Source organism: Leptosomus discolor, chromosome Z (assembly GCF_034619465.1).
Source record: "Leptosomus discolor isolate bLepDis1 chromosome Z, bLepDis1.hap2, whole genome shotgun sequence".
NCBI lineage: Eukaryota > Metazoa > Chordata > Aves > Leptosomiformes > Leptosomidae > Leptosomus > Leptosomus discolor.
The window spans coordinates 29,552,536-29,624,624 of record NC_141419.1 but is presented as its reverse complement, the minus strand read 5'-3'; the positions used below and the strand labels follow the sequence as shown (position 1 = coordinate 29,624,624).

General features: G+C 41.2%; 2 protein-coding genes across 2 annotated transcripts; both read right to left on the bottom strand.

The window, feature by feature from the left end:
* Nucleotides 1-13,069: 13,069 nt before the first annotated feature.
* PGGT1B (protein geranylgeranyltransferase type I subunit beta) lies at nt 13,070-52,967 on the bottom strand. Its single transcript, XM_086480057.1, is given in 10 exon segments — nt 13,070-13,603; nt 13,606-13,737; nt 18,285-18,393; nt 18,678-18,862; nt 20,460-20,505; nt 26,164-26,296; nt 29,030-29,181; nt 37,511-37,578; nt 47,216-47,334; nt 52,837-52,967. Coding segments are annotated over 10 exon segments (1,122 nt in total). The 3' UTR covers nt 13,070-13,556.
* A 341-nt stretch (nt 52,968-53,308) lies between these two features.
* CCDC112 (coiled-coil domain containing 112) lies at nt 53,309-66,032 on the bottom strand. Its single transcript, XM_086480056.1, has 10 exons — nt 65,445-66,032; nt 64,608-64,723; nt 62,743-62,864; nt 60,927-61,016; nt 58,554-58,629; nt 57,581-57,971; nt 56,099-56,506; nt 55,278-55,373; nt 53,424-53,542; nt 53,309-53,339 (listed from the first exon to the last, which is right to left on the bottom strand). The coding sequence occupies exons 1-10, from the start codon at nt 66,030-66,032 to the stop codon at nt 53,309-53,311; spliced, it is 2,037 nt and encodes a 678-aa protein (XP_086336182.1).
* Nucleotides 66,033-72,089: the final 6,057 nt, after the last annotated feature.

The following is a 72,089-nucleotide window of genomic DNA, read 5'->3' as shown; positions in this document are numbered from 1 at the left end:
TCTCCTGGTGAGCGGTCAGGAAACCGTCTGCTTGTGAGTCTCTTCCATGTTCAGCTGTGGTCTTGCCAAGGCCACGCCAAGCAGACAAACTCCTGCACCTTCTCCGTGACAGCCATGTTAATAAATCCCACTCAGGATTCAGATTTAGCCTGTGATTCCCTGGGATCCCCAAATCTCTCTTTGAGATGCAGCTGCCAATTCACATCTTCACTTTCTGTTGGAGAATTTGATTTTTGCCTCCTTGATGTCTCTAGCCTTCCTTAGTGATCAAATTTTTACTCCCCATCACCACAGACTGAAACAGGGTTGGTTTATATATATATATATATATATACTTTGTTCTGATAGATGCTGGTAAAAACCAAAAACGTCACTAAAACTGTAACACTAAATGTCGCCAACGAACAGCAACAATTAACATGAGATACTGAAACAGTTCTGCAGCTGCTCTATGGCTAAGTCAACATCTTCCATTGCTAATTGCCAGAAGGAAGAGTCTCACCTTTAGCCTGTACCTCTCATTTCCCTTACTACTGGCTGTAGGCCCTCTGGCAAAAGCAAATGTAATAAAATTAAAAGGTGAATTTCAAATCCACAATATATCGGAGCTAGACTTTTTGTTTTACTGTGCTCAGACCTTTTTGACACCAGAGATATCTACTTCTAGGCTTTTTATCTTGCTCCATTTAAAAACCTCCATCCAAACACTGTAAACATATTCATTCAGTATTTGTGAGGCACAAGCACACAAAATGAAGTACAGAGTGAAAACTGCATCTGTACTATGTGAAAAATTATCTTTATGTATGATTTCCTCCTAGCCTGTCCCAAATGACACTAGCACAATATCACATGCTCCTGGGAACAAGCTCATTTAAGAAATATGGGTTAAGTATGTAGACTACTATTAATATTTGATGTATTGAGTATGTTATTAGATATTTATAAGGAATCAGCTAAAGTACGTAATGATGCATACCATGAATATATAATATAACTGCCATTTTTTGCTACAACTACAGTTAATAAAGTTTGACAATATAAAGAGAATTTGGAGTATCTAGAGTTTTAACAAATATTAATTGAGCAAAACGCAGCAGGCTTGAGTCTATTCATTTACTGTTTCTATTCATTTACTTAAAAGAATGTGTCTAATGAAGAAATCAGAGACATGCAAATCAGGGAGCGATAAGGGAAAGATGAGTGCTGCTGAGATCTGCATGCGACTGTGGTGACATGTGTTTTAGTGATTTTGTGTCTTTTGCAGAAGGGGCAGGTCTGTAACAGTGAAGGCTCTGAAGAAGGTGGTGTACACACGAAAGCTTTTCAGACTCAGCTGGCCTTCAGAAAGTATTACACCCCTATACAAAGCTTGTCCAATTTATGCCTTCAAGGTTTAAATGTGTCAGCTGGGCTCCTGCACTTTTCTTCCAGCTTAACTGTATCAGGATTAAGTTTGAGTTAACTTTCCTTTTTCAAAATGGCATGCCCTGTGCTCCTGCAACAAAATTCTTCCTGTGCGTTTAGCCAGGGGTTATTACAGTCTTTAATCCCCACTGAAAGTGGATTAAGCTCCCTGCAGACTGAATTTGCACAGAGCAAGGCCAGTGCAAAACCCGCTGTGCTCTGTGTGAACTGGACAAGTGCTGACCGTCCCGGCATCGCACTGTGCCAGAATGAGCCTGCGCCTTTACCTCTGTGTCCCCTGGGTGTCCGAGGCTCTCCAGCCCCTTAACACCAATAAACTGCTTTTATCACCAGTATCCAGCTGAGATCAGCATAGGTAGATATTGCAGGCCTGGAATACCTGCATGCAGCTGGAAGCACTGTCACAGCCAGCCCGGGCAGGCAGCACTGCAGCGACGGGTGTTTCTGCCTCTCCATCCCCTCCTGAAGGCTGACAAAGGTGCTAGTGATCCCTTGAAGAACCACTGACTTAAACAAAGTTGGCTTACGTACAGAAACAGATGTGTGGTGCAGAGCAAAAGGCCAAAAATGTCGCTTAGGGGAGTTTATCTGAAGTCACAACAAAGCAAATTGTCCTTGCAGCATTAACAAAAAGCTAAGGGTGGAGCACAGTGACACTTCTGCTCCATGGTCCCATTACGTTGAGCATGAAGGGGGTTTAGGGCAGCAGTTTGTCCTGGATGTGGACAGGTACCAAGGCTGGCCAGCACTGTTTGGGGCCAGTATCATGGTTGCGGGTTCCCCACGTGTGTTGCAGTACAGGACAAGCCAAGCACCACGAGGTGCGGAGCCAGCCACAGGGTGTAGTGCAAGAAAGCCACAGCCCCAAGTGCTTGGCTGTTACTCTGCTCCTGTCCCGTACACACTGCAGTGCAGAGTGAGCTAGTACAAACCTTGCTGCATGACCTTGGTCGCTTTTATTGCACGGGTGACATGCAGAAGCACGGTCCCTGATGATGGGAGTCTGGGCCCTGCTGTGGGCAGACCAGCCCTTATGCACTGTTCTGGAGTTTCTAGAAAAAGAAATCTCCCTGGTTTTCCATGCAAATTTCTTTTTCATTCCTTTGACTTCTACAGGCCTACCGACAACTTCAGCAGTTCTCCTTGGCATACTTAAAAAGGCCTCCCTGATGCAGCAGCCTAACTGAGTGGAACAGATTTCCCTCTGATTCAGCTATAACGCACTGACTTCACAGAGGCATGCTCGCTTTGCCCTGCTGTAAAAGGGAGGAAAGTCACATGTTGGTCTGCCAAGGGTGGCTCCTCCCGACGTCCTCCCCTTTCCAGGCAAGGATTTCAAACTGGTTAAAGACAATACAAACCCTTCTCCTACTAGCTAGGAATATTGCATTATTTATTACCTTTTTACTGCTTTCATGTAGAGCTGGGATGTATGAAATAAACTATGTCAGCAAAAGGATATTTTTAGCCTGGTTTGATTTTATCCTTTTTTTTTTTTTTTTTTTTGCCATTAGTTTAAAGCAATCAAGAATAATCTATTCCTGACACCAGTAGATAAGCAGAAGTGTGTAGGCTGCAGAAGTCTCAGCCCGCAAGACAAAGCACCTCTGAAGTGTCTAAATCTTCCTTTGCCAGTATTTGCAGTGTACAGACCTTCACTGGAGCGACTGACAATTGTTTATTTTTGAAAGACAAAAAAAAAAAAAAAGAAAATACTTCCGTCAGGTTTCTGTTCACTCCAAATCTGAAAAGATTGGAGCATTGAAAGGAACCAGAAGGCTCAGCTTGTTCTGATGGCAAGAGTCGTCCATAGGTAGCCTGAGTAGGCTGGGCAGCCAGCAAGGGGATGGGAGGGGGATCCAGTCCAGACTGGGTATCAGATCAACAGCTGCTACAGACTTTAATTTCCTTTTATAGAAGGGAGATCGTGAGAACTGTTGCTCTTCATATCCTGCGGAGTCTTTGGCTTAAAAAACTGCCCTCCTTGGGGACCAGATGCTACGTAACATCTCAAATACCGCTCTGCACGTTTGCTCAGGTTTCTGCTGCAGCCAAAACCAACTTGCTTGCCTTTGCTTTGTGCAAGGACCTGTGAAGCCTCCCTGTTCTATGGCTCCTGGACCTTGACTTGGAGTCACGGGAGGCAAGAAAGCCTGCGACAGTCCAGAGGGGTTACAGGGGGTGGTAAGGGAGATGCAGAGTTAGGGCCAGCCAGGAGCAGGAGGAGAAATGTGCGAGTAGCCTACCTGCTGCTATGCTTTGGGCCCCGCAGGGCAGCGTGCAGGCTCTGGTGCCTGCCTGGGTCCTGTGCTGAGGGCTGCTGAGCACCGGAACATGCCAGCAGCTGTTACAGGGCTGGGGAACAGCTTTCCCACTGATAGCTGACATTCCCAACTTGTCCTCAGAGCCAGGAACACCCCTCAGCAGGGAGGGGTCTCCATCTTGGGCAGAGTGGAGAACATGTGCCTCTGCTGTTCCCTGGTATCTGCATTTAGTAATAACTAGGATAAGGCTGGGGTGGCAGAGGGGAAGGGGACAGGACTTGGCATATGGCCAGGGAAGATCACCTTGTTAATTCAGTTTACCACCTTTTCTTTAGATGCCCGCCATCACAGTCCTCATTCTTACCAGCAGCTCCTTATTCTGCAGAAGGAAGTTGGTGGAGGCTGGAGTTTATTTACATTGAAAACAAATGTCAAGGCACAGAGCCATCGGAAAAGTTCGGTGGTGATAGCAGTTTGCATGGTCTGCCCAGCAAGCTATCTATAGCAACTGGGAAGCCACAGAGGGCACATGTTATCACCACTCCGCAGGGCGCACTCTCTCTGTCCATATACAGGGAGTTATATATACAGCCATATATGAAAATACAGAAGAGCCCTGTGGCTGTGTTGGAAAGCCTCATCCAGAATTACCTCTAGCACAATCCTGTCCTTGGCCCCACCAAAGAGCTGCCTATTTCAGAGGCTATTTCAGAAGGATGCTGGGCAGCCAGTGCTGCCCAAGGACAGCTGATCTGTAAACTATGAGTGTACGCACGAGAGTGCAAAAATGCCCAATCCTTCTAAGATTCCTGATTTCCTCTAAAGTACCTTTGCGCTGTTTATGGAAACATCTCCCCCCATTGCCATCTAGGTACCTTGCAGGTCAGCACTACGTTGAACAGTCCCACCAGCAAAATTCTCCTTAATTTAAGAATTTATAGGCTGGTGTGTGTGTTAAAAAAAATACAGTGTTAAAGTAGAACTAAAGAACTGTAAAAAATAGTCCAGGAAGATCCTTAAGACCTTGAGTCCACCAAACGGCCCCAAGGCAGGATCAGCTGCCCCTAGTCATTCCTGACAGTTAGTCTAACCTGCTGTGAAAGAGCACCCCTGATGAAAAGCTCCCTGGGCAGTAGGTTTACACAGATGCCTTTTGGCATGATGCTGCTCCACAATGAGTCTCGAGTTAAAGGAGGCTTTAACGGCATAATAAACAGTATGAAGGTCAGGTCCAAGATTAAAATGTAATTTTGTAAAGTGAGACTATTTTAGTAAGACATAGTCATAATTTAAAGAAAGTTACTAAATGAAGACTCCTGGACAGCACAACAGCAAATAAATATAGCTGTGTGCTTAGGGAAACCTTTAAATTACCCAAAGGCGGCATGTGATTTCAACAGCACTCCTGTGTATTTAGCTTTCTAGGCAGTATAAGCACTACTCCTTTCCCACAAGCACGCAGGGTGACGAACAACAGAAGGCTGTGCCTTGACTTCTATTCTGTCATTTTCGTGTCAAATTGTCCTTTTGCAGATTTCCCATAAAAGGATAAGGTGGGATCCTCCCTCCAAGGGTGAGCTGTAGCAAAGGGGACATGAGGAGAGATCTGGATGGAAACCCCAGTGGGTTTGCGTGGCAAGGTTTTGGTAGCAGGAGGGTTACAGGGGTGGCTTTCTGTGAGAAGCCGCTAGAAGTTTCCCCTATGTTCGATACAGCCAATGCCAGCCAGCTCAAGGACGGACTCGTTGCTGGTCAAGGCTGAGCCCATCAATGATGGTGGTAGCGCCTTTGGGATAATGAGTTTAAGAAGCGGAAAACTTACTGCACAGAAGCAATTGCAGTGAGAGAGAGGCATGAGAATGTGTGAGAGAAACATTCTGCAGACACCAAGGTCAGTGAAGGAGGGACAGGAGGTGCTCCAGGCACTGGAGCAGCGATTCCCCTGCAGCCTGTGGTGAAGACTATGGTGAGATAGGCTGTCTTCCTGCAGGCCACGGGCTGAGGAGCAGATACCACTCTGTGGAGGATTCCACACTGGAGTAGGTGGGTGCCCGAAGGAGGATGTGGACCCATGGAGAGAGAGGAGCCCAGGCTGGAGCAGGTTTGCTACTAGTGACCCAATGGGGGGACCCACGCTGGAGCAGTTCATGAAGAACTGTAGCCCATGGGAAGGACTCACGCTGGAGAAGTCACGGAGGACTGTCTCCTGTGAGAGGGACCCCACAGTGGAGCAGGGGAAGCGTGTGAGGAGTCCTCCCTCCCCCTGAGGAGGAAGGAGAGGCAGGAACAACAGTGTGATGAACTGACCCCAACCCCCATTCCCTGCCCCCCTGCGCTGCTCAGGGGGGAGGAGGGAGAGAAATCGGGAACAAAGTTAAGCCCAGGAAAGAAGGGAGGGGTGGGGTGAAGGTGTTTTAAGATTTGGGTTTATATCTTATGTCTCTGATTTGGCTAGTAATAAATTACATTTCTTCCCCAAGTGGAGTCTGTTTTGCCCGTGATGGTAAATGCTGAGTGATCTCCCGGTCCTTATTTCGACCCACGAGCCTGTTGTATTTTTCTCTCCCATGTCCAGCTGAGGAGGGAGAGTGATAGAGTGGCTTTGGTGGGCACCTGGCATCCAGCCAGGGTCAACCCACCACACAGAAATAGCTTCACGAAAGCCTCCGTGCTCTCTCAGACTGTGAGTGTGCAAGGTGGTTGGTTTAACCTGTGCACAGGGTAGCTCCGCGTCCTTCTACCAAAGCCTAGTTATTATCACTGTTATGAGTTAACACACACATACATGACTGAAACTGTCAAAACGCAGGCTTCCACATGCATATCTCACTCCTTTCATTCATGAGTTTAACGTAACCTAATCTGGCAAGTTGAAAGCTCTTGCCTTACCACAAACATTTCCTCTCCCATGCACATTTGAAATTCTCAAAGTGAGAGGTTGCAGATTCTCTCCTTGATGAACTTCCCCTTTTTAGTGAGAGGCTGTTTCCTTCCTTGTGTTCCTGCTTGTTCTCCAGCAATAATGGCCACTTCTGTCCAGTCTCATTCCCAAGTACAGAGCCTGTACCTACAGATGGACATTTTAAAGGATGTCCTCGCAATGCAGTTGTCAAACAAGGCACTTTGCCAGTGCCTCAGAAACAAAGCAGTAGTGTGGGGGTTTGCTGCCTTTGGTAGGTTCAGCTTAAAACCTTTGGATGTTGTAATTTTCTGTGCCCTTGAGAAGATGCCGTGTAGGCAGTTCTCCACCCAGAAACACAAGAAGACTGTCTTGCAAAAAACCCCACCCACAACAGCTATAGCTCACAAGAAATAATAGAATTTTCCCTGCTTCCTAAAGCAACAGTTCATTGATTTTTATTAAATTCAGAAACTAATCAGGCAAATAGAGACTAGGAAGAAAAAAGCTTTAAAATGGTGGGCTGAAAGTGTAAATCTATGACATACTGTAACCACTCACTGGAGTAATTTAGTAATCATTTAATATAAGATGATGAAACTTTCTTCACTTTCACCCAGTGCTTGTCTAAAGTGAGGAAAACTTGTTAAGTGGCCTCTATGTGCAATAGCAAAACAAGAGCTTTTCAGAACAACCACAGTATCTAACACCAACCTAAACAGATCAATATTCTCATTCAAATGATTAATTTTGGAGATGTTTCACATATTAGTTACAGCAACAGGATCTGCTTACCTGAAGGTCTCTCTCCTCATGTCCTGACAACATGTCTTCTACCTCTGCAGAGGAACCAACAGCAGGGTTCTTCCAAAATGCAAGAAGACGGGCTGTCCAAAAAGGCTCTGACCTTGGAAATCATTGTTCCTTCCCCTCTACACAAGGTAACCCCAAACTGCATGAGGACTCGCTACAAAGGTGAAATGTATTTTTCTGGGAACACTATTGTTTCTATGGGGTATTTAATTTTTGATACCAGCTTCCATGGAGAACAGTATATTTGATGTCACTTCTTCAGCTCCTCTCAGGTTGTCTTTTACTTTGTTACAGGGCATTAGAGCACGGAGCAAGGTAGACTTAGTATGTGCTTCAACACACGTATTTCAGATATTTCTCCAACACCCAATTTACTTGTCACTGCTGATGATTGTTCCGTTTGGAAAAAAATTCTCAAGATTAAAAGTTCATAAATACAAACATACTTAGCAACAGTCTTCCAAAATGGTGTTAACATTATCTGCCAGCAGCTATGTACAAATCAAGATGTTGTGAAAGCCCTAACGACAATGCTTAAAACCTCGGTCCTCAGATCCTATCGAAAGGATATATTTAACTTCCTTTGTTCCGCAGGCCTGTTCAAAGCTGTTTTTCTGGAAGAGGAGGTAGAACCACAGACAGTTTGTGAGCCTTTCAGGTAAGGTAGGGGCACCCAGCTGGCGTACATTAGTCGGCCTCAGCCGACATCAGCAAGCTTCGAGTGCTGCTGAGGATTACATAAGGTATCAATTCTATAAATACGTTCTTGATAAACAAGAGGAATTAGGCAGTGGGTCTGTTGTATGACACCATACATGGTGATGGAACATCAAAAGGTTGTGGCAGTGTAGTCATTCTAAAAGTGCAAGGAGGGTTTACCACTCCTGGAAGAAGGGGCAGGTAACTCAGGAAGAGTATAGGGAGCTTGTTAGGTCCTGCAGAGGGAAAATTAGAGAGGCAAAAGCCCAAGTAGGACTCAAGGTGGCCACTGCCACGAAAGACAACAAAAAATGTTTCTACAAATACATTAACAACAGCAAGAGAGCCAAGGAGAATCTCTATCCTCTACTGGATGCAGGGTGGAACATTGTCACCAAAGATGAGGAAAAGGCTGAGGTACTTAATGCCTTCTTTGCCTCAGTCTTTAATAGTCAGACAAGCAATCCGCAAGGTAATCAGCCTCCCGAGCTGGAAGATGGGGACCAAGAACAGAATAAACCCCCATAATTCAGGAGGAAGCAGTTAAAGACCTGCTTTGCCACCTGGACATTCACAAGTCTGTGGGGCTGGATGGAATCCACCGGAGCGTACTGAGGGAGCTGGCAGAGGAGCTGGCCAAAACACTCTCCACCGTTTATCTGAACTCCTGGTCAACAAGGGAGGTCCCAGATGACAGGAGACTTGCCAGTGTGACATCCATCTACAATAAGGGCTGGAACAATGATCCAGGGAACTACAGGCCTGTCAGCCTGACCTCGGTGCCAGGGAAGGTTATGGAGTGGTTCATCCTGAGGGTACTCACATGGCAGGTGTAGGACAAGCAGGGGATTGGGCCCAGCCAGCATGGCTTCATGAAGGGCAGGTCCAGCTTAACCGACCTGATCTTCTTCTATGATCAGGTGATCCCCGTAGTTGATGAGGGGAAGGCTGTGGATGTCATCTACCTGGACTTTAGTAAAGACTTTGACACCATCACCCACGGCATTCTCCTAGGAAAGGTGGTGGCTCATGGCCTAGAGAGGTGCACTCTAAGCTGGGTTAAAAACTGGCTGGAAGGCCGAGCACAGAGAGTGGCGGTGAATGGAGTTAAATCCAGCTGGTGGCCGGTCACAAGCGGTGTCCCCCAGGACTCACTATTGGGACTGGTTTTGTTTAACATCTTTGTTGATGATCTGGATGAGAGAGTTGAGTGCTCCCTCAGAAGGTTTGAAGATGACACTAAATTGGTTTGGGAGTGTTGATCTGCTCGAGGGCAGGAAGGCTCTGCAGAGGGACCTGGACAGGCTGGATCAGTGGGCCAAGGCCAATGCTATGAGGTTCAAGAAGTCCAAGTGCCAGGTCCTGCACTTGGGTCACAACAACCCCACGCAGCGCTACAGGCTTGGGGGTGAGTGGCTGGAAAGTTGCCCAGCGGAAAAGGACCTGGGGGTGCTGGTCGACAGCTGGCTGAACATGAGCCAGCAGTGTGCCCAGGTGGCCAAGAAGGCCAACAGCATCCCGGCCTGTATCAGAAAGAGTGTGGCCAGCAGGAGTAGGGAGGTGATCGTGTCCCTGTACTCAGCACTGGTGAGGCTGCCACTCGAACCCTGTGTGCAGTTTTGGGCCCCCCACTACAAGAAAGACATTGAGGTGCTGGAGTGTGTCCAGAGAAGGGCAATGAAGCTGGTGAGGGGTCTGGAGAACAGGTCTTATGAGGAGCGGCTGAGGGAACTGGGGTTGTTTAGTCTGGAGAAGTGGAGGCTGAGGGGAGACCTTATCGCTCTCTACAACTCTCTGAAAGTAGGTTGTAGTGAGGTGGGGGTCAGTCTCCCAAGTAACAAGTGATAGGACAAGAGGAAATGGCCTCAAGTTGCACCAGGGGAGGTTTAGGTTGGCCATTAGGAAAAAATCTCTTTACCAGAAGAGTTGTCAAACATTGGAACAGGTTGCCCAGGGAAATGGTGGACTCATCGTCCCTGGAGGTGTTCAAAAAACATGTAGATGTGGCACTTCAGGACATGGTTTAGTGGGCATGGTGGTATTAGGTCAACGGTTGGACTTGATGACCTCAGAGGTCTATTCCAACCTAATGATCCTATAATTCTAAGCCCTGATAGCTGAGACATTTTACATCCTCAAACCCATGGTAAAGCCATTTAATTTATTAATTTCTTATTTAGGTTCAGCCTCAGCCATGTAAAGCTATGGTTAAGACAAAACTATTACAGGTGGATAGTAATCACATGGATTGCTTTTTCCAGCTACATTTAAGCTCACAGTTCACATTTAGCTGCATTTGGATGTCTCCATTTCAAAAGAGATTTAGGTTATGGACTCCTTATCTGTGAAATCTGTGAATCCATTTATCATTTAACATTTTTCTAGTTAGAAGACAAGGTAACCACAAAAATGGGAGAGGCAATGCAACCTAGCATTAACTACACAGAATCAAAATGTCTGCTACGCAGGAAAATTCAACATTGACCATTTGTTTGCCTGACATCAAATGGGGCATTAAGAATTAATAATCACAGATTTTTGTCAACTTAAAAAAGATTAAAGATTTCAAACCAATTAAAGTCATTAGATTATCAGTGTGAAGGCATACATATTTTTCTGGCTTCAGAACAAACTCTGGGAGTTAACAGGAAACAAATATGCCTCCTGCAGCCTTTAGAAAAGGGTAACACTGCTGCCAGCTTCCATCCTGAAAAAGTGATGTTATTTAGCTTGGGAAAAAAAAAAAAAAAAAAAGCTGTAGAACAACTGGGGCCAAGATGTGAAATGTAAAATCTGTATAAACAAACCAAGGTAGCTTACAGATACATAAAGCAAGAATATTATCCACTTTTCAAAGCAGAACACTGTTAAATTACTTGCCAAGACAAATTAACTCATTATTTACAGAATGCAATTTTTCACTGTTGTCACCTTACTTCTGCTTCTCTATCCTGGTGTCCCTCACAGGTGAGAATCTGGTCAAGGATAGCGAAACTCAGGAACCATAGTTTAGGATTTTGCAAGTATGGATTTGCCCCATGATAATAAAATATATCATTCCTCATGAAGCCAAGTCAGAAAGTATCAATATTTGGGCTGTTTCCCAGCAAAGACTTTGAGCACCTTACTTGATTCTTCCAAAATTCAAAGCTACTTCCTCTAACAGGGGATGTAGACTAAATGCTGAAAAACTCATAGACGGTTCTCCAGCAATGTAGAGGCACAGGTATGGATGGGTAGCTATGATTATATCTCCTCATTGTAACTTCATCGTGTTCCAAAAACCCACCCCACCCTACCATGGGTCAACTTGTGTCCACTAGCTGTTGTCAAGCAAAAACTATGCTATTTTGAATGACTTTCACCCCAAGGGTGGTGTTTTTTTTTTTTTTTCTTACTTGTTTTTTAATGGATTCTCAGCTAGGTAGACCCCCATGACCTGAGAGTCTTCTGTTCAGGGAAGCTACTTCAGCCTTTGCTGACCAGCATCCCATTAAGCCTGTCCAGGAAAACGGACTCCCACAGGAACTTCTGTAGCACACCCCCAGCTCGGTAGATCCTCTCTTCTAGGTATCTGTACTGTTTTTTATTTACAGTTGAACTTCAGGTCATCTCAGGATGTGGGGAATAAAACCAATTCCCAAGTTCTATCTTCCTCACTTCACTCCCTCATGTTCATGTTGCTTGAGTCAGTACCTCCCTGTTTTTCTTGCTCCCTGATCTATGCAGTTCCCCAATGCAGCTCAAATCCTTTCTACCATTTTGGTGCTACTCTTACTCCACATTCCCTTCCCTATTTTTCTCTTGCCTCCACCCTCCGTATCTCCCAGTCTTAATATTCTCTTACTCTGCACCAGTCCTACTCATACAACTCATCCTCCACACCCAAATAATAGCCCTACGCTCTTGCTTCCACTGCTCCAGACTTCTTAGTTCTTCCAGCTATGTTGCCTTTCCTCCTGCAAGGAACAGTGCCTACTGGGACATGCTTAAATCACATGTCCTTCTTCCAAGCCCCGCCCCATGCTCCTTCTCTGCTTTTCCAAGCAGACCACCACCACTGGTGATGTTCCCAATGCTGCCACAGAAATTAATCTGCTTATAGAAATAAAAACAATTTCTTTAATTAGGAATGCTGCTACAGGTTTGGACACTGGGATTGTTCTGGTAGCCTGAAGATGCCCATTGGAGCTCTCTGACATGTGTGACAAGGGTATAACTACTTTACCTTTCTCACTTGCCCTGCATTGCAAAACCAGAACCATGGTTATTCCCAAAGCTCTTTTTGCTGACTGAAAGGGTCTATATCCTGTCTTTTTGGGCTCAATGGTGGCAAATAGCGTGCTTAATCTGGCTTGAGAGGTCTTCAGTTATCTGTTTTTGGAAGTCCTCTAGAAAAAAGAATGTGTCTTAATGACTGGCAAGCTGAAAGACATCCTGGTGTCTCCTGCATGCCTGAAATGCACAAACTGACCTGCCACAAACACAAGAGGTGCGAAGTTATTTGCTTTGATTTTGAGCAGCATTTCAAGCATACGAAGGAAGGCACCACTACTAAATAAGCTGAGAATGTTCATCATCTCTCTAACAGAAAACCACTGCCACTCAAAATTATTTCACACTAAAAGGGAAATTCGTATTAAAAAAATAATGGGAGTGCAGTTGTACAATTTTAATGTACTGCAAAGGCTTGACTTTAGAAACAGGTTCTAATGCTACTCTCGCACACAGCTACTCTTCCAGAAGACTGTGTTGAGCATCTCTTATTGACATACATCAATATGCCACGCTCACTGAATTTTACTTTAAGATAATATTTCAGATGAAAACTCTTTGTCTGGCTAATGATCCAGTGCATCTGTGCAGAAGCTACTCAGAAGAATTACAAAATCCATTTAGTAAGGTCACACAACTTTAGAAGTCCAGTTTATTGAATAAAATAATTTTATTTTTAATTTTTTTTTTTTAAACAAAGTTTATGGAATCTGAAAGTAGACGATAAAAGGTAACTTTTAACTGAGACTTAATATGGGTGATTCTGTACCCAAAAATATGTCAAACATTAAGATCATAAAGAACTCCAAGGTTCTGTGCTATACTGTATGATATGTAAACAGATTTTGAAAATATTCTATTATATATTTTGACACAGTATGCACAAATTTAAAAAAATAAAATAAAAATGAAGTTTAAATGCCTCAAGGGATTTCCTAGAAGTAAAGCCATTTGAAGAGCCATTTACAGTCTGCAGTGACAAACTTCTATATAATTAAAATACTTCCTTTTTTCCACAATGCAGAATAAGCTGCTGAAGGCAACTCCCTATCAAAGCGACGCCAGCAACACAGATCTGATTGTATGACTCCAGCACTTAAAAGAGCACATTGGTTATACATGGCTTTTAACCTTGGGCTACAATTATGCTACCAGAACTAAATTCAAGTCTAAATCAGTCATGTAGAGAGGTGTGTGCTGTCTGAACATTGTTTAGAGTCCTTGTTTTCCAGATCTGATGAAGGTGGTGAAGGCGCTCTGAGGTTCTTGTGCTTACATTCAGGGCGGGATGAACTTTGCAAATACCAGATTCTCCAATTAACGACAAACCACAGATCCCAAAGTAGGCATGTAAAGCATCTGAAAGAAGGACAAGAAAGGAAAAAGAAAGTTATGACAGGCCATCAGGCTGTAATAGCCAATTGTTCCCAGATTCCAACACCCCTGAATAATTACCAGCCAAGGAAAACAAACAAACAGGTACTACATTTTAAACTCGAGTTTTGACAGAAGAAATCAATTTCTGCCCAAAGCCACCAGGGTGAACTGACAAGTCTGCAATCTCTAAAACTACAGTCTAGTTTTGTTTTGTAACAATTCTTGCCCACTACTTTATTTCTTCTGCATGCTCAGACCAAACAGCAAAAGAATCTGAGCATCTGGAAATATTTTTTTTCCCCAAACACAAGAGTTTTCTGGCTGATTACTTGATGAACAGCTGACTATTGAAACACAAAAATTAGTGCCATTAGCTGCCAAACAGCAAGACTTGGAAGTATGAATGAAGTCATTACTTTACCTGGCTTCCCTGCCTTGCTGAGAGAATATGCCAAGGAATTTACGAGGTGGCTTGATCAGCCACAACAGATAACTGCCACCAAAAAGGGATGATCTTATTTTCCCCTGCCCCATGCTGCTCCTGCTGTCTACCTTATAGCAGCACTACAGCTTGCTGAACACCCTCCATGACCTAAAGCAATTGAAAAAACATGGAAGAAAACTAACCCAAGCAGGAGAAAATGGGTTTCTCTGACATTTTAGGGAATTAAAGTGGTTTGCAGAAGGTTTTGATATACACCAAAGCTAGTGCAGAAAGGAGAAAGGACATGCAGCTGTACTTGGGAAGCTGGGAGGAAGAGAAGTGAGTCTGCCTGCTCTGGGCAGCAGCAAGCCATTAGATGGGATTATCTGCCCATGAAATCACAGGCTAAAGATGGAAAGACGATGTGAACTTAATGTGGCCCTCACAAATTCTCAACACTTAGTAATCTTTTGGAGGTGTTGGTAAATTCATATCTGACTAAAATAATATTGCAAGAAGGTATCTGGATAGAGAGATTCTGAAAGAAGGCTTCTGCTTATCAGCATTAACACACAGACAAAAGCATGCTGAGCAGATACAGCCCCTACCAACTTTGCAGACAGTATGTCAGGCAAGGAGACCTCAACTTCAGGAAATACAGCGTATCAACCCCAGTGAACACCTGCACTGATATGGACTGAAACCATATACAAACCTAATGACCTGTATATAGCTATTTGCCAAGTTTAACCACAAAGGTCAACAGCTGTGCAAACCCATGCTAATTTAATACTCAAGTTAGTTCTAGCCAAAACACATATATGCAGCCTATATACCCCTCTGTTTCAAGCTATGAAATCCACCAAGTTTTTCAAGGTCAAAAAAAGACAGGCCCAAGCCTTTTGTTTCATACGTAACTCACAAATACAAAATGCAGCATGCAACCTTGGACCTCATCAGCTGCCATCTTAAAAACATAACAAAGTAAGGTGTACTTACACTTCTATAACAGCAAGTCTCACTTCAGTGTTTTATATGTAGTAACTGTGCACAATCTCATTTTCATCCTCTCACTATTTTATGCTAAATTGTTTGATCTTTCTCTTGCATAACCTGTAATTCACATGCGCTTCCAATTCTTTGATACTGCATACTGTTTAAAGATAGCAAGTGAGATACCTCAGAGTTGTGGCACGGCCTCCTAGGGCATGCAGCAGGACATCTAGTAATTTCAAAGAAAACTTTATTTAAATCTATTAATGACTAATGCATAAGCCTGAAAAAACCCCACACAGCTCAGGTATGTGTTCTAATGAAATATTGTGGATTGATCCTGGTAGGCAGCTAATCACTGCTCAGCTGCTTGCTCACTTCCTCCCCCTCCACGCCCAGTGTGAGAAGAAGAAAGGAAGAGTAGAAGTCAGAAAACTCATTGGTCAAGATAAAGACAGTTTATAGGGAAAGCAAAAGCCATGGGTACAAGCAAAACAAAATAAGGAATTCGTCCCTCACTACGTCCCATCGGCAGGTAGGTGTTCAGCCACTTCCCGGAAAGCAGGGCTCCATCGAGCATAATGGTTAGTTGTGAAGACAAACACGGTAACTCCAAACGCCCGCCCCCGCCCCCCCCCCCCCCCTTCTTCTCCCAGCTGTTACTGCTGAGCACAATGCCGTGTGGTATGGGGTACCCCCTGTGGTCAGTGGGGTTCAGCTGTCCCAGCTGTGCCCTGTCCCAACTTCTGGTGCACCCCCAGTCTGCTCGCTAGCAGGTCAGCCTGAGAAACAGAAAAGGCCTTGACACTGTGTGAGCACTGCTCCACAACAGCTATAACATCAGTACAATGATATTCAGAAGATTTTTTCAGGTAAAACCCTTTCCTATATTTGAAAATCTATAGATCATTATAAACAAAACAGCAGTCATGCCCTGATTGATTCACTTGTTACGATCATCTTTGCAGAGGATTACTAGCATTTAAAAGTCGTTTGACTTTTTAGGTTTATTTTCAAAGGCAAGGAAGTTTTCTAAGCTTACTGCTCAATAATCATGCTGGTCTAAACACTATTTTAAATAAAGAAAAAGTGTTAAATAATGCTACTGGCCTCCAGAATCAGCAATGCATTGATGTCTGTAGCACGGGAACATCAGGACTACAAAATAGTATTTCCCTGAACCATCAGTTGTGAAAAGTTACTTGCAACTTTGAAAGTCCGTGAAATACACAGATTATCACAAGCAGTTGATTGTTTTTTGCAATTTCTTCTAGTCTTTTTCCTAAAAACTTCATTGCACAGCAAAGACAGGCTGACTATCCAAATCTAAACAGAGGTTTTACAAAGTAGAAGCTACAGAAGTTCAAATTCTGAATTTATCTTAGAAAGCACCTTTGGAAAAAATCGCATATTCTTACTTTGCAAATTTGCCCTGGAATATTCCGTCACGTTTGAGTTTTCCAACAAAACGAAACTGAGGCCACTGTTAGCAGCTTTACAAATGCTAAATGCCCCAAGGAGAATGGATAATTTCTATCCATTTTCAGCCTTAACAGAATTGTTAACTCATTTGCAAGATGACCCATACCACTCTCGGTACTTTCACTTTTTGCATTTACGCTTAAGTCAAGAGGACTGTGTACACTTAACCAACAGTAGGCTTCTGAGAACAATCGAGCTGCACAGATGCTTCATGTTAGTAAAGTGTAAATCTTTATTGTGGACACACAGCAATAAAAAGACAGCTTGCCTTTCAGATACTAGGCTGAGCTTATAGGATGCTCAGCTGTATATGTATGACAATGAAGTCACAGTTCCACAGAAGCAATCCTTACAATGCTGTATTTATAGTCATTCTTCACATTAGCACTGCATCAATTTTACTCTTTCCTTCAAAACATGAACATATACTTATGTCACCATCTGCCTGAGGAAAGCATGCTGCAATAAGCCCACCTATCACAACAAAACGAAAGAGACAGCAACAGCTTGCTTTACAAGAAACAGCAGTTTTCAGGCTGGAACACCACACAAATCAAGGAAGACAGCTTTATTATTATTCTTGCCTTTTCAAATCTCATCTCAAACAATCACAGCTATGCTAAGAGGCAGGTTAGGGAACTTTGCACATGATCAAGGTTTTAAACAGATTTTTTTTAATTCCCACCTCACTAAGGAAATGGTCCGTCAAGATAAACAGATGTATTTCCTCCAAGTGATACTGACTGATCTATGTAATGCAGAGTAAGAACAGCTAAAGTCCTCAGAAATCCCAGACTGGTTTTCAAGGGAGTGAGGGGAGCACATCTATCACAAGCACTGTGTTTTCCTTGAAAAATTCTCAACTGTTGTTCAAAATGAAATGATGAAAGGATGAAACATCAGGGCACAGATTCCAAAGAGAGCCATCCTTTATTATGAATAATTTTTTATCTGGTCAGTTTACAGACTGTTTATGTTCCCTGTACAAAATGACACTAGGCAACTCTATTGGCAAAAGGTTTGTTTTTACACATTTGCAACACCTTTGTTGAATCCTGCCATCTTTTAAAATTATTTCAAATTAAAAGATGGTAGCATCTTTTCAAGTTTTTCTCTCCTCAAAAGGATAATAATTAACTTTCAGATATACTACATAAAATTGCTATGTGTAACTACAATCTGTAAATCTAGTACATAACTATGTAAACTTTGACTGGTTTTGCATATATCAATGGCTTCTGAATAACCTTAAAGGATTCCTTTATTAAGGAAACAAGTGTTTTGTGATACTTTACTCAGACAATTTACAAAGATACCCACTGCACAATATTCTCTTTAACTACAACAGTTAAACACATACAGAAAGGCTTGTCCAGCTCTAAACAGACAGTAATACTCTTAGCAATAGTCTAAACAACAACAGCTCACTTGATCTGTAACTGAACAAGGAAAAACTACACCTCCCTCTTTCCATTTAAATCACGAAAATTTCATTATATTTTAGTGTTTTTTTTTTTCCATTTTTTGAAGGAGTCTGAGAAGGAAACTTCCTTTGCACCTCTCAGATGTCTGACTGCTGGAACGTATTTCTCACTTAGAACAAACACATCATTTTGAAAAGTAAATTTACCTGGATGGCTATCTGGCCACTTGGCAAATCCACCAACAAGGCGATCTTGAGTTGACAGGATGTAATTTCGGTTTTTCTCAAAATTTGTATATTGGAATATGTTCAAGAGCTGAAAAGAAGTTAGACCATTACAGTAACATACTAAATCTTAGTGTATTTTTAATACTAAAATGTAGTGCCTATTTATGAGATAAACAGTGATAGCAGAGATAGCACTAGCCCAGTAAACCTCCATATCCTGCATTTTTGTGGGGTGAAAGGCCTTTATAGTGAATTGTGCATATTTATGCACTTGGGCCAAACATGTAACTCTTTCAAGCAAAAAAAAAAGATATGATGCTTAAGGAAATCAAAGCAAGTCAATAATTATCCTGCAGCTGTTCTGTACACTACCTTCAGTGTTGCTCCCACCCAAAAGGAATAGCAAGTGTCTACAGGTTTGTTGGGTCGTCCATGGTAGCCATTCTGTTGTCTCATTATACACCACCTTCTTATTCTGTTCAGTTCTTTTTCTGAAAAAACTTCCTCCAGTTTACCCATCAAACACAGTGATGCAATACCACAAAATGTAGAGCCACCTGTGAAGAGAGAGTTGTTTTTGCAAAGTTTTGATACTCAAGACTTTTACTGAAGTCTGTATGACCTCAGTCAGAACTTTAACTAGGGTAATAGTGATTAAATCATTGGATTTTTAGAAGTATAAAAGTGTTATTTTTAAGTCTAAAATCCAAATAAATAAAACCAATTTAGTTCAGCATGTATACCAAAGGGCAAAAAAACCCTCACACCAACTCTTGCACAAATAAACCTGAACTCATTTTCTTAAAGCTCGATTGCTTCTTAATGCCGTGCACTTGACATTACACAGCAGTCCAGAAATAAGTACATTGCAATGCAACAGAAAACATTTCTTCATACATAACTTAAAAAAGAAAGCTTTGGGATGCCAGTAATCAGACTGAAGCGGAGATGCCAAAGGCAGCCTCAGATACAAACCTCCAGGGCATATAAACTGACAGAAGTGTCTGATGAGCAGAAAGCCAAAAAAAATTTAAGAAAAAAAACCCCAAACACATGGTTAATACTATGAAAAGACTGCTGGACTCTCAAGGTTGTAATAAACACAAATTACGCTTCTAAGGAATTTTTTGTGGTCAAGGAAACTGCATGGTAAAATTTGGAATTGGAAAAGAAACTCATGTTCTTTGTCTGAGTATCACGCCATCTCTTTTTAAAGCTCACCAAAACTCTTTCTGAGTCTACTACCTGATATGGTAAAACTACAGCCTGGGAAAGACCGAAAGCAAGCTGTTGATAGAAGACTTGGGGCCCAAAGTTCATTACACTACCCTGGTGCTAGAAGACCCCAGGAACTGTAAAGTTATTTTCATGCTGATGCTGAAATGCAGCAGGAGAAGGATGCTGAAGTAATGCTATCTGTTATCACTGGCATTCTACAGTAACTTATTTAAGTAATTTTTTAAATATGTCAGGGTATAATTTAAGTTTTTCAACTTTATCCATCCTGCAGGAAGAAAACAGATGGAATCCTATCAAAGTTCAACACTAAGGACAAAACTAGCAAATATTTGATAGATTTACTATCAGTGACATAGAAGTCAGTAATTTCTCTGTCACAAGCAGACCACTACATGGCATAAAAACATTTTGCTCAAAAATAGCAGTCTCTTAGGAATTCCTATCTTCACAGCTACCAACTGCTTACAGTAATTAACTGCTGCTTCAACATGAGCTCCCAATGGATGCTGTAATCTATCAGAGGAAAAGTCTCTAGGTTTACTAATAGCTGCTGAAACTGGAGATTATCAGGTGCACTGCACAAAAGATCTTGCAGATAAATTCAAAGCAGCAGTGGTACACATGGAAAAAGTTTGCTCTGTCAGCAAGAGATAAGACCTACTGCCAACACCTTTCAACAAAACATTCATGAGGTCAGATTAATCGAGCTAATATATTAAGAGCCCATCTGGTCTGATATTAAGCTGGAACTAAGGTAAGAAGACACAATATTCTGAGGCGCGTTTTCAATTTGCTTCTCTTCATCCCACTTCCTTAAAATCAGAAAAGAAGGAAAGGTATGACATAACCCATACCTCTTAGAGCATTTTCAATCCCAGCATTAAAAATAGGCATAGAACATTTTAACATTCTTACCATGAGATTCCAGTCCAGCTCCCTGTGCCAGGCCATTATCATAAGACTGAAGAAAAAAAAAAACCCCACAAACCAGTTACTTTAGAACCACATCACTTTCACAGACATTGCAATTTCTCAGTTTACTAGCAAAATTATTATCAGACCACAATGACCATTCAACCTGATGAAATTCTGAACCTACACCTCAAAAAGCTGTTGGCACAAAACAGTTAACAGATCAGCCTTGTTTCAATGCAGGCAGTTTTTATGACTTTCATGGAATTCATTTCAGTTGTGACTTATGTTAAAAGTCTGAAAACGAATAAAAATTTCTTTGCCAAAAAGGGAAAGCAAATGATGCAGATAAGCATTAAAGAAAAAGAAAATAAACCTCATCTTTTTTCTTTATAAAAAAGGAAAAATGGGTATGCAATCTCAAATAAAAGTAAATGGATAAATTAAATCTGTCTCTAACCCAAAAGCTGGTTAACATACAAAAAGACAAAATGCCAGGTACTACTGTGTGTACAAGGAATGCCTCAGCAAGGAGCAAGAACACCAGGCTTTAAAAAAATGAAGATGGCAGGGGGAGGAAACCAGAAGCAACAACATAATAAACAATACCATTGGACTAAACTTGACCTGCCTTACAAAATATCACTATTAAAAATACCTCAGCAATGCTGAAAAATCACTTTGTTAAGTGAAACAAAAAGGAGAAACTTGAGTCTGATGGATAAAGCACCAAGAATATTACACTACAGGTCTGTTACAAGCAATCTAGAAGATGATATTGTATATATAGGAATAACAATCTTTCTTCCCTAAAAATTCAGTAAACCATTTTATAAGAAACAAGAGATCACAGTAAGTTATTCATAAAATGGAAAATGTTTATTTTACAAGAGTTCATAGAATATGTAATAAATTATCACTGGACAAATATCAAATGTTTATTAGGAACAAAAATGAAGTTTAACTTTTTAAGTTAAATTACACAGGTCCTACACCTTCTATATTAACTGCTCAATTCAGGATTGATCTGATCAGACAGTTAGAAAGCAATTTTAACTTCCACCCCCGCCAAGTGCTGACTATCAATCTCTCACATTTTCTCCAAAACATCTAACAGTGGCTAGTAGATACAGGACACCTCGACAGACCACTAATCACTCCCATAGTGCTAACTAAAGAATGGCTACAGGGCTAGCATGTCTTCAGGAATGACCTAAGGATTATTTTGTAGACCTGTTTTTAAAGCTGACAGTGAGAAGAAGGGAAACAGAAGCAGACACAGAAGCTACATTAAATCTATATTCCTCCGTTTTTCAGTCGTTGCCACAAGTTGAAGCAACTAAAAAGATTAACATCTGACACATGTATTTCAAGCTGCAGCTCGACCTTCTGAAGTTTGAACCAGTCCATTTTAAGTAATCCCTATGAACATCTGAACGTTAAAACACACAGTGTAAACTCTTCCCACTGCCTTTTGAGGATGCAATGCAAATGTGCTGCCTCCACAGACCCGCTAATTGCTAAGCAAAGGCAAGCTGATTAGCAAAGCTATGCTGGCAAAGCTAATTAACTCTACCAACTGTAATTGTAAGAGGAGGTGGTTTGCTTCATGTATGACAAAGTAATTAGCTCGGGAGAAAAGCTGTTAAGAGTGCATCCCAGACAGTGTACTACGTTGGTCTGTTCAATTAGCTTGAAATTTTAATAGACGATAGTTGACCTTTGGCTGACTGCTGCCTATTTATATTTACAGACAGCAGCTGCTCTGCGGGGACTTGCCTGCATTAAAGAACTAGGGAAATATTTTTGTTTCTTTGTCCTTTTGAAAAGACCTAGGAAATCACATGCAAAAGAGGCTCTACATTACTGCAACATGAAAACTACATAATTAAATACTATCCTCAGGAAATGCGTAAATCCAGTAGGGTAGAATCTTTGCTTCACAGTCTAAAAGTTTCACGACCAGCTTAGTTTTATCAACAGATGCATATACCTGCATTTCAAGAGGACTCTACTAGACTAGAAGCATCAGATGATACATTTAAAGCTTCTTGCAATATCTCTACTCAAAAAACAAATTTGTGGTAAACAAAGCAAAGTTGCGAAAAGAAGGAATTTAGAGTCTGTGGAAGTAATTCAAAATTTCAGCATCGTAGTGTCCGTTGTTTTCTGACTAGTGACATATCTCACTTTTTAATTTGAAAGCTAAAAATCAACCTATGCTGATAAAAAGTATGTGATAGGAACCTGACTATTTTACTGACAATAAAACTGATCCAGTTATTTCTGTGACCAGTGTTGTGTAAACACTTTTTACACAAGTGATAATGAGAGGGCTATCCATTCTGTATGAAGATCAATTCTCTCTATCAGTTACTTTTCTGAATAAAGCAACACCATTGTTTCATGTTCCAATCTTATGCTGTTCTTGACATGCCTAACTACATAAACCCCCTCTCTCCCTCAGCTATATTGAATTATATCTGTCACAGTTCTTATACTGCGTCACTAGAGAGCAAATTCCAAAGAATAAGCTAAGAAAATACAGAAGCTTATTACAAAGATAATTGTGTTACTCTCCACCCAGATTAGTTCCCCTTCACATGTATGCCAATTTGAATAAACAAAAAAAAGTTTGTTAGATATCACTTGCTTCATCTGCGTGCAAACGATGACATATGATAGTAAAGCAAAATCACACCTTTCTGTCACAGCAGTTTACTCCTGACCAAGGCAATCTCTCTTGTTTTATAATTAATGGCAGCACCAGAATGAGGTAACATTGTAGCAAAACAGGATCAAGCATTTGCAAGAAAGTCTGTAGCAATAGTCGCTGTATAGTTACATAAGGATTAACGCATGAAACAATCTTAAACAGAATTTACTTTGAATTGTAATATATGTTATTTTTATCACTATTTACAAAATCTTAACAGATTATTTAAGTGATCAAGCCAACATTCTTGGACACCACATTTCGCATTCATTGTATTTATTTAAGAAATACACTTTAAGAAAGACTTGGTTCATGTGATATGTAATTGAACCAGAATACATCTCAAGGAGAGTTGTGGAAGGAGATGAAAGAGAGGAAAGAACAAGGACCACCCAAAATTATTTTCGCAAAGAGCTGCTCCCTGAACATTTGACACTTCTTCAGTCCCATCTTCAACTCTCCAATGTGACCAAGGAGGATGCAAAGATTTTGTGTATTTGCCTAGAAGTGCCAGACACTTTGCAACCAAGTTAGTGCACTGAAATACTAGTCTGACCAAGCAGTGAAGACCCAGAAAACCCAGACAAATCTAGTGTACATGTGCATACCAACTCTGCAGTGAATTAACAGTATACCAATGCTTTTAAAAAAGAAGTCATACTGAACACAGTGTATAGTCAATCTACCAATTCACAGTAAACCAGACAAAAGAATACAGCTTCTCTTCTTACACATTAGCGCATGCTAAGATGACTGCTGCCTACAGAACACTGCTTACAGGATCTCTTTAAATTACTCTCTGAGCTTGGCAGGAAAAGACATAGGTCTTTGTGATAAGCCACAGTGTCTTCTGGACTTTGACCACGCCCAGACTCCAATTTTACTTCAGTAGCCAACTGAAGTATTACTACAAGCCTTTCCAAGTGGTCTTGTTCTGTTCAGGCTTCACTTTTTTTTTTTTTTTTTTTTTTTTTTAAAGTGGTGTCAGTTTTTCCAGTAGAAGCATAGTAATTGGAATTTGCAGGTACAAGGATTAATGCTAAGTCTGTAGAAGTAAACTATTAAGTTTGGTTCAAGATCACTGTAGACAGTAAATCTCCAGTGCCACTTCAAAGCTCCAAACTCTAAAAAAAATCTTCACTTGCCTGCTCTACAGATGGCCACATATAGTGTTCTCTAGTTCTTGTCTCAGAAAGAATTGCTCCCTGCTCACTTCATCTTTTCAGTGCTAACTACTACTCTACATATCTCTGTCACACTCCACTTAATCATCTCATTTCCAGAATGAAAAGTCCTAGTATATTAAATGCTCCTTTTACACAAGCTAGTTCATACCTCTGACAATTAAACTCAATATACCCTTCCTAGTTCCACCGCACCGTTTGGGACCAAACCTGCACTCAAGTGTACAAAATGCTAACTAACAGCTAATGTGACATATAGAACACCACAACGAGGATTTTGCTTCTTGGTTTTGTTTTCTATTCTTCTTAATGTTTGACTCTCCTGTTGTATGTCCGCTAAGGTATCTGATTAAAGGCTAATCTCAGTAAACACAAAGGTCCAGCAAGGATCAGAGGAGGAAGAACCCTCCTGACCTAATCAGTGAAAAGCACGCACTCTGACTCAGCTGCTCCCTCAGACTGTGAAAGAAGAATGGATAAATCATTGTCCCCAGGTGAGACCCACCCAGAGGATTCAGCAGGGATATTCTCACCTTGGAAATCCATGCCAACTAAAGTGGGCTACTAACTACTGGGGTACAGGGGCTCTTGTGGGAGGGGTTCTTGTGGGATGCAGGGGAAGAAAATTCTGAGATTGTATAAAACTTGTTATGGGGTGTTTTCCAGGCAATCTAGGGGTGTGCACAACCTATTAGGGGACGGCTAGGGAAAGGACCAATGGTGAGAAAGTCAAGATCAAAGCAGATTGGGGAGGACCAAGCAAGGGAAAAGGGGGACAAAAGGTGCTAGTGGAGTGTGAACAGACTGCTGGTCTGTATGCTTGTAGGACTGAGCCCTGCCCTTTATCACCTTAGTCCGTCCAAGACTACGGAAGTGTGCCAGGAAGCTTCTCGTGATGTACAGTAAGAAATGCTTATGCATCTAACTACCTCCTTAAAAAATAACAACCAATTTTGTCTGAAGCAGGAGATTAAGTCTTTTTTAGACATGTTTCTAATTTAAATTTTACAGTCTTACTGCTGGCAGCAACTACTAAAACATACTGGTTTACAACAGAAGTTGTATGTTATCGTAAGTGTGGCTCTTTTTTCTGGAACAGAAGAGTTTACTACGTATGCTTACTCACATTCAGGGAATTGTAGTTTTCAAGCTTACTCGGCTTCTTTGAAAAACATTTATTTTAATCTTGGAAAATTAAACTCAATTAAACTGATGAAACATCATGAAAAAAACCTGAAAACTCTTTTGCTCCAATCAAATATGAAGACAGCTTCCACAGACACAGAAAAAACTGTGTATATACTAATATTTTCCTTCGTTCCAAAAATCTAATAAATAAATAATGAAGGGCATGACTTGAAACACTTATTAAGCTCAAACTGATGTCAATAATAAGATTTTCCTTTATTTCTGCGTATCATTTAAAAATCAGGACTACAGCTTATTGAAATGATGCATTTTATTGATGCATTGCTTTATTTATGCACTTTTTCTAAATTAAAAGAACATCTGGCCCCAGTTTTCCAAAACTTGCTTTCAATTTTAAATTGAGTTTTAAAGAAAAAAGATCAGATTTAATTTGCAATGAACAACACATTGAATGAAATTATCTTGCAAGTACACACATTACAATGAAAATACACATGCAAAAAAAAGTACTTTTTCATTTTCAACTCTGTAAAGTAGGAACAGAAAAGAAAAAAATTACCATAATACTTCAACTTGGACAGAGATTTTTAGTCGCAGTTAAGAAATAAAGCTAATAACTGTAAAATGTAGTAAGAAGTAACACTTTGCGAATACTCACCATACTTCTTCTAATGTAGTCTATTGCTTTTTTCATATCCATGCCTGACCAGTTATCGAGCATGTAGCAGATGCAGGAAGCACAGTACACAAATCTCATATCGTTCTCACTTCCTTCCAGCACTGCACAGAAACTAAAAGAAATGTTTCTGTCATTACACACTGTACAGCCTGTTATATCAGCAAATACAGAAAGCAATTTAAGGAATTCTGTAATTTTTCCTTTAAAAATTAGTTACTTTATTTACAGTATCCCATAAACACAACCCAAAGCTATGCTAGATTTTCTTTTTAGATGATGTGATTCTAACTAAACAAAGCAAAATTAATAGAACTATTAACATTTAGGGGCCTGGGTGACTTTATCTCCAGAAATGTAATGACACTGGTCTTTACTTATTCAAAGATGTTAATGCTTACAGTCTTTCACCTACGACAGTGTACACCGATGTATTAGTTACAGTTTCAATGCTTACTGGTTTGGGCAGGATTCTTTGCCTGCCTATAAATCTTAATAGCTCAAAAGGCTTTCTTTCCTGACTGCAACTTCAGGATCAGTTTCCCATGTACGTATAAATGTAATTCTTATTACCACCATTTCTAATACAAATGGTGAAAATTACCTTCAATCCAGTTTTTGATTTCTTACAGCTACAATCTTTCCAAACTCTATGTACATTTAAAAGTTGTTGTATCTGGGTTATCTAGGTACAATTCTGTGCTCACTCAGAGACCCCTAAAATGAAGATGCTGTGATTTGGATGCTTGTATCAGAAGCAGTGTGGCCAACAGGAACAGGGAAGTGATCGTGCCCCTGTACTCAGCACGGGTGAGGCCGCACCTTGAATCCTGTCTGCAGTTTTGGGCCACTCACTGCAAGAAAGACATTGAGGTGCTAGAGCGTGTCCAGAGAAGGGCAATGAAGCCACTGAAGGGTCTGGAGAACAGGTCTTATGAGGAGCGGCTGGGGGAACTGGGGTTGTTTAGTCTGGAGAAGTGGAGGCTGAGGGGAGATCTTATCGCTCTCTACAACTATCTGAAAGGAGGCTGTAGTGAGGTGGGGGTCAGTCTCTTCTGCCAAGTAACAAGCGACAGGACAAGAGGAAATGGCCTCAAGTTGTGCCAGAGGAGGTTTAGATTGGACATTAGGAAAAACTTCTTCAAGAAAAAGGTTATTAAGCACTGGAACAGGCTGCCCAGGGAAGTGGTGGAGTCACTGTCCCTGGAGGTATTTAAAAGACTCTGCAGACATGGTGCTTATGGCATGGTTTAGTGGTGGACTTGGCAGTGCTAGGTTAACAGTTGGACCTGATGATCTTAAAGGTCCTTTCCAACCTAAATGAGACTACGATAAACAGAAATAGGTAATAAGTTTAATTACCTGTGACAACAAAAAAACCTTAACTATTTGTTCTATGGTTTGCTGCCTGACAAGCCTCCATTTGGTTCAAAGAGCTAGTTAGTACATTTTGATGTCTTAACCATTTGCAAGAAGCCAGCACAATAGAGTACTTTGATGAGAGCTCCTGACAAATCTCTTGTAAAAAAAAAAAAAGAGGAAAAAAAAGGTACTTCGGGCTTTAAAGACAAACTTTTAAGCACGCTATCATCACTACGACACTCCTTTGATCCTGGAATTCAAATATTTAGTCCATTATCTTATTGCATAGAAAAGCCCCCAACATTTACTGGGAGATACCTTCATCTCCCTGAACCCCAATGGTGCCAGGCCTCGCTCTCTGGAGCTCAGACAGGGATGAACTCCATTGCTCTCTGGATATGGCAGAGGATGTTCTAGGAAACCAGAACACTTCTTAACATGTGCCAGTACTACGGTTTACAATCTCACCCCATCCTCAGGTGACAACTGCACTGTATGTTATCCAGATACTTCAAATCGCACTCAGCTAAGGTAGAAATTAAAATACACACATTTATTCCTAACGTAAAAAGAGACACTATAATTTCTAAAACCACACGCCAACATTGCATTTTTATACTTGTCTTACCAAAAAAAAAAAAGTTTTATTTATAGATGTCTAGGCAATAGGCAGACATTTCACCAAAATAAAAGCTTTCTTAACTCATACAGGGTGACAGCAATTTCATTGTGAAGTGAAAGACAATTCCTTCAGGAACAACATTTCTGTAATTCTGCATTTCTCAAAATACTCTGTCAAAAATAATATTCAGCAAAATTTAACAACGTAGATCATGTGCACCAGCAGAACTTTTCATTAGCTACCAGCTTCAGCCTGCATTAAAAACAAACTAAAACCAACCCCCACCAACATAAGTAGATCAAGGGGTATATACCACGTATTTAAAAATGCATGCAAAAAGGACAGATCTCACAATGAAGTTTAGTAACACTATACTCCTATTACAAGGAGTATATAGGCTAATTCATCCTGTATTATTGATCTCTTCCATCTCTCAAAACTAAATAAACCCCATTCTTCCACAAAGCAGAGCAAACATTATCATAGAAGTGTTCCAGGGCCCTATAAAAAACAAAAGAATACAAACACAGAATACCTCACTTACCTGAAGGACAGAGCAGAAAACCTACTATCCTGAAGACATAAACCAATCCATTACTTTCCAGTAATAAGTATCTGCAGTTGTAAGCAAATAACATTGTGCTCCAAAATACGAAGGCAAATCCATACACAAAGTGCTGTTTGGTCCTGTAAACAGTCATGTGTTCTATGACTGATACTGGTTACACACCAAAGTATTTTCTAACAGAAATAAAAGATTATACAGCTAATTTAATAAAAACCCCCATGTTTCTTACATTTCATTCCACATCTGGGTTTTCTATTAACCTTGCAGAGAGTTGTAGAATATAAAATATCTTTTACCTTCCATCTTCCAATTGGAGAGCTCTCAGTCCTGCCAGTATGGCATCTTTATTTACTCGACTTAAATCATCTCCAAGAATAACCAGACATGACAGACCTGTGTAAGTCATTGCTATGTGCCCACTATCATAGGGATGAGATATACCCGGACCCTAGAAAAATGGGAGAAAAAATAAAAATATTGAAACATTGTAAGACCTTATGTTACAATCAAGCATTTATTTAAAAAAAAAGAAAAAAAAAAAGAAAAAAAGAGGTTCTTTTCCATTAACTCACGATGGTTAAATTGAAGACATCCCACTCAGCTTTTCTAATCAAACTAAGATACTGTACAGCTTTGCTAAGACTGATATTTATGCAAGAGTTAAGGAAAAAGATGGGATGTGCTCAACTGTACGTAAGTTTGTCTTGACACACCACTGGGCACTAGCTTCCTGGCAGCTGGGTAAGCACCGTTAAACAGCCAAACCTCTGGAGGTCTCTTCAAAGATTTTACAGTGTAACGATCTACAAGTACAAAGCAGCGTGAAGGATTATTAATAATCTCTCTGCCAATTGAAACAATACCGAATTAGCCTCTCATCTACTTTCATCTGTATTCTAAAACAATAATCAGAGCTTAAAGAAAGTATTTACACAGCAAATAATGTCAACTGAGAAGCTAAAATGAGAGCTAAATGCTGACTGGTCACATGATACAAATCACAGTAATGGGCAGAGGATTGATGCAGGTGTGCTAAAATTATTATTTTTCCTTGTGATATTTTATAGGCACATCCTGGACTATCACTTCATGAAAACAGAAACCACTTGTAACAAAATGACTTTGGATACTTGGGATGGTTCAGTTTGGAGCAACTTGAAGAGAACTATTTTAAATGGGATAAAAGCTATTTCAACACTCAGTAGTAGAGAAAAGCAAGTTTTAAATCACATTTTACTAGCACTATTGCCTATTCAATTGCCATTTTTGTTGTGCAATTCATCCTAAAAAACACATGCAAAAAGCAGTATAAAACCAAATGTAATATTATATTATGTGTAACTGGTATTTTTCAGGCAAATCACGCTTATTTCCAAAGCCAAAAAACTTTGCTTCTAATAAGAAACCGGGAGAAAAATACTTATTACCCACTAGACAACACGGAACTGTTCTCAAACTAGGGAATCAAACACAGCTGGGAAAGGGAGGCAGAAAACAAGGTGAAACTGGCTGCAGCAGCACTGAAAAAGCTCTAGCTGTGCAACAGTGAAGAGGAACAAGGGAGCAAGCACTGTGAGTTACATCTCCTCTCCCTCATTTCTAGCCCTGGACTCTCTCCTGCCCTGCACATCTGCCAGTGACATACACAATCAAAGAATGGTTGAGGTTGACAGGGACCTCTGGAGGTCACTTGATCCAACCCCCTTCTCAAGCAGGGTCATGTAGAGCCGTGTGCCCAGGACCATTCCCAAGTGGCTTTTGCGTATCTCCAAGGATGGAGACTTCTCAACCTCTCTGGGCAACCTGTGCCAGTGCTTGGTCACCCTCACAGCAAAAAAGTGTTTCCTGATGTTCAGAGGGAACCTCCTGTGTTTCAGCGTGTGCCCATTGCCTCTGGTCCTGGCACTGGGCACCACTGGAAAGAGCCTGGCTCCGTCCTCTTTGCATCCACTCTTCAGGTATTTATATATGTTGATGAGATGTAACCCCCTGAGCCTTCTGTTCTCCAGGCTGAGCCTTCTCTCAGCCTTTCCTTGTAGGAGAGGTGCACCAGTCCCAGACAGACTCCCCCATGGGGCACCCCACAGGTGGAGGACAGCTGTGCCCTCAAACAGCTTAGAAAAAGCTACTGCAGTCACGAAACATGCTTTTCTAACTTGAGTGGATGCCAGGGTGTCATCCCAGAAGGAACAACTTGGCCTACCATACCAATTTTAGGGATTTTAAATCTAACAGAACCAAAAAAATCTTCTTTTCAGAACACCTTCCCTTTAAAAATTATATTATAAGCAGCCTAACACCTGTGATCCATCAACTTATTTCAAATGTAAATTTCTGCTCCAAAAATCCAGACATATAGGGTGATACTAATTTGCCCTGACACAGAGAAGTATTCAGTTTAATGTATCGATTAATTTACTTTTAAGCAAAGCAAGTCTCTATTCTCAACAGCCAAATTTGAACCAGTTCTTGCCCTAAAAGGATTCTCAATGTCCCAGCTCCGTAGCTAAAGCTTCTTACATATTTTGTCAAATGAAACAGAAGACGCACAGGTGTCGATGAAAAATATCTGGAAAGGATCTCTGATATTAGGACCAACTGCTTACTAATGTCCCAGCAGTTCCCGTCAGGAACTATGAAGAAAAATAAGTTTCCAAACATTTGTATAATTGAAGTTAAACTGAAATGAAAGGAACACTTAATTTCGTCCTAATTGGAATAAACTATAGCAGGGGAAATGCAGAAGAAGATGCCTCTGCTCATTTCACACAAATACACCAAAAATGCTGGAGCCTGTGAATCAATGTTAACTGTTCATCACTGCTGTTTACACACTTCTACAGATAGTTCATCTCCAAATCAATACTGACATCAGGGATAACTGCACAGTAATAGATACAGTGAAAGAGTTCGACTTTACATTTGAAAATATTATTTTCAGAGGAAGACTACATTCACTAAGCAAGGAAGGTTTACTCTAAAGATATTCAGACTTGCTTTTTAAAACCTTATTTTTGAAAACTCTACCCAGAAGTTCTAACTACTACAAACATCCTTGGATATTCAGGACATTTTCTAAGCCATCTATAGTTCCCAAACAACACTATCCTTCAAGTGACAATTTTTCATACAGTGTCTACATAAAGTAACTGAAAATTCCCACTTCACGAGACTTTTTTAAACTGTACTTTTCTGTATGCACAGAATTCCACATTGCCTGTAAAGCTTTTGTAGCCTACAAGCATATTTAAATAACTGGGCCCTTCTTTTTAGTGAATTCTGTATTTTAGTATTTCTGTCACACTATTACTCACTGCAGTAAAAACAGGACGCAGACAAAGTGTTATAAGCACATATACTGTATGCTCATGAAGCTAAATAATACCATCCTCCCCAGACAAGCTATCAATACTGTAGTACCTGGACTATGTACAAATTCTATCTGTACTTCCTCTTCTATGCAAAGATTTCAACATGTAGCAGTAGCATACTGCTTTTCCAAATACAGGGTTTCAGCAATACCAGAGCTATACAAAATTTTGCGGTTTGGTAGTTTTAATAAAGAGCACAAACTTTACTTGTACGATACATATAAACCAAGCAGTAGCGTCTGCTGCCCGTACATACAATCATGGAGTTCATAGCTAAATTAGTACTGCGATCTGCTTCTGTCCTTGAACATCAAACAAATATTCAGGTATAAGTTATGCAGAAAAGACTGTTAGGATATATGATTTTGAAATGTCATTATGTGGGGAATCAGGGGGACGGTCTCAGCATTCAAGAACAGCTGCTCGCAGGTCACACAACTACCTTCACCACTAACAGTTTGGTCTTATCACAGGATTATCATGAGGTAAGTAATTAAATTCTTTATACGCTATGTTGGTATACTGCTAGATATCTTCATATGTAACTACTAAAAAGGCCAGTGGAAGTGACAAGAGTCCAACATACTGGTATGCAGCCAAAGTCCTTGGAACGTTTGGTTTAGGGCCAAAAATCCCAAATATGGCCAATATTTCAATAAAATTAAATTAAACACAGAATTAAATATGAGATCATACAATAGTCACAGAGGCCAACATGATGTTCCATATATGTAACTACTGTAGAATTTTGGAAGTTTTTGAGAGCCTAAAACATCTTAATTCATCACATGTGGTTTCAAAAAAAAACAAAAACAGATATACTTATTTTTCAGAAATATATTTTGTATGCTAACGATAGTTATTCAAATTTTAAGTGTATTGGAATTCACTTTATCTTCTACGTTCCATGTAATTCTTTCCAGCTCATTGTGATACTTCTTATCAAATTTTATGTTGTACCTACACACACCAATATATATGACACACTAATGCAACAAAACACCTGAGCCCAAGTAAGAGGATGTCTTTGAGGGGACAACAGAGTAATTAGATATTTCAGACAAAAAAAAATTCCAAGAAAACAACATTTTTTTGCATAAAATTAAGAATTCCCCAAATTTATAGAAACTGGCCCTGCGACAATTTTAGATCACAAAGTACGACTGGAATGGCTTCTCCAAACGTAAAAAGATTACAGCAAGTCTCAAAGGTTTCATGAAAAAATTGCTAATACCTCTAAAATTTGTATGGCTGGGATGAAGTGTTGCTAGACTGCCTCTGCTATGAAGGACAAAGTAATTCAGACATTGTGCAGAAATTTGTCCCAAATTTATCAGAGACAGCATAGACAAAGCACATGATTTTTGATCAGCATCTGCAGGCCTTTTTAAGTTCTGTGTTACGAACAAAGCCCATTTTTAGTGAAATGTAACTATTTCTGCCTCATAGACACTGCAGACTAAAGGGACAACAGCAACTAAGCAAACTGGAAACTTAAACATAAAAGATCTGCTGCCACCACCTCAACCTGTGAGCTTCATGGGCCAAGGACACAGAGATAAACAGAATGAAGTTATTTTAACAATGGCATAAGCTGCATACCAAAAACTAGCAACAAAAAAATCTGTTAAACTGTGGATGGATTGTTAAACACTTAGACTAAAGAAACAAAAGAAATATATTTAATCCAGTAAGGTTATGGCTACATGAATGAGTAATGCAACAGGAATGGGTCTGGAGGGCAGAACAGTAGGTGCTGCGATACTGGTGCCCACACTATATGCATTTCACAGTTCATGTCAGCTGTAGTCTGGCTCCATGGACTAACGGCCCACTAATGCAGAAGTTCATTCAGAGTGCACTTCTGGCTCAGCTTCATTTTAAAGGAGCCCAGTTTGTGTGTCTTGCTCTTTTGGAGCTCTTATAAAGCGCTCTCTACTAATCTGAGCTAATACACTGGTGCAGGCATACTCTGAGAAGACAACAATGCGGATATGCCCAAGCCCTGTTCTCTCTATACACTTCACCTTTTGTGATAATTACCGTTTGTAGGTCACACAGGAAACAGACTAACTTGGATTTCAGCAACGGAAGAAAACAGTTCTGCTCTATCAGCATTATCATCATGGCCTCCACAATCTGAGCCTTCCTTAAAAGAATTAACAGTTGAAGATGCAAGGTGACGGGAAGCTTTCAAACATTTAAATCTGGTTCAGTGACATGATAATGTTCCCTACCACATTATCCAGAACAGCTATTTAAACATAGCTCACGGTCACCAAGAATTCCTGCTGACCACTGCAGACAGGGCTAAGAAACTCTCTCTGCTGCAAAGGCACAGGCAAGACCTCTCTAATAAAGAGTGCTACTAAACATACGCCTGCCTACACAGCCAGAGTCCCACTTGCAAAAAACTTTCTTCTTACACCTGGCATCAGTGTTACAAACATGGATTATTTCAGCCTTAAGAAAACACAATGTTGTGTCAGGAACACAAAACAGATCTTTTTTTTTTTTTTTCCCCCTAAGTGAAAGCATATGTTATTTACCGCAATCTTACAAAAAAGTTCCAGGTATTGGCTTTCAATCTAGCCCCTAAAACTAACTGGTAACACTTCAAAGAGATTAAAAAGACCTAAGCCCATCTGAAACTCTAGGGAGCCTGTTCACCCCTAAATTAAAAAGCTAGTTAAACTCCAATAACACCAAATCAGAGAGTCTGCAGAAGCTGGAGCCACTGCAGAAAATAATTGTTACCTAATTCTAAATGAGTCACGTTTAAATGCAGTGATAGAAGTGGTACTCTTAGCCTTCATCTGCAGTCAAGACTGTTAAGGCTTGTTATGGCTGTGTGTAGCAAGTTGGTCAAGTGAATATGATTTTGCTTCACTTTTGCTACAGCCCCAAACAGCTGCGTAGACACTGCCATCAAACACTGAAAGGGTAACAGCTGAAAAAAAACAAAACCAAATGAGCTGTCCTGGTAACATTTAGTAAAGATGGAAATTCTAACATATCCCTTGCTTTTTTCTGTTTTTTTTGAAGGGTCCCTAGTGACAGAAGACATTTGGCTACCTCCAGTATGGCACTTTCTCAGAGTTCAGAAACGAAACCACTGCAGTGCCATGTAATAAATAGCAACTGTCAATACAAATCCAAAACGCTTATAAGCTTTTTCAAAAACTATTTTTCAAGACATGGATCTAATAGAACATTCTAAAATGACGAATAAAGAAAACTTACAAGACCTTAAACATAATTCAAAAGTCATCGCAATGGATTTCCAAGTCTTTCTTTTTCTGAGTTATTTCAGATCACTTTTGGCAACAGTGCTGGAAATACTTTAAACCTTTGTATGCCAATAAATCAAGCCAACCTCATCCCTCTAATGCAGACGCAATGAAAATAGTATCGCAATGCTCGAATGAAAAGCACATCCATCTGCAAACCGTTTTCTAGAGATAATGACCTTGTAGCCAATTTCCACAGGTTACATGATTCCACCCCTTTGTCCTTTCTGCAGATTGGCTAATGCATTATGAGCCGCTGATGGGCCACAACACATTTCCTGAAAAGGGAATATTTAAGTATGAAGCATGTACTATCGGACTTTGAGAGTTAAATTAAAACACCAGAAAGTGCTGGGAAGGGATGATACCAATCTTATGGACCTTTTGTCTTCGGTGCCATTTACAAGATCTCAGAACTATATCCAGAACTCACCTTTTCCAGCTTTATACACCGGGGAGGATTTGAAAAAGGTTCCCAAAAGCATGCACTGATTTAAGTACCACACAACGTGGCACTGATCGAAACCTTTTGAGGAAACATGACTGACCCATCTTTACTATATCATAGTTTTCGTAAAATTATGTTTTTATTCATTTTATAATGCTGTTACACCACAATAGTAGCATGACAACCTCAACCTCTTTAGGTTGACTATTATCAAAGACAACCGTTTTCCCTCTGAGTAAAACCAGTCTTTTCCTTATACAACTAAACTGAAATGATTGTCTACTATTTTGTCTTTAAACTTCATTTTTAACAAAGTATCCCAGTAAGTCACAACTACAGATCCCAAACTGTTTTAGGTTTTAAGCAGAAATTTTCCTTTTTTCCTTCAAGCTCAGCGGGTGGTTGGATTGCCAGTGAGGTTAATTCCAATTAAAACAGATGATGAATTCATCTGGCTACTGCAGTGCGAGCTCACTGCAGACACCATCTGTAGTGTAAAGCAGGATAAATACCAAAGCAAACCAAGAGACAAATTACCTTGCCTGTCACATGCTGCTGTAGCCCCCAGTGTAGAGATATAAAAAGCCCTCTTCACAATTATTTTTCCCTTGTTAGAAAGCACAACCTCTGAATACTACTGCTATGAGTACTTGGCCGACTTGCTATGCAAAGAGGCATATTCAGTAATTACTCCAATGTAGATTAACATTCCCACAAATTATTCAGAAGCATAAAGTTATGCTGTTAAAAGTAAATAAAAATAAGGCCAAACCAGACTGTACTACCTTCACACACAAGTTTGTTCAAGTGTTTTTACACCCAATTATAGCCGTTAGTGGATCAGATGTCCATTCTTGCTTTCAAATTTCAGATCCCAAGATTCATTCATTCATTTGTATTTAAAATCGTTATCTGTCCACTACAAAAATCAAATACTTGGTGATAATTTAGTGCTCTTCTAGATTTTTTCATCCACTCTTTAGTGAGATTTGACTCCTCACTCTCAAACACAGGAGAGAACTACTGTACCTCTTTCACAGTCCTTCCTGCACACTGGCCTCTGCCTCCCTCTCCTAATCGTATCAGACCTGTACCGTTTTCAGCAGCCTCTACTAACTCCTTTCTCTCTTTCATTAAGGGTGCTTTCTTCTCATATACAGAATTCATTCTCTTGTACCTCAGTTTCACGGGCTTCAAAGCTTCCTCTCTTACAGTCATGACAAACTGCGATGAGCAGAGACTTACCTATGTTTGAGTGGACACCAGGTGCAATCAAATACACACGTCCCATCACAGGAGGAGGAATATCAAAGAAAAGCATGTGCTGCACCACTTAATATGGAGCTATTCTGCCCTGACCTACCAGGTGATATCTTGAGTTAGAGAAGTTTCGCTACTTCAGTAACAGATCAGAAAAGGTGGAGAGTGCACTGAGACAAGCCACATTTTGTATGTCAATTTCTTCACTGCCTTGGAAACTCAAGGGTACCATTTCAATATGTTTCTTATGCATGTTTCTTAAAAGCCCCACAAACATTTCAGTGTATTAACAGTACAAAAATCCCTGCCTTCCAGATATTTTGCAATTATGCAGTTAATATTATAAAAAAGACACGAGATCATTTATTGGCCAATCTAAAATATTTCACACACACACACTTCACTGACCTTGGAGGGATTGAATGGCATCCCTAAATACGAAGAGCCTCTGAATCCACAGCGATGTAAGTTTGATCCTGGAAAAGATGAAAAAATAAAGACTCAACTGACTTGCTTTGCTGAAGCACTCATCATTAACCATAATTCTCTAGTCAAGATCAAGACCTGTTCGTTCAAGACTATTCAAGACTGTTCACAGTATTACCACAGTTTGCATTTGTCTTTCAGTATGTTCCCAACCTCAGTTTGTTATCACTCTGATTAATCAAAAAACCCACAAACTTGATTTGCTGTAATGACAAAGCAACAGATTTTTTTGATTTGGTGGAAATACAGTGTTCAGAGCAGCACAGAATTATCTTTTGTGCTCAGAAAAAAAAAAAAAAAAAAAAAGATTGCTCCCCTGGAAACATGCCCAGAGTCAACAGATTTTTTTTTTTGCTCTCTGGATTCCTGCCTCCTAATACCGTCTGTTCCCAAGCAGAATTGTTTTAAGATACTTTGCAACACGTACCAGGACAAACAAACTGTTTGCAGTTTTAAGTTAGCACCGTACTGTCAGAGTAAAATAGTTAAAACGATGTGAAAGGCAAATTTTTAATTTGAGCCATTTTTCTCTCACCCAAAACACATTGTAGCTATCAAACACTTCTGTTAGTGATTCACTATAATTTGTTCTAAATGTGTCACAGTACATGAGCATGTAGCACACAGAAGTGCGCACAGCACATTGTCTAAAGCTAAGTACAGGTTTGCAGGGCTCAAATCTGCTTCTGAACGGCAAAAACTCAATTACTTTACTCCTCGGCCTCTGAAAGTAAAAGCCTAATGAGTGCTTAGTTCAACAGCACTTGGGTATTTTTAAATTATCTCCTTTTTTTTTTTTTTCAGCCTTTAATCTAAAATTTTCATGGAGATTAGAGAAAATTGCACCAGACTAACCAAACAAGGATAGTAATAAAGCTGAAAGTCCTAAAAGCCATCACTATGGAATGAGGGCTACCAGTTCAGTGCCATTTAGCAACACATTAGCTTCTGATTTTAAATATATTTTGCATGTATGCAACATTTAAACTACAAGCTTTTAGTAGTCTAAGTACTTCAACATGGTTAAAGTACGCAGGTTTCTCTAGCAGACAAGTCTTTGGATCTAGTTTACGTGGAATGAACCACCTGCAATTCTTTACTTCCTTCATTTTTCAATCAAAAGCACTTTTTAATGATTCTACAGGCGTAATGAAGGTCTTTTCAGCCTGCACTAAAAACTAGTACGCTATAGTCATACACACAAAGACAAAACGGAAAGAATATCTGTATCTGTAAATAAAAAAATGCATAACTCTTACATTTTGTTATAATCTAAATCTTCTCTGCAGAGAACATTTCCTATTAGCTTCTGGAGCCAAAAACTTGCATTTCATGTCACAACAGGTTCTGGAAAGCACAATAAATACTAGTCTTAAAGGACTAATCTAAGGTCCTGAAGGATACTGCCCAAAAAGCATCACAATTTGAAAAATGACACAATGTCAATGAAACAGTAAGAGGAGAATTAGAATTTCTACTTCTTAAATACCAGATTTCCTAGGTTACACTGTGGAAAAAATCACCATTCACTTGACCCATTTTCAGTAAAAATGGATCTGTATCTTAAGTGCTTAAGTAAACTATAAACTTCACTTTGAAATGGCACTAATGTGGAAACCCTTAATCCAGAAAACTGTTGCTAGCCTACTAACACACAGCTTTTCTGGCCTGGTGCAAATAAGAACGTGCTACAATTAGGACAGTTCTGCAGTCAAACAGAACTCAGTTGCTAGACGGAAGGGTTTGTCCCCCATCATTGGCCTTTTAGACTGTAGCTTATAATTCATTATCAAGGTAGGACTGGCAGTACAAAAACCAAGTGCAGTGTCTTGTTAGTGGGTCACTTTGACTGGCTTCTGACTTGACAGATACTATGAAAAAGAGAGATTAAGAATGAAGTACATGAAGGAAACCAGGATCTATTATTCCCTTTAGCTGTTCAATTTTCGTGTAATATCTTAAAACTTTTCTTGTACTACTAAACTGGTACCAACTAAAAACCAGCATTGGTAATTTTAAAATGCTGGATTTTTAACTGTATTGCTACCATTGATTTAAAATCTATTTTTACTCTTTACGTCAGTGACTTCTGATTTCTCATCCTAGACCTTACACAATGGCTCCTAGAAAAAACAGAAAAACAGCATGGCTCTTCAATATCCTTACTACTGCACAAAGGGAATTTTATTCCCTCCTCCAAACAGAAAAAAGCCTTTGTCATTAATGTGCATGCAATAGATATTTCCTAGACTTTCAGCATTAGAAGTGAATTGCTAAATTTCTAGTTACAATTCTTGAATTAAAAAATAGAATGCTGATCAGATAAAGGAAGTGTTAAAACAGGAAGTAAACCAGCTGATTTCTAACCAGACAGCATACTGACACCATGTCTCAATTTTTTTTTAGCTTCTTGTGAACACATAAGTTCAAAACCAAATGGGAACCAAAGGGAAATCATGGAAAACCCACTGTCTTTCACACATCACCTCATCTTCTCTTAAGTTTTGTTTTACTCTTATTGCAAAGTACTTGTTATCTTACGTAACAACTTAGTACTGCTAATCAAACTTTCATCTACTTTCCTGAGCCACAAACAGCCTGTCAGAATCAGAAATAGAATTAGAAAATAAGCATACCCTAACGAAAAGGCTATGAATACTTTATGTCCCTTGTACAAAATTGCTGGAGCGACCAGCTCAGCTCCAGCACACTGCTGAAGCATCAAGAATAACTGCAGTTAGGAAATGGTACCACCTAGTGTTCACTTTCAGAATGAAGCATATTTAACCACTCTGAAAGAGCTTAAGACAGAGCAAAAAATAATAAATATTTCAATTGCTGCATGACTATTGCAAGCTGAACAAAACGCACCTGGAAAAAACTTTTCACATTTGACAACAGAACCAAAGAAAATCAACCCTTTTCACACACTGAAAGACTCCATGCTTAAATCAAGAGCTGAGACTCTCCTGTCAAGAAAACCAGGTTACTTATATGTGTGTAGGCCATAAAGTCCTTCAGACATGTAATAGAGCTGCAAGTGATGACCACAGATGGCTTATCCTGGGACGTCATCTGTTAGAGACAGGACATTTTTGTTACTCATCTTTTATGATCTGTCTTTCATGGGAATATTTATTGATAACTTTCACCCTTACTTCTTCCCATTCAGGTAACCCTACACATTCCTCCGGTTCCAAGGCACTTCTCATTTTGCTAAGTACCAGAAGCAAGTTTACTTACATCATTAAAAATATATTAAAAAAACCACCACAGCTTTAACACAGTCAGTAAGACAAAACTAAGCATAAGCAATTCTTACTGAACTAGGGCTAAAAAACAATTATTCTCACAAATCAAAGCAGTAGAAGATATCAAAAAAACCGCAACATTGCATTCCCTAAAATGGAAGTCCATTATACATCCAGAAAAATACTTCAAATGTAGCCGTTAAAGAACCTTCTTGGAGTGAAATTCATTTCTGCTCAAGAAACTCATGATCAGAAACCTCAAAAGTAACAAGGATCGCAAAAATGACATTTTATCCATTTTTTTTTTTCCAGTACTGACACACAAATAAAGAACATAGAACAGTTTGGGTTGGAAGAGACCTTAAAGATCATCTAGTTCCTACCTCCCTGCCATGGCAGGGACACTTCCCACTAGACCAGGTTGCTCCAAGCCCCATTCAACCTGACCTTGAACACTGCCAGGGAGGGGGCAGCTACAGCTTTCTCTGGGCAACCTGTTCCAGTGCCTCACCACCCTCACAGAGAAGAATTTCTTCTTAAAATCTCATCTAAATCTCCCCTCTTTCAGTTTGAAACCGTTATCCCTCATCCTATCGCTACACTCCCTGGCAAAGAGTGCCTCCCCATCTTTCCTGTAGGCCCCCTTGAAGTACTGGAAGGCCGCTGTAAGGTCTTCTCGGAGCCTCCTCTATTCCAGGCTGAACAAGCCCAACTCTCTCAGCCTGTCCTCATAGGGGAGGTGCTCCAGACCCCTGAGCATCTTTATTGCCCTCCTCTGGACCCACTCAAGCAAGTCCATGTCTTCCTTGTGCTGGGGGCCCCATAGCTGAGCACAGCACTGCAGGTGGGGTCTCACCAGAGCAGAGCAGAGGGAGAGAACCACCTCTCTCGACCTGTTGGCCACACTTCTCTTGATGCAGCCCAGGATGCGATTGGCTTTCTGGGCTGTGAGCACACACTGCTGGCTCATATTCAGTTTTTCATCCACCCACACCCCCAAGTCCTTCTCCCCAGGACTGCTCTCGATTCACTCATCACCCAGCCTGTATCTGTGCTTGGGATTGCCCCAACCCAGGTGCAGGTCCTTGCACTTGGCCTCGCTGAACTTCATGAGGTTTGCACAGGCCCACCAGCCTGTCAAGCTCCCTCTGGATGGCCTCTCTTCCTTCCAGCGTGTCCACTGCACCATACAGTTTGGTGTTGTCGGCAAACTTGCTGAGGGTGCACTTGATCCCACTGTTTACGTCACCGACAAAGATGTTAAATAGTGCTGGTCCCAATACTGACCCCTGAGGAACACTGCTCATCACTGGTCTCCACTTGGACATCGAGCTGTTGACCATGACTCTTTGAACAAGACCATTCAGCCAACTCCTGATCCACTGAGTGGTCCATCCATCAAATCCACGTCTCTCCAATTTAAAGTCAAAGATGTCACGCAGGACAGTGTCTAATCCTTTGCACAAGTCCAGGTAGATGTCAGTTATCCACCAACACTGTAACCCCACTGTACAAGACCACCAAATTTGTCAGGCACTATATGCCCTTAAGTGAAGCCATGTTGTCTGTCACCAATCACCTCCTTATTTTCGAAATACCCTAGCACAGTTTCCAGGAGGATTTGCTCATGATCTTTCCCGCCACAGATGCCTGGCCTGTAGTTCCCCAGTCCTTCCTTTATTACAAATCTAAATTTAGACTTTGACAGAAGAAAGTTTTAGGTCCCTGCTGTAGTGTAATGGTTTTCAGCCTGTTATGCATGGCTCCTGGGGGTTCAGACCCACAAGTGAAATAGGTCTCAGCTCTCTCTCTTGGTGCCATTTCTTAGTACAGCAAAGCTAGTGAAGCATCCAGCTGTCAGTAGCACAGTCTTCTTCCCTTTCTCTTACTGGGCTGGCACTAGCAATCCCAGCCAACACAGTTCATCAATGCAACACAAAGCTAACTTCCTGTTAGATAAAAAAATGCATACTTTTCTGCCACTTCAACAAGCTAAATCAGCTCTCCAGCAGGGTCAAACAAGTGCCAGTGTTGCTATGGGGGAGGATGGTGGATGAATATGGCCAAGAAGTGTGCCTTCACTGTTGGTCTGCAATTAGCTTACTTGAGTACAGAGCTTTGGATTCACTCTCTTTTGAAAGTGCTGAACTGGTTTTAAATGTGACCTGCAAGAAACTGAGAAACGTCCTCACACTGCTAAGAGTTGCACTTTAAGATAGTTAAAATAAATTTGAAATTATGCTTTATGAGAGGAAAAATAGTAAAGCTCTGACATGACAAGAATCTTAAGAACAAGCAGTTGGAAGTGGGTCTTTTGTCAATCCTTTTCCAATTTCATCAAGACTTTAGAAAATGTCTTAGTCCAAATACATGTAATTTCTAATAAGGTTTGTAAAAGAGCACGACCCTCCTCAAACTGAAAAAGAAAAAAGCGTTTTTTCAAAATTTCAACTTCTTTCTAAAGGTAAACACAGCAAGGTCTTTCTGCACTGAACACACAAACAAGACAAAAACATGATTACTCATGGACCTAAGAAGAACATTTACTAAAAGTGAAGGAAAAGTAACAATGGCCAAAATCCATGGAACATAAAGCCAAACTATTTTGCAAGAGTTATAGAAGACAGGAGGCCTTTCAAATAAGCAGAAGACAGCAATGAGGCCAAGCATTTAGCTTAAGGATGGTAGGTTTCTGCGTGACGGTCAGCTAGTGTGTGTGACATGCCATTCTCTCCTATCTAGAATTTGTATGGAGTCAGTCTCTAAAACACTTGAGGTGAAATTATGGTACCTAAAGGACATTATTTGTTTGAATCATAGTTATAATAAACCCACAGATGAATACAGTCTGTCCTGACAGACCTTAATCTTTAGCTTCCTTTAGTGCATTTTAATTAGGCTCACAGAGTGTATATTTGCTTTCTTACTCAGCAAGATCAAGATCACACCACTTTGCATTCATGAGCTTTAGTTTCACATAAAAATTTCAGAGCCTACAAATCTCAGAATTGAAGCTTTCATTAGTCATCAGACCTATCACATATCAGTAAATACAAACATGTTACTTGAAGCTACCACAGTATATCATGAGACTCTGCCTAAGAAGTATTCTAAAACACGAAATTCTGAATTTTCTACCAGGTTCTGTAACGCCCTGCTGTGGTGGGCTGACCCCGACCAGCAGCTGTGCACCCACACAGTCATCCACTCACTTCTGCCTCTGGTGGGGAGAGATTCACAGATTGAGACAGACAGTTTGGTGGGCAAAGCAAAAGCTGTGGGCAGAAGCAAAGTGAAGGAGGAATTCATTCACTACTTCCCATCAGCCAGGCAGGTGTTTAGTCACTTCCCACAAAGCAGGGCCTAAGCATGCGTAAGTGTTAACTCAGGAAGATAAATGCCACAACCACAAACATCACCCCCTTTCTCCTCTTTTCCCAGAGCTTTTACTGCTGAAGATGATGCCAGCTGGTATGGAGTATCCCTTGGGGACAGCTGTCCTGGCTGTATCTGCTGGAGGAGAGGGGGTGCAGAGGGCAATACAAGAGACAGCTTTGATGCCGTGCAGACATGGCCTAGCAACTGCTAAAGCACTGGTGTGCTATCAACACTGTTTTAGTCATAAACCCAAAACACAGCAGCAAATGGGCCACTGTGGAAAATACGAATTCTGTCCCAGCCAGTACACCTACTATAATAGTTATTGGTAAAAATGAACAGATACTGAGTTTGCAGAGCATCAACTGTTCTGTCTCCTATCCATTGGAAAAATGACTGTAAGGCAGCAGTAGCTCTCAAAATAATTTGAATTTGCCAACTTAAAAAAGTGCTTCAAATAAAAAACAACTGAAGTGCTACGGATATGGAACCTTCAGAGGGACAAATATCAAAAGCAGAGAAATTTATTTTCCTGATAAGAGTTACAGGAAATCTCTTTTTGCTTATTTTAGGAATTTAACCAGTGACGTGATCAAAAAGAAACCCCAGGATTCTGTAAAAATATATATTCCAATTTAAAATGTAAGTTTTAAACAGGTTTTCAGTTCCAGAGCCAAAATTAATGAAGATGTGTATCAAGTACAATACTTAAGGCAAGATTACTGGAATTCATCATTCCAGAAACTGTATCATAAACCAGTGTTATAATTTAAATGTTTAAAAATAAATTTTCCACGGAAAGAGATTTATCAGCATGCATGTAAAGAAAGCTGTAATAGAATGTTTCTTTAAAAGCAAAGTAAAGTTGGGTTTTTTTTTTTACCTGGAAGGACTCTGATGCACCAGCTAGCAATTGTTCTCTTTAACTAGAGGCGCACAAGCATTTTGAAACCAAAAACTTCACCGCTGCAGCCTACCAGAGTTCAGCTACTTCTTCAAACAGGCCAAAAGAGGGAGTCAGAGCTGTAATGCTGGGAGGCTGCCAATTGCCAAATGTCGCACACAACCAGGATTAAAAACAGAAAGTTGATACATTTTATGGGAAGTAAACATGACAGGGCGGTACACACCGCCTTCTGCAGATTTAGTCATCCAATATCCAACTTGCTACTGTTGGTATAGTTTACATTTTACATTATCTATTGTCCATCAGATGGAAGTAACAACGGAATAAAAATAATGCTGAAGTTTTGGGGCCACGTGACCACGTAGAGTAGTGTTATTACCAAAAGAGTAAGAGCACAAGAAGAACAGAGGTTTTTATGATGTCACAGGAAAATACAGGATTGGAGGGAAGTTTGTTCTGGTGAAAAGAAGAGATTTATTACTTGAAAGCACAGAATGCACTGCCAAAAGCACCCTCCCCAAAACTACTCTCCTGTAGTTTTATGGTGGGATGATAGCTAGAAAAAGAAGGAGCACATCTCAGCTGTACCTTGGACTGCTAGCCTTCACATCTGCATGCTGAGATTTACACTGCACTCCCTAGGAGGCTCTTGACAATGGGACTATTCCAAACATTGGCTAGGTAGAATCACCGCACCCTGAGAATGACTGCATACTACCAAAGACAAACAAAAAAAGTGCCTATTCTAATCTCTCTTGCAATCTTCACTGTTCTTTCAGAATACACTCTTGAAGACTAGGAGAAAGAACAGAAAGTGAGCGACTTCTAAAACAAAGTATGTATACTCTGGAAATTTTTTTCTAATTGCTAAGGGACAGGAACCTTCTCATGATTAAAAATGTTGTGGGAATAATTATGTGATCCAAACCCTTAATTTTTTATATTCAGTCCCAGGATGAAACACAAGAAAAAACAAATGTATTTAGTTCTAATTCCTGGGGTGGATCTGATGGTTTGTAAGTCTCCAGAATAAGTCAAGTCATCTTTTCATTACTGTAAAAACCAAGCATCAGCAATCTTCACTTCCACATGCTCACTTCACAAAAATGCTTTTATTTCATATAACTGCTTTTAGGGGAGAGACACAATTTGGAGTACATACCAGACTAGATATTATAAGGAAACAGCATTTTCTTTCTAGAACCATCCAACACACAAAGTACATGCTCATGACATTACACATGGGCACCTAAATTATCTCTTCTCTAGAGACCAGCCTGAAGCTATCTCCACATCAGCATTTCACATGCCAGCACCCCTTGTAATAAAGCAGCAGTGCCTCACCCACAACTCCCTCCCTTCCACCTTCTCTGCTGCTATTAGCCATTCAACTGCGCTGCCACAGGAAAAAAAATTGCCAGCACCAACTAGCCCACAGAAATGGCACCTCCCTGACTTCTGTCAAGTCACCAGGAAAGAGACACTTCCTGTGTGCTCCCTCTCCAGCCTGAATCTGCCATGCACCTTCCAAGCTGAGGACAACTGGGATGCAGTAACAGCATTACTCCTAAAAACCTTAGGTAAATAGAACAGATTTCTCATTTTAAAGCAGGAACAGTGTGTATTCTTTTCGCTCCTTAACCTTACACCTCCCATTTTCCAAAGCTGTTCCAAATAACCACACCTGTGCTTAGAGCTCCTGGCATAGCTACAATTAGTGGAAGTCAATATAATCGCTATTAGACTTGTAATTCTTATGTAACATATGCATTTCTCAGAATCAGGTGAAACTTTCCTCTGAGGTGCTTAAAGTGCAACTTCATTATACTATGTTATACTGTCTTCAAATTAATTTCATAGTTTCACCTTGTACACATAAAAAAGCTAAACTAATTGCTTCTTCTAGCTTTATTACTTTAGAGGGAATCTATTTCTATGATTTGCTCAGCATCACTACCTGAAATTATGTGGACAGCACTTCAGGCAGGTCAATCTTGTCTTTTATAAAAACAAGAGCCATCCACTATTCCCCAGGTGAAATGCAAATGTAAAGATGTTAATATCAATAAAAAAAACTAAAAACTCACTCACTGTCTTCTGTGGGAAGGACCTGCAGGGAATAAATCCATTCTATTATATCATCTTTGTTCACCACATCTAAGGAATCCAACATATCCAGACCAGAGAGTGCGAAAAATGCAATTGTCAACCTAAAAGAAAAAGATAAGACTTACACTTCCCACCATAAATATCATGGGGAAATTAACAAACGGTTGCAGAAACAGAAATATCTACAAATTCTCAGCCTTTGACAGTGGTGCAACACATTAAGAGCCTAGCTCAGAAAGCATGAAATTTATCTACTGGACAAAATTATGTTCTTTGTATTGTAAACATTTCTCCGTCTCAACACAGCTTTTCATAAGAGCCACCCCTCCTTTTACATAGTAATGACATGTCAATTCAGACATTAATCTAAGAGCCTGCTTACCTGAAAAAAACACTACAAAGTAAACTAGGTTACTAACATATGGAACACTAGCTCTCTGTGACGAATTCTTACGTGAACAGTCCCCTAAATATGCAGTAAGTGCAAGGTAACCCTGAACTACAGCAAGCTGCCTCTCATTGTGTCCCAAACCAAATTTCAGGTGCTCAGAAATTAGCTGTCAAACAGCAAGGTTTCCTTTGTAACCAATCAATGTATAAATAGGCACACAGGATGAATTACCATCTGGAGGTATTTATTTCTTGTCCTTAGGTATAAAGGAGCCTAGATGACTTGTATTTAATGTATCTAAACTTTTAAAATTAAGAACATCAAATCCAAGTATCCAATACAGGAGTGAGGCAGCTAGGATGCTGAATGTCTTGCCCACAGCTCGTTTCCTTCCATAAACATGTGCTACCATACCTGTTAACTAACACCTTCTTTGAGGGTTTTGTTTTATCTCAAACCACTGCAGTCATCTAGCTTACAGCATGGCCCCTCAAACAGATGTATTATTTGCTCTGACAGAGCACCAAAGCAACAGCACTGAGTTAGGAACTTGAGATAGTTTGCTACGAGAGAAAATGTTCATGTAATGGTACCTTGGAAGTTCTGACTCAGATTAAAATTAGCTGGATGCATATTTTGCCACCCACACCCCCATCTGCCTTTTGCTCTTCCAGAACTTCTTGCTCTCCTTTCATCAGATAAGACAATGGATTGTGAAACAGCTGCTACACAGGCAGAAACTAAAGTTTAGCATGCCAAGGAAAGCCAAAAGTTAATGCCATCTTTCCTTAGAAGTCTAAGTTATAATTTGCAGTTACCTCACAGGCTGGTGAGCCACCTTGGCCACCAGTAGCAGGCACCTCTGAAGATGAGAAGACAGATGTGGACAGAAACAGCCACTTAATTTCTGCATATGGTTCTGCATCAGAGCCACAAAAAGTAAGACCAAAGAAAAATGGTGATGTGAGTTGGCCTGAAATACACCTCAAAAATAATTCTTCTAACTAAAACACAGCAGCCAAGTGACAATGCAGCAGACGCTGATCTCCATACAATGGCACAACCTCAAAGGCTGGTATTCCTACCACTGGGCTGACTGGCTGCTATCATCATCATGTGGAATTTAAGTCACAAGTAGAACTTAGGTCAACAACTTCTGCTTCAAGGCTGTTATTACTAGGATTACATAACATAAGCGGTGGTCGCAACTCAGTCAAATAATGATTACCTGTCAAGCTGCGGTTACTTGATTTTACACAGTCTTTTACTTTGAGCCTCAGCTTTTGCATTGCTTTTCATACTACTCTTAAAAAAAAAAATGTTTTAATCTATAATCTGTTTGGATATTGAACACTGGCATTCCCTATTCAAACAATCCCTCCATGCAACTCTAAGGTCCTTGCCAAAGAAAAACAAGTTAATAAAAAAATCAAACATGGAATAGCATACAGCTCCATTACTGCAAATATTCATGGCAGAAAGTGTAAACCCACTCTGTAATCATTGGATCGTACAATACGTCTCTTTACTATTACAATAAAGCTTTTTAGTATAGAAAGCCAAAAAAAGTATGTTGCACACAATAGAAAAAAAATGTGAAACCAGAGTATCTTTCAAGCCGTCTTTTAAGTCATCCAATGACTACAAAATTGTCTTTCAAAGTACAAAATTAACACTTCCAAGGCTTGTATCAACTTTTGCCATTGATCAGATCTGTGTGACTCTTGGTAACAACCCACTATTTCAAGGAAAATCACTACTTCTGTTAAAAAAAAAAAAAGGAATTTACTGTTCAGCTACAGTAAATGATTTCTCTGAAACCTTGTGTATATTTTTCAATTTTTGCAAACACCAAGTCTGACAGTATTTCACTGAAATGATCTAAAGTCATTTCCACACTATGTTACCCAGTTAAGTGACTTCCAGCAAGGCACAAAGGTGCCAACTTCAGCAACAGAAACTGCTGCAAACTAGGTCCAAACCAAGGCTGTACGTACAAGACACAACAAATCTCATCTATACTTAAAAATATATGTATCAGACAAACGAATGTAAAAAGTGGCTTTACATACAGTTAGGTTTCAGTTTACTTAGTAAGAGTTGATTCTCTGTGTTAACAGAACGAGCGTGAGTAAGGAACAGCCGTACAGTGTGTTGGAGTTGACATATGATGGGCAAGAATATCTGGCACCACTGGACATAGACAGGTCCTGATACAGCCACCTAGATACTGTGTCCTTATTCCATATGCTATCCTGCCTCGCAGAAAATTAACAGATGTGTGTTCTAAGACTAACAAAGACAACTCTTAGCAGCACCTTAGCTGACACATACCACAGTGTAAAAACTTCATATAGAGCGTTTTCCACAGAGGGCAGCTGTGGGAACATAATGGAATATTGGTAAGGAGGACTGTAAACATGACAAGCAAGTAAAAAGATTTCTGACGACAGATTCAGAGCTCTTCATCTTCAGGCACGGATAAAAACTACAGTTTCTCAGCAGAAATCTCAGAAAGCATCTGAAGTGACCGATTTGAGAAACTGAGTAAACGTGCTACAAAGAGCACCGTGAAGTACCACAATCTGGAAGATTTCAGAGACTAGGAGAGTTACATTCTCCTGCAAAACCTCACAGTACTGATGATCAGTATGTATGAAACACTGTCAATCAGATTACTTAAAAACTACTGTTGCTGACGCTGTATGCAATAACTACAGACAAAAATAATTATGAAGGCTTTGAGCCAGTAAGTTGAGTAAAGAACATGAAATCAAATTTATCGTTGTACCTACTCCCTTACCCTTCGACAAACTACAGCTTAAGTTGGAATGGACCAGTACTATCTGGAAAATTTCATCCTCTACCACTCTGCCTGGTCACACCAAATGCAGTTGTTTCTGCTGCAGTGCAGTGAACCAAAACCAACTCACTGACAAATGATTATTTTGTTTTTTACAAGCCTCTCTTTTAATTTATTTGAGTTTCCCCATCTATTTCACTACGGAACCACACAAATGCAGGAAGAAGGGAAGCAAGGATAAAAGGGTAACAGCGTTTCTTTCTGCAGCAGTACCAGATCAGGCATGCTGAACTCTGTAACCCTGAACTTGTCAAAAAGGCAAACTTAGTACCCTCAAGGTCAACCCAGGGATTGTAGAATCACAGAATGGTTTGGGTTGGAAGGGACCTCAAGATCATCTAGTTCCAACCCCCCTGCCATGGCAGGGACACCTCTCACTAGACCAGGTTGCTCAAGGCTCCATCCAAACTGGTCTTGAACACTGTCAGGGACGGAGCGTCAACAACTTCGTTAGGCAACCTGTTCCAGTATTCATGGTTCAGTGCCCAGCTTAGAATTTGTTAACAGACACGTACGCACATCTGCAGAACACTGATCTAAAAATCTGTATAAGAGAACTGAAAAACCTCTGGCTGAATAAAAACTTCACAACTTCAAAAAATGCATGAGTTTAGATGATCATGGGGTTTATTCTAACTGAAGGCTTAGACTGCGCTCATTAGCCAAAAATTAAGGCATTCTGAAACAGTTCCAAATTGACAGTTCCAATTTTCAGAAAACAGTGTTTTTCAGTGCTGCACAGCCATTATGTACAATAGACTGGCTACTATGACTGCACATTAAATTTAGCTCAGACAGCTCATTAATTTCTCAAGAGTTCTCAAAACAACTAGCATTATTACTAGCATTACTCAGTCAGACTGGGGAAGACCCCACATAAACCAGAGCCTATGTTTCAGCTCAGTGGCAACAGCAGCACCTTGGCAACGTAAATCACAGAACAGAAATGTCCAGATTGTCAAGGGCCTCTGAAGATCACTGGTCCCACCTTCTGCAGCACGTGGGGCCTTAGATGAGATGACTCAGGACCCTGCAAGCCAAGGGGTCAAGGGAGACTCCATCGCTTCCCTGGGCAACCTATTTATGTGGTTAACTGCCAGCGGTGAACATTTTTCCTACATCCAGTCTTCCCTGAAGCAACCCATTCCCAGAGCCTCCTGCCCAGTCACCAAGGTCCCTTGTGCAGGATGTAAGTCTGTTTTTCTCTGCAACTAGTTTCTCAGTAATGGAAGACCCCCTCCTAGATCTAGGCTGAAGAATCCCTGTTTCTTTAGCCTTTCTCTGTATGTCAGTGTACATCAAAGCATCGGCTAACTCTTAAATGAATAAATGATTTACACCTCTGAAATCAGAATTTCTAACTTTCCTCTTAAATGTAAAGCTATGTGTCATTCCACACGCAGTTCACCACTACCCATATTAGTCCTTACATGTTTCTGCCAAGTGTTTGTACTCTGAAGTGAAGAGAAAGCTTGACTGAGCAGGAAGACTGGATCAAAGCTATTAGGCACTCTTCAAGAGCACGACTTGCAGGAGATTACAACGTGAAATGCATTTGATGGTTTTATTGGTTGAGATATTCAACCCTCTACATGTCCCCAAGTTTTTATCAAGTGCAGCTGGACCACCAAATTATTGATCCTGTTGCCCCAGATGTAATTACCTGACTTGAAGGATCTGAAACAAACGCATTCTGAAGCCATTAGAGACACGTGTCCCTCTAACTGAAAGTGAGGAACATGCTTCGATAGTATTTTAACTCTTACTCTAGCTAATGAAGATTTAAGCTATTTCTGTTACATAAACAAGAGCCTTCTGCTTGCCGACTTTGAGCTACAAAAGGCTTAAGTCATTTATTCTCAAATCGGCTTTCAGGGTGGATTAAAAAAAGGGAAGCACAGGACTGAAAACAGATTAAAAGGCTCAACGCGCCTTCCCTCGCGGGTACCGGGGAGCTCCAGCGAGCACTGACTAAACCCCGACATCAGCTCCTATTTTGGGAGCCGTCCGCTGGCGGGCAACCACAGGCAGCGCTTTCCTTTCGGCCACCGGGACGGCGCGGCGCCCTGCCCACAGCCGCGGTAGGCCGGGCCAAGCGGGCCGCCCTCCAAGAGGGATTCACCGTCAACACGACCGCCCGCCAGCGAGGAAAGAGCCGCCGCCCCCCCGAGACGGGGGCGCCGGGCGAAAACCACCGGAGCCGTCCCGCTTCCCCACCGCGCGGCCCGAAAGCGATGGAGGCACACCAAGACCCCCGCCGCCAGCCCTCAAAGCCGTCCGGGCGGCGGGCAGGCAGGCGTGCGAACGTTCGTCCGTCCGTCCCGCGGCAGGGGGAGCCCAGCCCGCTACCTGCTGGTCTCCAGGGACGAGTAGCGCTCAGGCAGGATCTGCAGGCAGCGCTGGAAGAAGCGCACATGCCGCTCCCGCAGGAAGTCCAGCCGCTCCGCCTCCCCCGAGCACGGCCCGGCCGCCGCAGCCATCTTGTCGCCGCCCGCGCCCAGCGCGCCCCTACTGCGTCACGCGCAACGGCCGGCCCGCCCCTTCCGCGGCGACGTCACCGCCAGCGCGCCCCGCCCCGGCGGGGTCCCGGGGAGGGCGGGCGGCGGCCCTCAGGAGCGGCGCTGGTAGTGCCACCGGAAATAGGCTCCGTCACGCCAGCCCTGCCAGTCCGACAGATGACGTTTCAAACCCGACACTTCCAAAATACAAAAGGACTATATGTTATTGGGTCAAGCAAATTTTGTGACAGTTCCCGAGGACTGCTGGCCGCTTCACAGGCGAGAAAGTCATCATCCTGTGACAGGGACAGGCAGGCGCTCATCTACAACCCTTGTCTCCAGGCTGGGACAGCTCTAAAAAACAAGGCAAAAAAGCATTAGGAGCTCATATACAACTGTATTTTCGTCATGCTACGTGTCCGTTGTTCTCCTTCTTACCTATGAGGAATATGTAAAAGCAGTTCTGAAGCTGTCGGTGTGATCTGTTTTGTGCGTTCCTCCCAGCTCTTGGTAGGTCTGTACAACCTGGACCGGTCTCTGGTTATGTGCATCTTGACCTCAGAGTGACACAAACAAACAAAAAATTGGTCTTTTCCATTGACTACAGAATGAGCTACGTACACTCATTAGGTCACAGAATCATAGAATCATTTTGGTTGGAAAAGACCTTTAAGATCATCAGTTCCAACCATTATCCTAACATTGCCAAGCCCACCACTAAACCATGGCCCTAAGCACCACATCTATACATCTTTTGAACACCTCCGGGGATGATGACTCCACCACCTCCCTGGGCAGCCTGTTCCAATGCCTAACCACTCTTTCAGTAAAGAAATTTTTTCCCATTTTTTTCCCAATCTTAAATCTCCCCTCACCAGCTTTGCTGCCCTTCTATGGACACGCTCCAGCACCTCAATGTCTTTCTTAGACTGTGGCACTCAAAACTGCACACAGGATTCAAGGTGCGGCCTCACCAGTGCTGAGTACAGGGGCACAATCACCTCCCTACTGCTGCTGGCCACACTATCGCTGATATAGGCCAGGATGTTGGCCTTCTTGGCCACCTGGGCACACTGCCGGCTCATGTTCACCCGCCTGTCGACCAGCACCCCCAGGTCCTTTTCTCCCAGGCAGCTTTCCAGCCACTCATCCCCAAGCCTGTAGCGCTGCGTGGGGCTGTTGTGACCCAAGTGCAGGACCTGGCACTTGGACTTGTTAAACTCCATACAATTGACCCCAGCCCATCAGCCTGTCCAGATCCCTCTGCAGAGCCTCTCTACCCTCCAGCAGATCGACACTCCCGCTTAATTTTGTGTCATCTTCAAACTTACTGAGGGAGCACTCAATCCCCTCATCCAAGTCGTTGATAAAGATACTAAACAAGACCGGCCCCAATACTGAGCCCTGGGGGACACCGCCTGTGACCAGCCACCAGCTGGATTTAACTCCGTCCACCACCACTCTCTGTGCTTGGCCATCCAGCCAGGTTCTAACCCAGCGAAGAGTACACTCGTCTAGGCCATGAACCGCTAGCTTGTCCAACAGGATGCTGGACGGAGACTGTGTCAAATACCTTACTGAGGTCCAGGCAGGTGACATCCACAGATTTTCCCTCACCCACTAGGTGGGTCACCTGATCATAGGAGATCAGGTCGGTTAAGCTGGACCTGCCCTTTGTGAACCCATGCTGGCTGGGCCTGATTCCCTGGATGTTCTGCACTTGCCGTGAGAGCACAAACAAGATGAAAGGTGTTTATCAGATGAATAGGTGTGGAGTACACAAAACAGTGCTGGCTAGCCAGAAAGAGACTTTTCCCTCCTTAATATCACACGAAATGGCAGAAACACAAAATCGGTAAGAGGGGCAACAAACTGCCTGCTTTCATTAAATTTCAGTAATTCGAAAGGTTAGACTCTTAAGAACCCAGACATATTCCCAAACTCTTCTGGAAGCCAGCCTATTTATTTATCTAATGGTAGAAAACCATTTAAAAAAAAATAAAAAACACCACTCACATTGCAGCTCATTTGTGTGAGGCTTTACCCAGAATAAATATTGCTGGGAGGTAAATTCTCTTGCCTTTTTTTCCTTCTTTTTTTTTTTAAACACAAGAACAACTATACCTGCTGCATTTTTGTCTCCTGATAACAAGGATAAGTTATTATATTTTTTCCCTTTATCAACCATTTAGATAAATAAAAATAATTGCTTTTTAGAACAATGAGAAAAAAGGTTGTTTAAACAACCAAGCTGCACACACCTTAGAGTAAAACCTAAAAAAAGTAAGTTACCTTCTCTCTTAACTTTGCCAACCTTTTTTCTTTTTTTAGTTGCTCTACTTCCTTAGCTTGTTTTTGCAGAATCCTCAGCTCTAGTTTATGTAGATCCTGCAACAGATAATGAATGGAAAAGCAAACTTATCTTTGGAAGTAAAATAAATGGTATGAAGATACACATGCAGCCTTTTCACAGTTAATTTTTTTTGTTTTGTTTCGAAATTATTTTGTCATAGTACAGAATAAAGCTACACTAGGTAGCTCCTTCTTATAGCTTGTCCCGCAGAAACAAATTAGTTACACAGTTTTGAAAAAAAAAAATATACATTGTAGTAGTTTAATCTGTTTATAACAATGAACTCTAGTGTGAATGCTTACAATAATACCAGTTCTCTACTCATCAGATTTACCTTGCTGTGGAATCTAACTTGACCTTGCAGCTACTGAAACCTGCAGGGTATTCAAACATCTCTTTTTTTATTTCATATCTGCATACAACAATCAGTTCTTCTGATGCTTCCTACAGCATAGAGAGCAACACAGACCAAGCTGGTTTTCCCCTAACATTTTCACATTGAAGTAAATAAAGCCACTCCTATATGTAGGAAGAAATAAGGGCTTGAATAATCCTGTAGAATTTAAGATACTGAGGAAAAGGAACATCTTTGTCCAAAACTAAAGTTTCATACTGTTCCTTGTATGCTGTTATTCATAGTGAATCAAAAATAGATTTAAATGAATGAAACTTGGATTTTAAATGTGTTTGATACATTATATTGTAGGAGGAAGTAGGTGAATTTAAAACAACATGCATAAATGGAGACATAATTACGCACATGCTCTTGAAACGTAACAATTTTTTTTGCAGCAACTCTCTTCCTTTCCTCCTTTTCAGCTTCCTTTCTCTTCTCCTTTTCAAGCTTTTCAAGTTCCTCCTTTTCTTTCTTCTGCAAGGTATACCTTTCCAACAATAACTTCATGTGGCGCTGGCGTTCTTTTTGTTGCTTTTTCTCCTTCTCTTCAAGTTTTAGTTTTGATGCTTGTTCCATTGCAAATTCTATTGCTTTCTGTTTCTTCCATGCTTCAATTGCTGCTTGTTTTCTTTTTCTCTCTTCTTCTGCTTTTTGCTTCTGAGCTTCTTCATGCTGTAGCCATTCTTCCTTGAGCATCTTTTCTGATTTCTCTTTCTCCTTCAAGTTTCCTTCTTTTTCTTGCTGCTGCTTTTCTTTCCACTTCTTAATTGACTGCAAAAGAACAGCAGGAAAAAAAAATAAGGTTTTCATGAAAATTTTACACATTCCCATTGATTTGGTTTGATGAAAGCATATACTTCAAGGATACAAACTGCAGACAGAAAGGCTACTAAAGGCAAAACTTAAGGCAAAGAAGCACCTATGTCTGCTTCCTCACACCTTTTTTTTTTTTTTAATTTTATGGATGACAGGTTTAATACGTGCCTGCTAAAATTACTGAAGTTATGGCATTCATATTAATTTTGGGTAGTTATGAATGTGGGTGTAATATGCTCTTTTTAATGCAAACATGTTTCAGGTCAATGTTTTTCTTCAAATTAGTAATTCCACCTATTTCATAATTAAGTTTTTTTGCCAGCATACCTTTTATGATTCCTTCAAGAACTATCCATCTCAGTAATAATTCTCTAGACTGGGAGGAGATCTTATCAATGCTGACACATATCTGAAGGGCAAGTGTCAAGAGAATGGGGCCAGACTCTTTTCAGTGGGGAAAGGACAGTGCTAGGACAAGGGGCAACAGGCACAAACTGGAGCACAGGAACTCTGAGGGTGGCAGAGCACTGGAACAAGCTGCCCAGAGACACTGTGAAGTCTCCATCCCCAGAGATATTCAAAGCCCCCCTGGATGTGATCTTGTGCAACCTGCTCTAGATGAACAGGGGGTTGGACTAGATGATCTGTGGAAGTCCCTGCCAACACCTACCATCCTCTGATTCTGTGACAGATGTAACAACAATTGCAGTTTCAGATAGGATCACTTACTGCTCTGGGATTGGCATCCAACTTGCTGGCTCACTGCCATCAGAAGCATTTATAATATACTTTGGCAATATACAGCCCACTTCAGTGTGTTGTCAGGTCTACGCTTACTGGTAATTCTTTAAGACTAATATTATTGGCAAGTTGAGCACGCTAAAGACTTCAGTTATATACCATCAACTCTTAATAGAAATCCACCTAGCACTACCACCAGAGAGGCAAATACAAAAATAAGAAATGCATGCATTTTAAAAATAAGTACATTTTCTTAAAGCTACAAAAGCCCTAGAGGGGTTATTTTACCTCTTTCTTTCTTTCGTGTAAAATTAGAAATTCTTGATACCATTTCTCATGCTGTTCAATATCTTCTTTTGTTCTTCCACAGAGATATTCAAGGGCTTCATCCATGTAAGATAGCCTTCCTTTGTGCTTTGTCCATACTTTCAGAAAATTGTGATGATCATAATCATCCCAGCCTCCTTGCCGCCCTCCTGTTCGCTGAAGAAATCTTTCAAACTGTACTACTTCTTCAGGTAGATGATTTTCCAACGTTTTATCAACTAAGACCCTGGCTGATGGTAATTTCAAAACTTTCTCTGTGGCTGAGCTGCCTAACGCCCACTGTTCCACTTTTCTCTCAAAGACACTGAGCTCATTAATGGCAGTTTTTTCCTCCTTCAAAAGCTGTTCATATCTGAGAAGAGAACACTGACATGTAAGAAAACAAATCCAGTATTCATTCACCAAAAATGAATTTTGGAATTGTTAAATGCCACACAAAAGCTATTCTTCAAAGATTAAGAAGTGAAATGCTAACACAGATGACAGCATGGTTGTAATGAACCCATAGTAAAGCACTACACAATCAGAATTAAGTTACCCTTCTAGTGAAAGCACACATTTATGGCACTTGAACAACTAACTCAATCCCCTCCTGACACCAACAGAGAGAAAGGGAAAAAAACCCCACCATGCATTTTAAAAACCAGAACAGCCACAATCTAACCTCTTCTGCAGTCTTTCTCTGAAAATGTTTTTCACAGGCCAATCACTGTTACATCGGATCACTGCAACAGCTATACAACAGCTTCTCTAAAAGGCTGTTTATCAAGATTCTAAAGTTGATAGCTTGAGTTTTGATTCACTAGAATCAAATTCACACAAGAATCACTAGCAAAAGCACAAATCAAAAGAACAGTTTACTTGACTAATGCAAAGTTTTCATTGTGTCTTATGCAAGCCCTCTTTCTTGTAGCTGAAGCATGTATAAACATACATTTGCCTCTGTTCCTCTTTAAAATTATTGATTGCATTTTCAACTTCTTCCATCATTTCCTTGAGCTTCTCAACAACTATAAGGAAAAGGAAAGAGTATACCAGTTAAGAAGTCCATAGTATTTACAAGTAATTCAGCACTATCCAGAAGTGCAAACGCTTGCAGAGACTTCTGGGACACTTTTATTTCAGTGCACCAAAAAAAAACATTTCCACCTCAAACAGCCTTAAAAGATTCAAAAGGTGTGATTTCACAGTGATTTAGTTAACTGGATGCAAATCCCAGTATAAATGTTTATTTCCATTAAACAAGTCTCATTCTGAGAAACCTTCAAGTGGTTCACAGAATAAGACAGTGTTATCCTAAAGAGTTTCCACTTCTGTTTTTTGTAACCATGCAGTTAGTGACTTAAGAAGCACACTCAAACCTGGGGTTTATACCAGGCTGTAGCAATCCTGTTTAATCTACAGGTTACTCTTTTACAAAGCTGACAAAGAAACATCAAAGTAAGACTTCATCCTGTACTGTCAGCATGCTGTAGTCCTGATAAGGAGACAGACTGTAAGACAGCTGCCTTGAGAAGAATTTTGCAATGGTAGAAAAAAGTTTTAGAATCTGTTTTAAACCAACACAACATCTCTATGGACACATATTGAGTTTAACTAACTTGGCTGTGGTGGTTTATCACTCCCCCTCCTCAACTGGACAGGGGAGAAAAAAATATAACAAAACAGACTTGACTTGGGAAAAATATAAGTTATTACAAATCAACTCAGACAGGAGTAATGAGATATCCAAATCTTAAAACACCTTCCCCCAACCCCTCCCTTCTTTCTTGGGCTTAACTTTGTTCCTGATTTCTCTCCCTGCTCCTGCCCCGAACAGTGCAGGGGGACAGGGAGTGGGGGTTGGGGTCAGTTCATCACACTGTTGTTTCTGCCACTCCTTCCTCCTCAGGGGGAGGGAGGACTCCTCACACGCTTCCCCTGCTCCACTGTGGGGTCCCTCTCACAGGAGACAGTCCTCTGACTTCTCCAGCGTGAGTCCTTCCCACAGGTTCAGTTCTTCATGAACTGCTCCAGCATGGGCCCCCCCACGGGGTCACCAGCAACAAACCTGCTCCAGCGTGGGCTTCTCTCTCTCCACAGGCCACAGGTCCTGCCAGGAGCCTGCTCCGGTACAGGCTTCCCGTGGGGTCACAGCTTCCTTCAGGCATCCACCTACTCTGGCGTGGGGCCCTCCACGGGGCGTACGCAGTCATCTGCTCCACCGCCCATGGGCTGCAGGGGGACAGCCTGCTTCACCATGGTCTTGGCCACAAGGGAATCTCTGCTCCAGCACCTAGAGCACCTCCTCCCCTCTTTCTTCACTGATCTTGGCATCTGCAGAATGTTTCTCTCACATATTCTCACTCCTCTCTCTCGCTGCAATTACTGCTGCACCCAATAAATTTCCCTTTCTTAAATACGTTATCCCAGAGGCGAAAACCATCATCACTGATTGGCTCGGCCTTGGCCAGCAGCGGATTCGTCAAAGCCGGCTGGCGTTGGCTGTATCGGACATAGGGGAAACTTCTAGCAGCTTCTCACAGAAGCCACCCCTGCAACCCCCTCCTGCTACCAAAATCTTGACACCTAAATCCATTACACTGGCTTTTAAAAACAATAAACTAATTGGTACAGTTACATCATCTAAAACTCTTAGTTCAGCTTTCATGTCTTGCTAGTTCTTGGTAGCTTTGCTGACAGCTTAAGAAGATAATGCATTGTTTATAGAATAGACACTGAATAAATGAAACAAGATCCATTACATCTAGCATTAGAAAGGCCTTAGCTAGTAGGAAGGCTTCAACCTGGGCTTCACATGAAGTAGTAGAGTATCACAAGAGAATGGTTCTTTCAGTGCCTATTTCCCCAAAGTTTCAAAACATCCAAACTGAACAAACTGTTTCAGCATTTTCTGTAGAATATTCCCACTTACACTTCAAGCCATGTGGACAGCTAGAAAGAAGTTCCCTGTAGACCCTATGCTGTGACCTCTTACCAGGTGAAAGGGAGCTATATCTAAACAGCACTAGGATACTAACTTTATTTTGCCTAAGGTGAAGAGTTACATATAGAAAGTACCTGGCTTTCAAGAGCCTGAACAAACCAACCCACGCCACTTCTAAGACAGGGCAAGTTTCTCTGTCTCCACACAGAACTGCATGATCATTCACCATTTCTTATATTTCTGCATTCTTCCCTTCTCAGATTCCTGGAAAAGCAGACAGACTGAAGGAGTATCCCAAGTCCTCAGGAGAACCACAAGCCCAACTATGCAAGAAACCTGTCTATAGAGGAAAATCTTTTTAAATGTGTCATCAGAACTTACATTTTGGTGTAGGCTTTGCATCTTTTAATTGTTGCTGAAGACTCTTCACATTATTTTGTATTTTTGATAGCTGCTGCAGTATTTTAGCTTCTGATAAACAAAATAAGGTGCTAACAGTTTCTTTGCATTAAATTCAATACAAGAACAATGAAATGTCCAAAATAAACTGGGGATTTAATCTAAGCAGGGACCAAATTCTGTTTAATCATAAAAACCTGCCATAATTCTAAGCATTTTAACATGATTGTAACTGCATGTAGCTGACTGCAAAGGCCACGTACCTCCCCACACAACATCAACATATTTTAAAATTAGTAGCTCCTATATCTAAAGGGGTCCAACAGAATAGTCATACCTAGATTAAATCAGGTGGTTGGGTTTTTTTTTTTCCAAACCTTTTACCAGGTAACTGGAGTTTGGAGAATATTGCCTATGCAGATGATACCTCCTCTAGAATTTTGAGGGAGACTCTGACCTAGGCCTCAAAACTCTCAGCAATGAAGAGGAAAAAAATGCATGTGAATGTATTACTTCAATGAGATTTATTTATTTTCTGTGTTAACTTAAGAATAATCAACGTCTTCCTGTACTCCAAACATGCGCATGCACTTATTTGCTTTGTTACCACTTGGCTCCTTATGAGTCAATAAATATAATACTGACAAGGATGAAGTTCTGGATTCACCTTAGTTACTAAGGACTTGCATCTTCTCTCCTAAAAGATTTGATTTAAGGAAGGGATAACAGAGTCCAAGACCTAAATGTAACATAGTGTAGCTAGGACATGACCCCACTAGCTGCTGTGGAGACCATGTAAAGTGTAAAAGCACATAGGTTATGCTGAAAGACCTCAATACAGTAAATGGGAAGTCTGCAGTTTCTAGTAGATACCCTAAAAGATAATATTCTAGCACTCCTTCACATCTCACATGTAGTTCCTTACACCTCTCATCTTTATCCTCTTTATTATTTCACAACAGTATCTCCATCCATACCTCCACGCTCCCTTCTTAACCTGTGAAAAATTTTTTGAGCTTTTTTGCTTAGTCATTCCTTGGAAATATTTACATTTCTTAAGGATTGCAAGATATAGAGGATATGACACGTTTCCTTAATTAAAAGACACACAGTAAAACATGTACAAATTTGTAAAGTAAGTGTATTTTTAATTGTCTCTATGTGCCCTTTCCCTTCAACTTATTTTGATCTTGTGTATCAAAAGTCATAGCATGATTTATTTGATTACTTTTGAAAGAATCTAGGTACTGTCACCAGACTCACTTCTTTCTCTGAAGTATTTAATCAGTCTGTAAGCAGAATAGATATTGTAGGACAGACTGTGTACGATCTCACAACATTATTTAGACTATGAATATCCATTATCCACGAATTTGAAAAGTGCAAACACAGAACTGTTTAAATGCACATTTACAAGCAGCAATTAGTCTGTGAAAACTTATGTTGCGGTAAGTATGTATTTATTGTACCTTAGCCAGACTACATTAGATTTTGCAATACACACACAAAATTGACTCCAAGTTTCTAAAACTGTAACTTCCCACCAAAGTTGTTGTGGGTGGTGTGTGCTACATTCAAGATTAAAAAAAAGACTGTTAATAACGCAGAAGGCCCAAAACATTTATGCTTCTCAATTTTGCAAGTGTAGAAGTCTTCTTTATAAGCAGTATGCGTGGTGAAATACCACGCTTTTACCAGCATCCATCTTCTCGTATCTCTTAACTACCGATTATTAAACCATTTAAACAACAGTAAAAAAAAGGGGGCAAACAAAAAACCCAAATAAAATCCCACTTACTTTCAGTTTTCCTGCTGACAGTCATGCTATATTCCAGTTCCTCTAGTATGTTATATTCTGCCCTGAAATCACTCCTCCTATTGTAAAGATGTCCATTTTTGTCTTTTTCTATATTTGCAAGCCTGGGAAAAAAAGTTTGCCACACTGAGTAAGACACGAACACTTAGCAAAGCCCCAAGATTTTCCAAGGTTAGTATCCAGCTGAGGCTGTGTCAACAGGACTGTCTTAGATTTTATACAACTTACCCGTTTGTTCCTACAGCTGTTTCCAAAGAAAATCTTTCTGCAGTTACAAGACTACCCACCAAAGTACCCAAGAGCTTGAACAAGAGAAAAAGTTAACAAGGTCATTACCTCACAGTGGTTCACACACTGGAATGGCCCAGAATTTTATCTGTATGCTCACTGTCAGGGAGCCTTATGAGAATTTTCATGGGAAAGCGCAGGGACAGAGACAGGCTGTATTAATGCAGTTGTACACATAGATGGAGCCCCAGCACAGACAAAACAAGTACGTTCCCTCAAACTTAACACTAGTAACAGTACTATTGCAACCGAAGATTCAAGTTCATTAGCGTGTAACTAACTGAAGATATTAAAGCTGCTACCTTACTTACTAACTATAGTACAGACAGCTATAGGTGACTTTTGCTTCCTTACTGAAGTCAGAAGCTTTAGAGTAGAACTCAGAGTGGCATGTGCATTGCCTTCCTACAGCCAGGCAGTACACTAGGGTTTCACCTACAGCACAACACATGAAAAAACATATCTGTGAAGTTTGGGGCCACCATGTTAGATATCAGAACAGCAGGACACTGGTGCCAAAATGTACAGAGACATCTGGTAGGATTCCCAATGTTAAGGAACGTTACTGACAGCCCAAGAAACTCTTGTCTCTCAGTAGCAGCTTGGTTCTTCAGCAGACTGTTGCTGGTATGTGGTTCAAATCCCTATACAGTGCAGCTTTTGGTTCACAGTTTAAATGCTCTGCTGTCCACTGGAATTCACAGACCAGACCAAGTACAAAATCTCCCCACCCAGTGCACTAGAAGCCTTCAGAGGACAACTACAGAAGGACAGTGTGCCATAGTTAAATGGCATGCCTTGTTTGAAGCTCCTTGGGAACATCTATTATTACCTAGCAGTCAATATTTGAGCCATAACCCAGAATCCAGAATAACCAAAGGAGCTGATTCAGGCAGACAATGTAAAATGCTGCTGTGAGACTTAAGTGCCACTGTTCATTCAGGATTCACAACTACAAACCTCTCCTTCAGCTGGGTGGCTATGTCAACTCCTCCTCATAAAGCTCATCTGTTCAAGAAGCAACGTCCCCGTTCTGTCAGCTGCCAGCAGAGTTGTTAAAGCACTTACTCAAGATGTGGGGAAACAGATTTAAATAATTTCTGTGCCTCAGCTGTCTTGAACCCTCATTTTCCAAAACAGTAGCCTACCTATCCTAGATGACATGCTTTCAGTCTTCTCTGAGGAAGCTGCTATAATGCTGCTGCAATCCCCCTTTGGTTGGTATGTCTTAAGTGCTTTAGGTCCTTAGAAGGGTAAGCACAGCTGAGTACGAAAACTGAGAACTCAATTATGCCACACACACTTTCTTTTTTGTGCTTCTAGTGCAGCAATAGCTTAACTAAAGAAGATGACTGACCGAAGTCCAAATGGTGATTAGAACAAGGCATTTTGGAGCTCATGAGCCTATCCTGAACTACTGTAACAACCACAACAATCTGCCTGAGCTCCTGAAATCTTAGCTTAAAGGTTTCATTACCATAAATTCTTGCCTTGAACCTTGAGTTATGTTACCCCCAGAACAGCATGAAAACATACTTATGATGAAGTGTTTAACTTACTGAGTTTTTAGCTTTTCCGCAGTTCTTAGGAATTCAACTTTCTTATCTTGTTCAGCTTTCATCTTCCAGTTCCGAAACAGTCGACCAGCACTTGCAGTACTGCAACAGCTTTCATTCTGTACATAACAAAATCAAGTATTACTCAACACCAATATTTAAACACTCATTGGTTATTTTTAAGCAGACAACACCACAGTGAAGACTAACAGCATTACTTCAGACTTATACTGGTGCAATTCAACTAATTTTAAGTCACACAGGTATAAAACTGGAGTGAAAAGTGATGGCAAGCTGATGACTGTATACAAAAATGCATACTTAAGCAGAAAATTGGAAAGACTGCAACATCAGCTTGCTGTAACAGAGGCAGCTCACCACACTGCAATACTAAATGAAGACAACTCCTTGCCCCTCATGCCAGGCAGTCTCTGACGAGTCAAGAGTACCTACCTACCTGACCGTAAGCATGTAATCCATGCTCGGCAGATCACCCCCATTTCATGCTCAAGAAACACTAGCTTAACTTCTGAAATCTGCTTAATAAAACTTGCAAATCACCAATGCTTATTCATAGCAACCCTGAATATCCATAGCATAACCACTGCTAGGGACGCAGATTACAAAACCGCCTGCTCGGGTTACGAAGCTACCGTTTTGAGGCCAGCCCGGCAAACCCGCACTGCTTCCCACGGGTTTCTTTTTCACCTTTACCCCTACACCGTGTACGAAGCTGAACTCCTCAGCGGCCGCCTCCCGGCAGGCCCGCCCGCAGAGAGAGAGGGTCTGCCCCCGGACGGCGGGCTAAGCAGCGGCCCTGCGCCGCGGCGAGACCTTTACCTGTTGCTGCCCGGCAGCCGCCGCGGCCGCAACGGCCATTGCCAGAGCAGCCATGTTGACGGCGGCGGCTGCGCCGACTAGCGCGCCGCCCCGCCCCGCCGACAGTGCTGAGGGACAGGCCGGGCCGTGTCGTACCCCGCGTGTTGGCGGTTTAAGCCTCCCGAAATCCCGGGATTTCGACAAAAAGAAGGCGGGGTTTATGCGCCTTCCCCGCGTTGTCTGACCCACTCGCTGCGTGTGTGGGGTGTGCTGCCTTCTTGGAGGCGGGGGGTGGGAAGGGGCCATCCGGAGTGCCTGCAGCCGGGGAACCCTGGGGGCGGGCGCTGCGGGTGGTGACCGTTTGGAGAAGACAACAGCCTCGAAAGGCTCCGAACTGTTCTCCGGTGCTGTTTGAGCCTCCTGAACTCTTCTCTTGAAGAGCTGGGGCCGTAGGCAGGGCGTCACAAGCTGGCGTTCTGCCAGAGCGAAGGGCCGACGGACGGCGCTGGCGTGGCCTGGGGGCTGTTCAGGAGTCCTGTAGATGGAGGGCCCTTTGAGTGGCAGCAGGTGGCCCTTGCTGGAGGGTGTCACCGTGTCCTGCTGTTCCATCGGTGCCTGGTGTTATTTGGGAAGAGCAGTGTGTGGCTGTAATTGGACTATGACTGATTAACCATCTTGCATATACGGTTTGACATTTCCCCCCCCCTTTCTCAAGTTGCAGAGCGTGCTTGTTACTGGCTCGGATTTCATTTATGTTGGGATTTGAGGTTTTGTATTGATTGCTTCCTTCAGGAAGACCAGAATATATCCTCATTATTCTGAAAGAAAATAGAGAGTTTCATATTATTCAGTATGTTTTGGGGACTCTCAAGATCTTGCTTTTCACGCACATATACCAATCAAACTTGTAGTGAGTTGCCAATTAACATTTCTGCAGAATAGAAATAATCTATTCATGCAGTGTCTTTGCTAGCTAAAGAGATTTTATGAACTGGTGTTTTCCCAGCTGCAGAACCCAAAAGTGTTCACAGATGCTAACCAAATGGCCAAAACTGAAGACATTTTATTGCGTAATTGATGTTTTTAAGAGCACTTTCCTGATATATTTTCCCTCTTTATATTTTATGACTGTGCTTACATTTGGTTTCTTTGTACTTGCTGAATAGGAACTGACAAGTTAAGAAGAACATTTCAAAACCTGAAAATAGTCATCAGCATAAATTAAGGAGGATTGTTCTCACACATTGCTACCTGAAATGGCTTGTAGAAGTATTCTTTCTACAGCAGTGTTTGTCTTGACCTTCACTGTAAGAAAAAAGCACGTCTTCTAGAACTTGCTTGTATTTGCATTACTTTGGTGACTGTCAGCCCTTCCAAGGTTTCTGTTATTAGGATCACCAGACTGGTAACTGGTCAGGGATTGCTCCATAGCAATTGCCTATTTTCAGCAAGCATTTTGACAAGGTGGCTCCGGTTATAGTGCAATTCAAATACTGTCCAGTAGTTCACCAATTTCTGGATGGTCAATCTATATTACTATTTGCCACACATTACTTGTGACTTACTCAGAATCCTGAAGACTTTACAAAGATGCCCTAGAAGCCATCTGCAGCAATATTTCAGGTATTGGAGCAGAGTTAGGCTTGACTAGTACTGGCTCTAAGCACTGTGGGGTCAAGCATCAAACTGTGATGCTGGTATAAAGGTGAACCCTGGGTTTCAGCTGCGCCAGGGTGTTGCTTCATTCCCTCTATGGAGCAGGACTCATCTAAGCCAGGATATGCTTGCAGTGGGTTGGCCTTGGCTGGCCACCAGGTGCCCACCAAGCCGCTCTATCATTCTTCCTCCTCAGCAGGACAGGGGGAGAAAATAAGATGAAAAAGACATGGGTCAAGGTAAAGGCAGTTTAATGAATAAAAGCAAAGACCGTGCTCAGAAACAAAGGAAAACAAGATTTATTCTCTAGTTCCCATCAGCAGGTGATGTAGTGTACAGGTAGTGTAGACAAACACCTTAATAATGAATGTGTGTTCCCCTGCTCCCTTTCTCTTAGCTTTTATTGCTGTGCGTGACATTATATGATTTGGAATATCCCTTTGGTCAGTTTGGGTCAGCTGTCCCAGCTGTGTCCCCTCCCAGCCTCTTGCCCACCCCCAGCCCACTGGCCTTTGGAGGGGGTGGCCTTCTTCCACACTCTCTCAGCTTAGTTTGCTGTTTGAAGTTAGCAAATCCCTGACTTCTGTATTTTGCTTGCTAAAAGCTTTTGAGGTTTTGCACAAAAATAAAGCATGGAAATACACTGAGAAAAAATAAAGTTGTTAAAATTTAAAGGAACTGGGTATACATAGAACAAAAAAGCCCAAATAAAAGTAAAAACCCTGTTAACCTGGAAGATGCAATGCCAACAATTAAAAAATTGATCACAGCCACTTTATGGAAGAGGCCTCATCTGTCACAGTATTGGTTCAGCAGTATCTCCCATTTTCCTGAAATCCTTTAAACCAAATAGAGAAAAAGGACTGCACAGTAACACTGTATTGCCATCCATGAGATCCTTGAGGAAACCACCTATCTGACCAGGAGGCATAAGCATCCACTCACTGAATGCGGATCACCAGAAGAACAGACTTTCCTAAGCTGATGTTTCTCTTCAGGGTGGTCTTTTTTTATTGGTGCCTTATCTCTGGGTTCTCAACAAGAACACATTAGGGCTGTTGTAAAGCATCAAGTTAGAAAAGACAGCCGGTGTTAGAGAAGCAAACCGGAAGTAGTTTAAAAGAGAAAGAGTAAATTAATGGTCAGAAGAAATCAAAGCCTTTAACCCTATGGGTACAACTATCCACTTGTGAAAGCATTCAAAAAATTGTCTGGTTATCGTAGACTATAAAAGCACCCAGTTGCTGCTGACAACATGGTTTTTCCTTGTATTTTTATTTCTGAAAACAGTGTCTCTGCCCCAGCCTAGCCTCAGACTCACAGGTCAGTATTAAACCAACCCAGGGCATCAGCCAGAATATAAAAACAAAATGGAAGCAGGTGCAAAAAAAAAGCTATTACAGGTACGTGGATGATATGTGCTTATTCTGTGGCACTGTAATAATGCACTCTGGGTGGGGATAAGCAGAGTAGGGAGGGCACCTGATAGGTACACCAGCAGTAAGTGAAGTAGTACAGATGTGAGCAGTACAGTTTGCACTGTGAAGGCAGGCTGCTTTCATCTCTTTAGTTTTTGTCCACCAGGTGTCATCTGAGAAGCACGTGATAGCTACTAAAGGCATAGCTTTTGTATTTTTTCTTTCTGGAAACCAACAGCAAGCTTTTACTGTCTATAGGTCATATAGCCAGCATTCAGCCCTTTGGCTGTCTCTGTCCCTCTTTACAGGATGGTCTGGTCTGGCCCTGTACTAGCACCATCAGCTCCCCTTCATTTGGTGAGGACAGAGGGTGGTCATCACTTCTCCCTGTGAGACCTGTCCTGGAGTGCTAGCAGACCTGGCAGCTTGGACACACAAAGGTTTGTTGCTCTTCAGCCGCAGCCCACTGTCAGTGTCCCCCAGTACCTTCTTCTGCCAGTGCCTAACTTGCCTCAGGAGTGGAGGAACTCCAGACTAGGCAGTGGCAGAATAGAAGATCCCTTTTCTGTTCACCAGATGAGTGCCGATTCCACTCACCCTAACTCATTTTTGCATAAAGATGTGCTTTAGGTAGAAGTGACCTTTCCTGGTGGCATGATGCCAAGGAACGGTAGCTTGGCTTTCTTGTTTTGTTCTGTGTAGAAGGCATCACCAGAGAAACTAAAAGCACAAGATATAGAAAGAGGCCTGGAGTCTGGAGCTTAGTTTTAGTAAATGTTTGTAGGAGAATAGATGGCAGGAATAAAAAAAAGCCGTATTCATAATGCCCACAGATGTATCTGCCCATCTAAAATACCATTTCCTTTCCTTTCTGTAAAACACAGCCTGTACCTTTCAAGAAAAGAAACCTTTATTTGAACCATGATTGAAGTCTAGATTTCGCAGTAAAAGTGAAGTGGAAGACCAAAAGGGAAATTATAAAGCCTGAACAAATCCACGTGACAAATCCAAAGGTGCCAAATGAACAAGAGCACATCATTTTAGTGTTCTTCACTTTGTCCGGATTTATAGCTGTGGAAATGACAACTGAATCTGAGCTCTTATTGATTCATCCTGTTCTTTCATTTTTCCCTCCAATTCTTTCCTTCTCATTTTCCATTCTCTAGAATTTCCTCATGTATTTTCACATCATCTCCCCTTCTTAACTCTTCTGTAATTCTCTCATTATTCACCTCCCTTACCTGTTACAAAAGGAAAATGAAAATGTTTCCTGCAACTGAACTTGAAACAAACAGACAAAAAGAGATACCAGGCGTGCCAGTAAAACACAAACATTTCCTAATGTATTGCTTAAGCCTCAAAGGTTTTCTTAAAATCCTTTTGAATGTGATAGCCCTAAGTTCAAGTCCCAGTCTTCCAAAATACCTTCCTTCTTAGATCTGGCAAGCAGAAGATAGAAATGTGCTCTGGCAAAATTACAGAAAGTTTAGGCTTGGCCGAACCTCAACACAGCAAAAAGTTGGATGCTCTCCCTGGTACACATTTGTATATTCAATCAACAACCTTAGCAGCTGCTTGTGTTGGAAGCTGGCACACAGCATAGGTCACACTACTGACAGCATCAGTCATGCTGGGGCTTCAAGACCTTACTCAGCAGCTGTCTCTGATACTTCTTTTTCATCATGAGTTTTTAATTTATCAGCTCCTGTGCTACTTTTCTGTAACTGGTTATTACTGCAGTCAAGTGTGATGAACTTTCCTTATGGCCTTTCATTGGCCCTTTCTGTGGCTTCTGCAAAAAACTGGCTGCCCACTGTGGGCTGTCAGGAGCTCCTCTTCCTTCTGTCACAAAGGCCAAGAGGTTACTAACTCAAGCCACTCTCAGCAGCACTCCAAAAACCTCAAATAGGTCACAGACAGATCAATGAGAACGCATTACCAATACGGTGAAGGTTCTCTAGGGAAGTGTGCCCTGCAGAAAAGGGAGGGGTTCCTAGGTGCATGAGGAAAATGGCTGGCTGGCAAAGCTGACCTGTACGAGGAACAAGTGCAAGGGTATATGTGCATGGAAGCAAAACTGCTGTACCCAAATAAAGAGGGTCGGTTGGTCTGTCGTAAGTGTATGGCCTGTATTGCTACAGCTGGAAGTGTTTAAGAGTTTGGTCACTGATTTCATAACGGGCACATTAAAGTTCTAAATTTTTATAATTTTATTTTTCTCAGTTCTAGTCCCTGCAGCTCGCTATGGTAGTTATGGAAGTGATTAAATTAGTAATCACAATTAAATTTTTAATTAGAATTAAAAAGCTACATTTTAGAATGTTGTACTTCTACATATTTTATTTGTAGTTACTCTTAAGTCCTTATGCTTCAGCAGCTAACTGAGCATGTATGTGACTTGGGACTGTAACTGCACAACCAGTACGTATGTCAATCAGAGTCACAGTTTTGCCCTCCATTATTCTGCATGTATGGCTGAAAGATGCCAGACACACTCACTGCTAGTTAACACGGAAGCAAGTCTTTGTGGTTTAAAACCAGAAAACATAATTAAAAAGTGAATTTACAGCAAAAAAGTCATATTGTCCGAACTCAGACTCAAAAGTAAACTTGAAATGGTGACAACCACCATAAAGCTACCCCACTCTCAGAGATTGTATTTCACTAGCACAGAGTTAACATTGTGGGTTTCACAGATCTGCTCTTGCAGTGAAACCAAGCAGTTGGCTAGCAGGCTTTATTCACATTCACCAAGTATTCTTTGACCAACACCCATCTGTCAAAGAGAAGCACCTTGCAGACCATAGTAAACATTGCCTGTAATTTCACATCTGGCCTCAGAATAAAACATGACATCTGTGCAAGAATATACCTGTCTGTGCCAATATTAAGTCAAATAAGTGTTTGGGCAAAAGATGCAGTAAATTTTTGCTGGTGTAAGGACCTTGTAACTATTTTAGAGGAAAGGATATGGTGAAGACCCTGAACACGTTGTCCTGTTCCCTTGATCTTTCATGGTATCTTTCATGTGGACTGTACAGTCCCAAAATTCTGTGAAGCTGAGATAAGGACTCCTGGTTTCTGCCTTGACTGAACATGAAGTTAGTAGAAATGCTGCTGTGTGAACAAGTTGACACAAACACCAGTTGTGTCTAACTTGATGCTTTTTGCTAAGGTTTTGAACAGGTTTTTCAGGCTTGTAACACTGCCTTCATGTTTTAGGACTTCTTGTGGTCAGGTCTCAACCACAAGTACTACAGAAGCAGCATTCACAAGCAATGTGAGAGGAAACAGAGAGCTCCAGAGGCTTTAAAGACCCTCGTTTACACTACTGTCTTCGTTTTTCATTTTCCTGGATTTTAAACAATACTTAGAGCCAAAAGTCGAAAAACTTTAGAAACAGAAACAGATGAGACAACAGGGCAAGGAGATACTACCATTTATATATGGTAGTATGTGTGATGATCTGGTAGACTGTATACCTGATATGACTAATCTGGTAGACTGCATACCATTCCTACGAAGCTTGCCTGCAGCAATACCTTTTGGCCCTCCATAACACCAGTATAGTCGTTCCCAGTGTAGCTCCAGG

Bases quoted from the DNA above. Each gene is read 5' to 3' on its own strand.
- CCDC112 (XM_086480056.1), bottom strand. From the start codon at position 66,032: ATGGAACAGCAGGACACGGTGACACCCTCCAGCAAGGGCCACCTGCTG. The intron at 61,017-62,742 runs GTAAGTGGGATT...TTTGTTTATCAG, and splicing joins TGTCAGCAGGAAAACTGAAA to AAGCTAAAATACTGCAGCAG. The intron at 55,374-56,098 runs GTGCGTAATTAT...TATCTGTTGCAG, and splicing joins TTGTTACGTTTCAAGAGCAT to GATCTACATAAACTAGAGCT.